Source organism: Chenopodium quinoa, unplaced genomic scaffold, assembly GCF_001683475.1.
Source record: "Chenopodium quinoa cultivar QQ74 unplaced genomic scaffold, ASM168347v1, whole genome shotgun sequence".
In the NCBI taxonomy this organism is placed as follows: Eukaryota; Viridiplantae; Streptophyta; class Magnoliopsida; order Caryophyllales; family Amaranthaceae; genus Chenopodium; species Chenopodium quinoa.
Window position 1 is genome coordinate 1,958,380 of NW_018742980.1, and position 72,089 is coordinate 2,030,468.

Sequence of the window (72,089 nt, forward strand, 5' to 3'; positions counted from 1 at the left end):
AAAACTTGAAAATTGTAAATTTACAAGCTACTAATGAAAATATCTAAGTTTTATGTGTATATATGTACTATGTTTGTTGATCAAATTGGGTGAAAAAATGCAAAATATAATATATTAGCCACTATAGTATTTGTGGCAAACAAGCTTATTGGCCACGATAAAATTTGTCGCAACAATGCTTATTAGCCACGGTAGAATTTGTGGCAAATAATTTGTTAGTCCGATGCACAAGGTAATCTCCTTTGCAAATGTAAAAGATGTGGTCAAACATATAATGCTGAAAGTTGGCAAGGAACTGGTAATCTGAAACGCCACATTAAGAAATGTAAAAAAAGGTCCTTTAAAGATGTAGGTTAGATGATTATAGATTCTAGCAGTTCTGGTTCAAGGATGAATAGGCTTCCTGCTATTGATTATAATGTTTTTTTGTGAGATGTTGTCTATTGCTGTTGTGAAACATGATTTGCCTTTTCAGTTTGCTGAATATAGTGTTATTAGGAAGTGTTTTAGTTACATAAATCCTGAAGTTAAACTTGTGTCTCGAAATACTTTGAAAGCTGATATTCTTAAAATGTTTAAGAGGGAAAAGGAGAAATTTAAAGAGGAGTTGAGTGTAGTTCGTGGTAGGATTTCTCTTAAATCTGATTGTTGGACTTCAATTACTACAGATGATTACGTCTTTGACTGCCCATTTTGTTGACAATCAATGGATTTTGCAAAAAAGAATTCTGAATTTTCGTTTTTTGCCTCCGCCTCACACCGGTGTCCATATGTCTGACCATGGTTATGATTTGCTTAAAGATTGGGGTATCCAAAAGAAAATCATGTGTATTACTCTTGATATTGCTTCATCTAATGATGTGTTTGTCGATGTAATTAAAAATGAACTTGATTTGATATGTGGGGGTGATTATTTCCATGTAAGGTGTTGTGCACATATTCTGAATTTGATTGTACAAGATGGTTTAAAAGAGATAAATGAGGTTGTTATTAAGGTGAAAGAAACTGTGAAGTATGGTAAAGGATCTCAGTCTAGGAGGCAGCGTTTTTTGACTTGTGTGGCACATGTAGAACTTGATTCAAGTAGGGGTTTGAGGCAAGATGTTCCTACTCGATGGAATTCAACCTATTTGATGTTAGAAAATGTTATGTACTACAAAAAGGCTTTTCTTCATTTCCAAAAAGTTGATGCAAATTATATTCCTTGTCCAACTAATGAGGAGTGGGGGAGAATAGAGAAGATATTCAGATTTTTGAAGGTCTTTTTTGATGTGACAAATGTTTTTTTCGGGTACAAATTATCCTACCGCTAATGTATACTTCCCAAATGTTTTGAAAATCCGTTTACTCTTGAAAGAGGAACTTGAAAGTTCTGATAACTTCATGCATAAGATGGCAGCAAGGATGCATGAAAAGTTTGCTAAATATTGGACTAATTTTAGCATAATTATGGTTGTGGCTGTGGTTTTAGACCCTCGATTTAAGTATGAGTTTGTAGAGTGGGCTTTTAAGAAGCTATATGGGGAAATAGAGGGTACTAATGAGTTGGTTAAGTTCAATGAACGGTTGGATTATCTGTATGGTGCTTATGTGACCGAGTTTTCTACAACATCACCATCATCTAGGCGTCGTTCTTCTCCTACACAGCCTAATGGAGGGCATGTTGATGTCGCCTCAGATTCTTTTATGATGGTAACACACTAAAACTTCACTTTTTGTTTAATAATATGCTTTTTAAATTCTGTTTTTGTATGCTTAATTGCTTATCTCTTTTTTTTTTTTTTGTACATCTTTTAAGACTTTGATAACTTCTCTTCTAGCAAGTCAAATGTTGCTACTAAATCTGACCTTGAAATGTATTTGGAAGAGCCTTTGATTCCTGGTGCAACAAACATAAACATCCTACATCATTGGAAAACAAATGCTGAGGTATCCAATAATTCTTTCAAAGATGGCAAGGGACATCCTTGCAATTCCTATTTCAACAGTAGCTTCAGAATCTGCCTTCAGTATTGGTGGTCGAGTTTTGGACTGTTATAGAAGCTCGTTGAAACCAGCCATTGCAGAAGCTATCATTTGCCTTAGAGATTGGACTTTTGGTGAAGGTATGAAAAATAGTTTATATATTAATAATTACATTTATTTGTTTTTTTTTGGACTATGTTATTTATGCTTTAAGGCTGCTATTAATTTTTTATATATTCTTTTGGTTGTAGCTAAATGGATCCGCAACTAGAAGATCTTTGTGGAAAAATTATGTCGATGAAAGTGAATGATGAAGCTGCCGATACACCAAGTCCTCCGGAGAGCGCACCTCAAAGTCCAGCAGCTGCCATGGGGAGTCAAACCTGATTTGTAGTGTTTATTTCTTCTAAATTAGTTGCTGTTGGAACTCTTATGAAGTATTTTGGACATGTTTGAGTTTTTCCTAGCTTAAACCTTTATTTCCCAACTATGTGGAACAATTGGAACTTTGGAAGTATTTTGGAACTCTTGGAACTTTTTATTACTGTATGATATTATAAACTATGCAGCAGCACTTGTGGCTTTGAATTTGCATTTTATATTTTTATGTTGTTGAATGTTACAGGTTTATTTTTAAAAATTACAGGTTTATTTAAAAAGAATACAAGTTAAACAAATTACAGGGATATTTAAAAAAAAAAGTCAAGACAGGTTGGGTTCGAGTCGACCCGTTTAAAACCGGGATTTGTTAAACATCGCCCACAAATTACTACATAAAGCCCACAAAATTCACTTGGTTTCCCAAAATTGCCCTTGACCTTAAAAAAAAAACACTCACACTCTCATCACTCACACTCTCATTGCTCATCTTCTTTCAACCTCTCTAAAAAAATTTTTCAAAATAACGGCAATGTCGAGGCGGCAAGGCAAGGAAGTGGCGGCGGCGGCGGAGGGAAGGATGTCCCAAGGAGGAAAGGTATATTTTGTTTAAAAAAAAACAAAAAAAAAAGGGGGAAAACCGTCGTGAACGCGGTGGGGCGCCCTGGCTGGACGCCCAGCTAGCGGTGGTGGCGCCAGATGCAGACGCCGCCACCAGTTGGCTGGCGCCTGGGCTGGACGCCACCGCCACGGTTGTGGCGTTTATTCTAGGCGTCGCAGCCGTGGCTGTGGCGTCCAACCCAGGCGCCAGCCAACTGGTGGCGGCGTCTGCATCTGGCGCCACCACCGCCGGCTGGGCGTCCAGCCAAGGCGCCCCCCCCATTTTTTTTTTTTTTTTTTTTTTAATTTTTTTAAAAAATTGTTTTTAATTTTTTTTTTTGTAATATAATTTTGAATTGTTTTTATATTTTGTTGTTTATTTTTATAAATTTTTTCAATTTCGTTGTATTTTTTCTACGTTTATATTTTGTTTACAATTATTTGTATGTTTTTAGTTTATTTGATTTGCGATGATGATTATTTATCGTATAAATTTTTGTATGTTTATATATTTTAAAATTTTGTGTAGGGTCGTCATGGTGGGGGGAAGAATATAGAGCTTCTTAGTAGAAGTTATTCAGTGGAGAGGTCGGGGCATAGACATGTCAGATCCCGTGGTATTTCGGCCTCAGTTCGTAGAGAACGGATCCACCGTCGGGATGAGGATGACGATGACGATGATGATGCTGAGGAGGGTGACCAGGAGGAGGAGCAGGAGGAGGGCGCAGATGAGGATGAGGATGTGGACGATGGCAGTGGACCGTATGATGATTACGGTCCATTCAGTCAGAGGGTTGAGGACATGTACGAGACGCATATGGTGGAGGTGCGTAAGGGTAGGGGTGGTAGGTTTGTTAGTAGATCTGGCACATCATCTGCGTCCACTGTATCTGGGGCAAGCAGGAAACGGTCGAGGGCGGGTAATGATTCTTGGGTTGTTAGGAGTGAGGTGCCCGGTGGGCCTGTTGACGGGAGTGTGATTCCTACCTTTCTAGGACACATAGCTGCCCGTATTTGGGAGGACCAGGAGAGGCCTTCAGTTACGGGGTTGTTGAAATGTCATACCCAGGAAAAGACTTGTAGTTTTTTGCGTACATGGGCTGAGGCCTGGCCGGCGGAGAGCGAGATGTTCGAGCGACTGGAGGGCACTGGGGTGAAGCACGTTCCTGCCACCATGCACGATAAGATTGACAGTACGCTGATCACGGCTTTCATTGAGCGATGGCAGCCGGATACAAACTCTTTTCACCTTCCGTTCGGTGAGATGACGATCATGTTACATGACGTCGAGGCCATTCTGGGGATTCGTGTTGAGGGTAAACGACTTTGTGCTGTGGCTGATGCGGATCAGGCAGATTCGCTGGCGGAGTTGTTGGCGGTGGACAGGGCTGCACTGTACACCGAGGCGCTAGGTGTTTGGGAACACGGAGGTGTGAAGATCGCATCCGTGTTGCAGCGGTGTTTGTACCCGAGTGCACGTAGGACGCCCGACGCACAGCTGAGTGCTTATGTTTTTCTACTCCTCGGATGTACCTTGTTTCCGGATAAGAGCGGCGGAAACAAGCTCAGGCCACGCGACATCGTAGAGGCGTGTGACCCCGACAGTGTAGGCCAGTTTTCCTGGGGATCGGCTACGTTGGCGTATTTGTATCGCCAACTAGGATTTGCGAGTCGGGCTGACGCGGCAGGTATCACTGGGTGTCTGACTCTATTGCAGACTTGGATATACGAGTACTTTCCTGCATTGCGACCACATCGTGACCCAGTTCCTATTGATGAGGGGATGCCGCGTGCTTGTGCGTGGAGTCCGCGCTCGGAGAAGAAGTCCGTTGACCGCCTCCGATCGATACGGTTATTGCTGGACAGGCTGTCACCCTTAGAGGTAACGTTTATTTATAGAGTCTACATTTTATTATTTGCACATATTATATTCATGTTATTAAATTTTATATGTTGTAATTGTACAGGTGAACTGGATGCCTTTCGGCCCGAACCCTAGTGTTAGGGTACCCAGGACCCTGTACACGGGACTCATTCAGTATCGTGACATCGTCGAGGCGTACATGCCCCAGCGTTGTCTTCGCCAGCTTGGATTTGTCCAAGTTGTCCCTCCTCCCCCGGCGTGCCCGATGAAGGCGGTCCGACCTGCATCGTCGAGGGAGTACGTCGTGGAATGGCCGGATATCATGACCGGGACGTGGGACCAGTTTCCGATGGTGGCCCGATTATGGACAGCGGAGTTGCAGCGGCCGCCCTCTGGGGTTACTCCCATGTGTGACCATTACTACATGGAATGGTTCAACCGGTATTCGCACCCGAGGTTGATCGCTGATCTCGACCACAGCGATGATGATTATGTGCCACCGCCTACTGCCACGGAAGCGGTATGTCTTTTATTATATTTATCGTTGTCTTTTAATTAAGTTTTATTTGTTGTTATTGTATTTCATCTTCTCTTTTTTGTTGTATGCAGTGGATGGGAAAGATAATGCAAGACGTTCAGAAACTCTCTCTTGAGAAGGACAGCATGAGTGCAACAGGGAGAGCTGTTGTTGATAGTCTGGAACAGACCCTTGCGCAGTGGGAGTCGTCGTCGAGGAGGGATTACTGATGGTTATTGTATTTTATTTATAGAGCATTATGTTGGACATTATGTTGTAAAATTGTAACATTTTAGATTGTTCTTTTAGCTTCCAACTTAAACATATTATCAGTGCTGTTTTTAAATTTTGATATAACCGTTCGTGGATCCGCGCAACTTACCCATGCAACATATAGAATGCAGTAAGCAATACAATATAAAATATTAATGTTCTCATTAAAAGAGCAACGTACAAATAAGATTACAAATAAAGAATGTGAACAAGAAAAACTAAAATGCAGCTAGGGTGTTCCATTCGTGGATCCGGTCATTATATAGCGCATCCCAACCCTCTACGCTCGCTGTGCAAATGTTGTACCACCGAGGTATAATCGGTGGCACCGGAAAATCGGTTGACATGTCTAGTCGGATGAAATGTCTGTATGACGACCCAAGAAACGCAATAGCTAGCTCTCTGACCGGTGTGGTGACAGTCTCACGCGACCGCCAAGGGAGAACCGTGGTACAAGGATAATAAGCTTGACTATGCACTCCCAGGCCGAAATGCATGACTGCGCATTTGTAAATGTTTGCAACGGCAAACAGATCTAGGGGCGCGTCAAAATAATGATTTTCGCCGCAAGGTCCACCTCCCCACCGGATACGCCGGAGAGCGCCATCCAAGCCATCCTGGTACACATGACGATAAACATTTCGGTTAGAGGCAATTTCGCTGTACATCAACTCACGCACCAAACCGTAGTTGTCTTCGCCCATTTGAAAAACATCAGCCACGACCCGGAATCCGCAGTTACCATCTCCGATTACATCATTCCACCCTTCCAAGTACGACATGATGATCGCAGGTATCCTTTCCTTGTACGGAAACTGATCAACATCGTTTCTTCCTATTCACCAAATAATTAATTATAGACAGTTAAGAAGACAGGAGTAACACTTTAAAACTATGTGCAATAAAAACAACCAAAACGTACCAGTTCACAGGGGCATATTCACAGACGATGAAGATTGACTACGACTAGATGACGATGTCCGACCACGAGAACGACCACGACCAAGACCACGGATATACTCAAACGCACTCCTGTTCCGCCGTTGTCGACCTCGAGGACGGTCAACTCCTTCGGGTTCCTCATAATCTAAGTTAGACGGGTGGAACATGTCATGAAGCACATGAGTAGCGTCACGAATAATAGAAGGATGGCTGGAGGACACTCGGTCGTACATCGAACGGAACTGCTCCAACTCTTCCTGTTCACGGTCGGCCGTTTGATTGTCTGCATGCTCACCAATAACAAGCGTCCTCCAGAATGAATGGACCTGATCAACATGTAACGACGCCCTTTCTTCTGTAATAACGCGATGAATGGTGCATGCGCAAGGTAATCCATGAGTTACTGAAATAGTACACCCACACCGAGTATACACTTCGTCAGCCAAGTCCCTCACCCTGTTCAGCTCAGTGAGAATCAACCCCAAGCAGTAGTGCGACACACGACCATGGAGAATCTTAAATATAAAATGGCTATACATCGTACCATGTCGTCGTCTGGAGTCCTCTAGAGAGTTCCTGATGTCGTTCTTCTGAGTTTAAATTGACTTGTTCAGTCTAGCGAACAGTGTATCCAAAGCAGCGGTCGATGAATCAATCCAGTCCTTGGTAGCTCTATGAGCGCTCTCAACTCTACATGTTGGAGTGTTCCCAAAATGAAGTACCTGGTTTGTCCAATATTTGACAAACTTTTCCCTGTGAGGGACCCATTGATGCATCACATAGTCCACCAGTGCCGGACACCACTGGTACGAATCCCTGAAGTTAGCCAATGCTCGCTCATACGCTTCCTCTGTGGTAGCCTGTAGGATCTTCCGCCACTTACCATTCACCAATCTCTCTGCCATTTCCAAATTCTTCTTGAAAAGGTTGTAGGCTTTCACTTTCACGCAGTTGTTGATGTGCCATGTGCACAATAAGTGGTTCGATTCGGGAAACAGCTCTGCTATGGGGGCAAAGAGACCTCCCTCACAGTCGCTGACGATGGCTGCTGGATGAACATTAGGCCCGATGTAGTTTCTCAGCTTCTCCAAAACCCAATAATAACTTGGAGCCGTCTCATCCCTGATGATTGCATGACCAATCAGAAAGTTCTGGTTCGTTGGAGCCATCCCAACCATCTCAACCAGAGGGAACTTGTACTTGTTTGTCTTGTACGTTGAGTCGATCAAAATCACAAATGGCCAAGACTTGATCATATCAGCACAATCAGGATGCACAAGGAAAAGATGAGTCACCTCCGCTGTATCTTCATCAGAATCAAACCAGAACAGGTAACCACGTGATTGTGCCTGGTGTAGCAGCTGCTGTATAGGGTTCCTTCCCTCTGACCGTTCAAACCTGAGTTGATGTCTGACGTTGTAGATGTGTCTTCGGTTTGGATGGTCTTCTGGAAATTTCTCTAACACAGATGCTAATATTTTAGCAGGCTTCACTTGAGCATCACTCATTTCTTTCACAACTAGTTTCGCAGCAGGACTTAAGTCGCTCAGTTGTCGATGACCCTCTTCATATACTATCATCTCATGGTTGTGATACCCCCATTTAGAGTAACCTATCACTTCCCAACCGTCACGACTCCGTAGTTGTCGAACCTTTACTCTGAACTCACACCCACAACCTTTCCGCTTTGTGTCAAACCGAGTGGCTGTACGAAAATCTCTTCTTCTCTTTTGCGATAACGGTCACATCTCAAAATGCGATCCATTCTACCATCCCGTTGAGATTTATGAGTTGCTACTACCAAGCAAAATCCAGCTGCAATTGCAACCTGTTTTGCCCAATCAATCGCCTGTTGAGCTTCTTCGAATGGACCATCATGTCCAAATATCTCACTGTAATCATTTCCGTCTCCACCATATTCCTGCATCAATTATATATTACAATAAATACATTTAACGGATAATACATTTAATTTCTATATTTCCACATAATTAACACAAAAAAAAAACATAATTATATATAATCAAACTTAATTTTTATAAAAACCCAATTCGAATTTTCAAACTAAATTTAAAAATATACCATTTCGAATTTTCAAATTTAATTTTAAAAAAACCTATTTTGAATTTTCAAATTTAATTTACAAAAAACCCATTTCGATTTTTTTTAAAAAATCATTTTCGATTTTTAATTTTCACAAAAAAATTAAATAAAAAACAACAACAAAATCAAAAAGGAAAAAATAAAAATTAATTATTAAAGGTGGCGTCTGCCAGGACTGCCACAGCCACTGAACTGGCGCCTGGCAGGGCCGCCTCACCCAGTGGAGTGGCGTCTGCCCAGGACGCCAGTCTGGTGGTCTGGGCGTCTGGGCTGGACGCCACTCTGGTGGTCTGGGCGTCTAGCCTGGACGCCACTCCGGTGGTTCTGGCGTCCGGCTTGGACGTCCAGGCTACGGTTTGGGCGTCCACCCTAGGCGCTGGAGCCACTACGACGGTAAACCGTGAATTTTAGCGGTGACTTACCTCGTTTTTTACACCGAGATTATCTCCGGCCTGCCATCCGGTCTCCCCCGGCGAGCCAGTACGGCTCCACATTTTTTACACCGAGATTATCTCAATTTTAGCAAAAGGGCATAATGGTCAAATCATAACATATTTGTGGGCTTTATATGGTAAATTGCGGGCGATGTTTAGCGTTTCACTTAAAACCAGGTCGGGTTCAGGTTGAATTTTTTGACCTATTTAAGTAAATAGGTCGGGTTCAGGTTGGGGGTTCTTGACTTGTTAATGTAAACAAGTCAACCTGAACCCAACCCTACCCGACCTGTTTGCCAAACCTAGGTTCATCCCATGCATGCATCAGTGCATAGGCTGGCTGCTTAATGCAACTTCAATTAGGAGTACGTATAACTGTATAAACTATTTAATGGCGGAATTATAAATTGGTATTTTTGCACCAAAAAAAAAAAAAAAAAAAAAAAAAAAAACTATACAATTTACCAATTTTGTAAACGTCTACGGAATAACCATATTTATTTAGGTATAAAAATAGCCAAGAGACAACAGATGGGCTATGTAGTCATGGAATTGGCGACTGCTAATAGATTGATTTATTTAGGTTTATTATTACTCATATTTTATTTTCAAATAGTAGTGTTACGTCAAACAATCACCCCTAATATACTAGTATTATTGTAGCTGTACTTATTTAATTGAAAACTTAAATCATTTTTATCAAAGATATCGTTCTTTGGTTTGTCTTATAGTTAAAAACACTTTCTAGATCAAAATTAAAGCACTTTCTTTAATATTATTCCAAGAATAGATAGAGCCATAGAGGTAGAAATAGTCAATGCTAAATTTGTTGCGGATGATGGTAAAACGAAGTAGGAAAAAAACAAAAAAAAAAGATACACATACAAACCGTTTGGTAAATGATTTATAGATGGAGTTGATAAGGTTTCATCTATACATAATTAACTTTGTAAGAAAAAGGTGGTATTTAAAGATAATGAACATTATTGCAAAAAAAAAAAAATACTTCAAAAATTGCGTACACAACTTTGCAATGAGTGTACAATACTTGAAATGAGTTATTATATACGGAGTATAATAAAAATCATGTATCATTGTGTTAATTGATCTATAATATAGGGCCAATTTGACAAGTCACAAGACTCACAACCCTTTAATTGTAAATAAGTACTTAAATGTATCTAGACATCTTTTATTAAACTAAATTTAAGACAGGGCCCTATACTTTATATGGAAATTCAGCCAATAAAACAAAGTACAAATAAAACACAAATTAAAATGGCCAATGTGGGAATAACACCTTAATATGGCACTAATAATCGGCATTAGAGTTGAATGATTCATGTAGGAATTTTATTCAGTTGACTAATATGCAGCAATAAACACCCCATACAAAAAATTGTGGACAGATTTGTCTAAGAGACTGTTTTATAATAAATGACCTTGAATATTAGACTAATTCACCTTAAACTGTCTATTTTGACCTTATTTGCCTATTTATAGATATTTATAGATGTGTTCGTCATTAGGCTTAATCATGGCCAACATTAAGAAACAATCATCAATAACAACAGAGGCAGGGGAAGTCATTGCTAGCAACTACGACCTTACATCCCAAATCTTGCTACGTTAACCATCGAGATCAGTCGATAATCTAAGACATACGTCGAAGCAATGGTGTTCGATCTCCTCTGATCCTTATTTCATTACTAGTCATATACGTGACAACCCTCCATTGCTTTCGGGCTTTTTCCTTCATTACTTCGAAAGACCACGAGCTTTGTCCCATGAGTATGTCGCGGTTGAATCCATCGGAAAAAAAACTGTTGGTAGCTCATTACAATTTGTTGCAGCACAAAATTCCTTAGACCTACATATCTTACAATCATGTAATGGTCTCTTACTTTGTTCTTCTGATAATAGATACTACATTTGTAATCCCACAACTTTACAAAGGAAGCAAATTCCCCTGCCTATAGGCTGGCTCACCTTTGGCACTTACGCTATTAATTTGGCTTACGACCCCAAAAAGTCACACCACTACAAGGTAAATTTAAAATTTGATGTACATTTGATTAATTTGTTTTTGTTTAGAAAAGAAATATAATTCAAATCTTATTTTATGTCTTGGAGTTTTTTTTATTTATGTGTATATTATACTTCGAATTTTCTTATGAGAATTTTTTTGACCAAAGTGTGATTAAAAAGTATTTTATTATGTTGCCTTATAAACTCATATACTATATAGTTGTTTGACTCGTCTCTCTTAAAGGTTGTTTGTGTTAGGAAATTTTACGGGTTACAACCAAAGTACCAAATAGAAGTCTATTCCTCTGAGACTGGCTATTGGAAAGCCTCAGGAGAGCCTTTCATCAAAGAACATGACATTGACTTCAAGCACGGGGTGTTTTGCAAGGGTGCCGTACACTGGCTCAAACAAACGTCTAGTTGCCTATATTTCGACATCAATCAAGGGTGCCTAAAGTCCACCCCTGAGCCACCACGTACAAAGCAGTTTGATACAACTGAATGCGAGTATTTTGGTCAATCTAATGGTCATTTGTACCTAGTTGTAAGGAGACATCTTCCAAACTTTATGCTCTATCAAATGGAGGATGATTATTCGGGTTGGTTCTTGAAATATTTTGTTGATTTGGATGTTTTGGCAACGAATTTTCCAAGCATGGCAAGGAATTTCTATAACACATCGGTTTTTTCTCGAATTTATGAGTGCAATGTGTTGTGTGTCGTAGAGAACGATAATGAAGTTGATGAAATTGGCCATGTAAATCTTGTTGTATCCACTCCAGGAGAAATTTTGTACTTCGATCCTTTAACTAAATCTTCAAAGAAAATAGCTCAGTTGATGATTAGTCCATTTGATGAGTCTGTTTGGTTTAGAGACTTTATATTGCACGAGTACTTCGAAACCATTTGCCCTGTTTAGTGTTTGATCACTTGTTCGGCCAATCGGCCCCTCTGGCTGTATGGTAGACACAAATGTAATTTTGTAACGTTAATGTCAATGTCTATAGTATTGTTTGTATACCTAACTAGCATTTATAAAATTCTTTATATAGTATATATTTTTGTGAAATTTTAAATTTGTTATCGTTACCTCCATTACCTAACTAGCATGCATGTTGTTAGCGTAAGTAGGGGTGTACACCGGTCCAAAACCGGACCGGACCTGGACCGGACCTGTTTGGACCGGGGACCTGAATTGGGTAATTATGAGGACCAGGGACCGGAGCTGAATTAACAGGTCTGGTTCCGGGCCAGACCTGAAAAATCAGGTCTGGTTCCGGGCCAGACCTGAAAAATCAGGTTCGGTCCGGGTTTGGACCTGAATGGACCTGTTTTGTGTCTTTTTCGTTTTTTTTTTTTAATACAAAACCTGTTGGACCTGCATATGGACCTGTTTTGTGATTTTTAGACCTGTTGCATAATTTAATAATTACATACAAACCAAAATTATCAATTACAAAACTACATAAAGTCCCGATTCTCAAACACCAAAAATACAAATGAGTCCACCGAAAATACAAATAAGTCCACGAAAACTCAGTTTCAATTTTTCAGAGTTTGGTTTTCTTCTTTTTTTTTTTTTTTTTTTTTTAATTACGATTTTCCCGGGTTTCAGGTCCGGACCTGAAAACCCCGGGTTTGGACCGGGTCCGGACCGGGACCGGGAACCTGGATTTTTAAGAACCGGGACCGGACCTGAATCAACAGGTCCGGGTCAGGTCCGGTCCGGTTCAGGTCGGTTCAGGTCCGGTTTCAGGTCCGGGCCAATTTTTGTACACCCCTAAGCGTAAGCGTAAGTCATGATGCTCTTTATTATATTCATGAAATTTATTGAAAAATTCATATATGTCCTTTTTGATGAGGCTTCGGGACATATTTGATTATTTTATGTGGTTGACTATGCAATTAATTAATTGCATGACATCATCTACCCCACCGTTCCTATACCGCCAAAGGTAAAGTATAGATCTATTCATAATAAAATTTCTATTTCAAAAACAATCTACTCTTTTCAATTAATTTTTAATAATGATAAACTAGTTTTTTGATCCAAGTGATGCCTCGGTGGTTGTATGACAAAGTTATGGTTGTTTGAAGAATGCAAAAATAAATTTAAGTAATAATGCTTGATTAAATTTTACTTTAGTAGGATGCCAAAAAAAAATAAAAAAAAATAAAAAATAAAAAAAATAATTGGTAATTCAATATGTAAATTTCTTTAAAACGTTAATTTTGCTCTACAAACTTTTCTTTTCGTATACTAATGTGGGAACAATATACTCCGTATAAAGCGATGCTCCATATCTGAGAAAAAAAAATGATGTATTTATTGTAGTTTCATTAACAAAATTATGTGTAAAAGTCGATGTATGTGGTTTCAACATTATGTCAAATTACAATGTTAGATACTACCGTAAGTCCATATGTAATACTCCGAACAATATTTGATCAATATTTGCTATTCATGAATAATCATCACTCTAATTATTTCTTCAAACATGTAACACTTTTTATTTTACGCTTGTCAATATACAATTTTAATAACTAATATCTTTAATTACTAATAGAGTAACACGTAAAAACTTTTAAAATTTATTATTTCAAAAATATAAATCGAAGCTAAGCCCGCATGACTATGTTATTTCTTATTTGTAAAAGTAAAAGTGTTGCCAAATTAAAAGAAATAGAGAAAATATTAGTTAAAGTGTTATTTCTATTGTAGTTTACTAATATTAGATTCACTAGAGGTACCACCTAAATTTATGCGCTAAAAGCCTGTTATTGTCTATACTTAGGCCTTATTCACTTTACCTTGAAAAAAAAACACTTTTATTTAGCAAATATAATTTCAGTTCAGCAAAAATAATTTCAGTATAGTAAAAATCAGTAACATTAAATAAGATATAAAGCAGAGAATCAGTAAAAATAATTTCATTTTAACAAAAATAATCTCAGTTCAGCAAAGATAAGGCGAATTTTAGCGTCTTAGAACATTAGAATGTACATGACATGTCGTAAATGGGTGTAGATTTGTTGCGATGATCCTTTTCATAAGCAAAATCCAGGATTTAATGGGCTATAGACATTTTGGGCTAAAGACTACATTCCTTTCAATACCGATTGATAAACTAATTGGGTTAAGGTTTAAAGATTATATTAAAAAATAATAATAATCTATTAACTAGTATTAAAACAGAGTATGCTGACATCGCCACTGCCTACATGTTGCTCTCTTAATAAAAAAATTCTCGCCTAGATGCAAAGATGACGTCAATTTTTTTCTCTTTTTTTTTTTTTAGCTATTATATTTAACGTTTTTAAAATTTAAATATTGGAAGTTTCCACATTACAACTAAAACCTATCAATTTATCTTAAGAAATTAAAATAATTTTAAATGACATACTAATAAATGACTTCCTGCATTGAAATATGTATTAGTTGACGTTGAATCGTACTACTACCTCTGTTAATTATTATTTGCAACAAAGGAATATTTTATGTTTCACAAATAATACCTCTTTGTTGCACATAATAATTAACGAAGTTAGTATATCATAATTTTGATAAATCTAAAATTTTAAAATTACTTATTTTTTTTTACAAGATTTTATTTAAACTATACATCGCTCAGATTCTAACCTAGTAATAATAATAATAAAATAAATATTTTTGAAGGAAGAATAATAAACTTTGAAATCTCTTTTATTTATCTTTAGCGACTATATCCACATTAGTAGGGAAACTTCAGTAATGACTAATGACTTAATGAGAAATGAGTAAATCCATAATTTATACTCGTAGAATAGAAAAAGTGAACATATCAATCCGGCCAATTCAATAACATAAAACTAAAACATATATTAGGAATGACACGTGTCATTTTCTGGTGCTGTTTTTTCCTTTTAAATCTCCCCTTTCCCTTTTAGCAAAATATCTTTTATTTTTTTGAAAATTTGTGTAATACAACTATAATAATATTTCAAATCTTATATATTATCTTTAAATAAAATGTATTTCTTCTTAGTTCGTGTTCTTAATTCTTCCATACACATTTACATAAATTATTATTCTAACTCTTTTTTAATTATAAAAAAAAAAAAAGTCACTGGTTCAACTACAAGATACTATCATTACCGCCTAGATATCTTTTAGCCGGAGTATTATTGAAATTTTGCCCTAAAAGTAAGACAAGTAATAAAATTGGTTCATATAATTGATATTAAAGAAATTACTTTAAAACATCACTTTTATTTTTTTTTCAAATACCTCTAATATTTTGTTTCTTAGACTAATGGAGTATTACATGACTATAAATGTCTAATTTTAGGATATGTGAAATACCAATCAATTTTTGTGTTATTACGTAATTAAATAAATTTATATCTTAGTAAATACAAAATAATTTATTGTCTTTTGCTGAAACATGTGATTGAGATGATAAACTTATTACATTCCACATTATAAATAAGATGCATAGTAAAAGACACATCAGACATAGTGACAAATGACATCTTCTTGTGTATTCTTCTTTTCGATAAATAATTATCATCTACAAATAAATTTTTAAGGCAATAAAAAAAACAATGATTATACTACAATTATTGGATAGCTTCAAACACATTTCTATATAATATAATCTATTAATTATTACTAAAACAAAATATGATGATGTCGTCAATCCCTTAAAGTGTCTTAAGTGCCAAGCTCTCATTAAAAAATTTCCCTCCAAATTCTCTTATGATGTCATCAATGTATATTATTTTTGTTAATTTTTTGCCCTTTCCTTTTACTTGCTAGATTTTAGGATTAAGTGGGTTTAAAACTAAAAATACAAAACTTAACTTTGGCATCAATATTGTTGTATACTCCGTACTACTTTTGAATCTTTCCAATATACATTAGATATTGATAGCTTATTATATACATTTCTTTAGCTTCCACTCTAAACATATAAGCACAATAAATAATGAAACATTAAATATATTTTGTCTAACCATCATTTTAGTATATTTTACATAACATCGTAGTAATTATTATAATGCAACATTAAATAATAACCATTTTAAAAATGGACTATGTACATGTTTTTTAATATTTATATAACAATTTTAAATAAATAAAAAGTAAGCCAAGTTATTTTAAAATGATATCAACAACAAAATATATAGTAGTAAAATGAAATATGGAAAAATTACTTATCACCACCGTACAACGCACGGGTACTGTTTCGGGGTTTTCTGATGTCCTGCGGGAGAGTTACAATTCCGAGACTGGAACCGGACGCCTGTACCTGCAAAATAACGGAGACTCCTGAGAGCTCCGCCTCCAACGGTCAAGTTAGTACCTGATTAAGGAGTAATTAATACGGAAATTAAAGTAATAAGATCTCTCTAGGTGAGAGTGCTTAGTGTTGGTAATCTGCGTCGTTAGCGAGATTAGCCGGTTGTTGGTGTTCCGTAATATTTCTGTTCTTATCTGCTTGATTTCTATTCTTCTTAATTAATGAGGATTAATTAAGTATTTATAGCCTTGAGAAGCGTGCCACTCTCTAGGTTTAAGGTAAACCTAGGGCTGACCGGGCCTCTAGACTGGATTGGGCCTTGATGGCCGGTTTTCCCATTTGGCATGGGTGGACACGTGGCGTGCCTCGATTGGTCCGTAGAGGACGTACCTGTGACTGACACGTGGCAGGCTCCTATTGGCCTTCGTGAAGGACACGTGGCGGAACCTGGTTGGTCCACTTGTCAGACGGTGATTGGTGGATAAAAATCCCCTAATCATTTGCCCCTCACAGGTGGCACGTGACTGGTCACGTGTCGCCTGTGACAGGTGTCGCACGGTGACAGGCGACGGCCTGCTACAGGTGTCACCTTGCAAACGGCCGAGAGATTTTCCCGCCCAAATTTTGAATTTGGAAGCGACCCTTCGCCTTCTCACTTTGCCTATAAAAGGAAGTGCTGACTTCGGTCATTTTCACATTTGAGAACTTTGCGAGAATATTCGGACCCCTGAACTTGCTCTGACATTTCGGACCTTTTCTGCCTACCGCCTGTTCTGACAAGCCGATTGCACCGGACTTCCAGAACTTCATCAACCGTCACCCGTTCAGGTAACTCAGTTCTCTTACTCTTAATTTTCTTTTTATTTTTTGAAATGGCACCACGGAAGCACACGACACGACCTAAGTTAGTGATCAGCCGGTCACCGGGGACGGCTGAATCTAGGACTAGGAGTGCCGCCTGCCCTTTTCTGGACCCATCTTTGCCCTTTATACAAAGTCCGACTGTATCTGTGTCTATGCAGAACGTGATGGCCAGAACGAAACAGACTGCTATGATATCAAACTCAGACGGCTCCTCCCAAAGGGTGCTCCTTAGTGAAACATCTGACCAGGCGCCAGATGTAGAATTGAAACGAGACGGCTGCCAGGCCGACAGTTCTGAGAGAGGGGCCAAGGTGGTCCCTTCCCATCTTACCGTTGACATGTCTAATTTTCCTCCTGCCCCTTCTAAGGGAGAGGAGGCGGGCCCCTCTGGGAGAGGGGAGGAGTCGTCCTCTTCGGACTCATCAGAGGACGAGTCCGAGTCCAGCTCTTCTGGCCACAGTTCTCCAGGCTCAGAAGAAAAACATAGCCGCCTACAAGAGGCGAGACTTTCTCACGCAGTTGAGAAGGGGGACAATTGGGCGGAGCCGTCCGCCTCTTACAGAGAGGAAAACGCCCCCTACTACTGCATGGTACCCCGGGGCCGGATCGCAACCATGCAAGACAACGTGGCGAGCTTTATTGCTAACCACAGAATGGGCCCGGAATTTTTACTGTTCGTGCCAGATCCAGAAGACACTATCGTCTGGCCGGCTGGTACCAGCTATGATGACGGCTGCTTTGGTTGCTATGTGGCGGCCATCAAAGCTGGACTGCGCTTCCCATTACATCCGGCTGTTCAGCGGATTTTAGATGGGTATGATCTGGGGTTATGGCAGTTAGCCCCCAACTCTTGGGTAAACGTACTCGGCTATGTGGCCGGGTGCGAAATGTACGGGGTGGAGCCAAGCTTTGAGGCTTTTGCCCACATGAACTATCTCAGCCGGACCCCTAAGTCGGGAGGTACCGGCTGGTATCAATTAACAAGCCATAGGGGTTACCTCATGACGAGAGGTAAGGCGAACAAATGGAAGGATTGGCGGAACACCTTCCTTATCATTGAGGGTTCAGACACGGAGCTGAACCAACGTTTTAACAAGTGGAATAGGGATCCGCCTCTTCTCGCAGGCGGCCGCAGCATGCCGCCTGTTCCCCCAAAGGCTAAAAGAGAGATCCTAGACAAAGGACTCTTCAAAGTAGAGACTAGGGTGAACTCTACTTCAGGGGTACGAGAGCAAGTACCCCTAAACTGCGTCCCGAGCTTCAAGTGGCTCTATGACGAGTACTTTCTGGCCGCCTGTGGCCTCAGCAGTCGGTGCTCTAGAGGTAGCCGGCCTGACAAATACTCTGTTTTTTCACGCCTTGTTTACTTAGGATTTTTACTAACTTTGCTATTTATTTATTTTTTTTGCAGCTGACGCCATGAGTAAAATAACAGCATCCAAGACTGCGGCGGCCATGTTGCGGGCCTCGCTCATGAAACAGTCTTATGCCGACTCCCCCAACAAGGGGGCACCCTTGGTAAGCTTCGAAAACTCTTCCTCTTTTAGTTGTCTTATGCATATACTAACTCTTTTTGTTTTCAGTCTGGCACTCCAAGGGCTTCTTCCTCGCAACAGCCGGACCCCAAGGCCCGGAGGACGACTGTTGCAAGCTCTCCTGGGTCTTCCAGGAAAACAGTGGCGGCTGAGAAGCAGCCGGCCACGTCTTCTAAAACCCCGGTGGGGCCGCCTAGAAGTATGGACAATCACTTGTAAAAACTTTCACACTTGCTTCCTTCTTGACTAGGTCTAACTTGTTTTTTCCTTTCGCTTAATGCAGCCGGCCCTCAGGGGCTTGACTTGGTTGAGGTAGCCAAGTCCATGGTTAAAGTAGTTCCTCCATCTGAAAGGGAGGCGGTCAGGGGTGCCGGCACCCTTGACCTTGATGGGATTTCAGGGGTCCTTGCTGAGGTATACTTAGCATATTTTTGAGTTTGAGTTCCAGGACGCCTGTTATCTTTTTTGTTTGGAAGCTGACGCCTGTTTTTCTTTGTACTTAGGCCCTGCTCCGAGTCAACAGCCTTCGCAAGCCGATTGATCGGAAAAACAAAGAGGTAAAGGCCGCAAAAGCTATGGCCGCCTCCAGCTGTGATAAGGCAATGTTTCAAATTGCCCAAAATGAAGTACTGACCATTGATCTTCTTTATTATCAGGCGCAGGCTACCGCCGCTGTTCGGGCTCAGTTAGAGGCGGCCCAAAAGAAGGTTGACGAGCTGGAGGCGACCGTCACAAACCTTAAGGCCGAGCTGAAACCTCTTCGCCAAAAAATGCACTCTTACGAAGCCATGGAGAAGTCTTTGGCCAACGTAAAAGAACGCCTGGTAAGCCAAGAGAAGAGTCTTACCCAAGAGCTCTCGGAAAAGGCCGAGCAAGAGAAGAAAGAGCTCGTCCGGGAGATGGTGGAAGACTCCGCTCAAATCCAGCGCATGACCTGGGAACGACTGTTCCCCAGTGCCGACTTTGCCTCATGGGAAAGAACGTACCGCCAGTGTTCGGAAACATATAATCAACAGATCCTGGCGGCTGCTGAAGAAGAGGCGTTGGAAGGTGCGTTGGAGGAGGAAGAGCCGGTTGTGGCGCTTGTGCCACTTGGGGGTAAGGAATCCAAAGAGGGTGCAGCTAAAGCCGAGTCCAGCAAGAAGAGTGCTGACCAGGCGGCAGCTGCTGATACTGAACTGCCCCCTTCTTAAGCTTTAAGTATTTTTTCCACGGCCTGCGTGCCGTTTGCTTTGTAATTACCCGGCCAGGGGGCCGGGGTTTTGAATATTCTGCTGGTCTTTAATGACCGGCTTATTTTTAATCAAATTTTTGTTTTGGTTCAAATTTGTCTAAGTATTCCATATCTAATATCCCTTTGTTCACTAGACCGACTGTTGTGTATGGCCGAACGTTAAGACAGGTACAAATAGTAAGTATGCCGCCTATGCCCCTGGACGACTGGTGGTCTGTTTCCAGGGTAGATGATCAGTCGGCCATTTATTCAATCGGTATTCGAACTATTTATTCAATTGGTCTGACCAAGTAAATAGTATTACCTAGTTTCCAAGGAATTAAGTAGGATAACAAGCGGCGGGTACCGGTTGTTTCCCTTTATTGCCAATGTTGGCTTTTAACTCGTAATTTGTTAACCTAGCAAGAGTATTGGTTGAGAGCCCTTGTTTATTAAAAACAGGTGGACGACTCATACCTTTTAGGCTCCATACTAAGTTTGAGTGAGTATTAACCTAGGAGTTACTTAGTCTTCGTCACAATCTAGATTGAGTAGTAGAGGTACCAGGCGGCGTAGGCCGGCTAGACCCCTTGATTCGCCAATGTTTGTTGGCTATTAACTCAATAGGTTACCTAGTAGGAATAGGGGTTTGAGTGCCCTTGTTTGTTTGAAACAGGCGGACGACTCAAACTTTTTAGGTTTTATACCAAATTTGAAGGAGTGACTATGAGTTAACGTTGGAGTTACTCAGTCGCCGTCACTTTTGTTTGAGAAGTAGAGGTGCCAGGCGGCGTAGGCCGGCTAGACCCCTTGATTCGCCAATGTTTGTTGGCTATTAACTCAATAGGTACCCCCTGCATTTATCCCAAGTAATACAGGCGGTCATCTGACTCAGATGTCAACTGCTACCACTGGTTTGGTTAGTGATAGAGTTATCCTTGTCTCAAAAACGGCTACGTGGTTGCCCTTGGGGACAGTCGTATAGGTGCCGTGTAATTAGTTTATAGAACAATGTTCCACCCAAAAGGGAGCTGCTCTCTGCGACGAATTTCATCCGGAGGGATGCCGTCGGACGCCTGCTATGATGTTGGGACAGGTCGTATTAGTTTTGTAGATTTGATCAGTTGGCTTGGCGCCTGGTCTGATCATTCGGCCGGTGGCCTTGGTAAGTTCTTGGTGAACGTAGGTGCTAAGTAAAAGAAGGGTAGCCGCCTGTTAGGCACAGGGTCGGCCAGGCCCTAATCTTTTTAGCTAAGTATTTTGAGTAAAATACTCAATGGAGTGTAGCCGACTGTAAAGGAACAGACGGCATGCCCCTCAGAAGATAGAGTGAAAAACTCAATGGAGAGTAGCCGACTGTAAAGGTACAGACGGCATGCCCCTCGTAATACAAAATTAAATAGTAAGTGCACACTTTATTAAGTAGCTCTTTACTTTACATCTCTCAGAAGAAATATTTTTTAAGGTTATCTACATTCCAAGTTCGAGGCAACGGTTGTCCGTCTGGTGTTTCCAGACGGTAGGTACCGTCCCTGACTTCCTCATAGATTCGGTAGGGTCCTTCCCAGTTGGGAGTTAGTTTGCCAGACTCATTAGCCCTACCAACTGCTTCCATTTTTCTAAGTACAAAGTCCCCTACTTTGAGTGGACGCCTGTGTACTTTTTTGTTGTATGATCTAGTCATTCTCAGGCGATAGATCTCATGGCGCAAAACAACATTGCCCCTCTTTTCAGGAAGTGAGTCTAATGCCAGGCGCATGGCTTCCCAGTTTGCCTCTTCGTCATATAGCATTACTCGAAGAGTCGGCTCGTAGTGTTCTATTGGAAGAACAGATTCCGCACCATAAGTTAGGAGGAATGGAGTTTCTCCAGTCGCCCCTTTTTCAGTCGTCCTAATGGCCCAGAGAACATGTGGTAGTTCATCCGCCCATAGGCCGCCTGCTCGTTCAATCTTTTTCTTGAGACCGTCTGAGATGATTTTATTAAAGGCTTCTACCTGGCCGTTTGCTTGTGGACGACCGACAGATGCAAAGTAATGTGCAATTCCTTGGTCTCCCAACCAGCTTTTGAGAACAGGCGTCTCAAATTGGGGACCATTATCAAAAACCATAGACATGGGAACCCCGAACCGAGTGATGACGTTTTTCCAAATGAATGAAATTACATCTTTCGTCTTGATTCCCTTTACAGCCTCCGCCTCTACCCATTTAGTGAAGTAGTCAACGGCAACAAGTATATACCTTCTGCCGCCTGTAGCAGGCGTATATGGACCCAGAATGTCCATGCCCCACTTAGCAAACGGTAGTGGGCTGTGAATGGTAGTGAGGTCAGTAGCCGGACGGTGAATTAATTTGCCAAACCTTTGGCACTTGTCACATTTTTTCACCATCTCCATTGCATCTGCTTCCAAAGTAGGCCAAAAGTAGCCCTGCCGCCTTGCCCTTTGAGCAAGCATCCTACCACCTATATGGGAAGCACAGAAACCAGAGTGAAGATCATCTAGTATCTCTCGTCCCTTTTCAGGAGTAACACACTTTAAGAAGGGTTGAAGGTACCCCCTCTTGTGAAGTTCTCCCTGTATCATTTCAAAACAGGAGGCTCGTTTTTTCAGTGTTGCCGCTTGTTGAGGATCATCCGGCAGTGTACCGTTTGTCAGATATGCCCTGATTGAATCCATCCAGGTTGAGCTTCTGTCTAGGATTCCAATAGGGGTTTCCTCGATGCTTCTCTTCTCCATTACTTCCCAAAAAACAGTTCGAGGAGTATCTGAGGAGGCGGATGATGCTAATTTTGACAGTGCATCTGCCTGGTTGTTTTCTGATCTCGGCACTTGGATCAGATGGAAATCCTCAAGGGAGCCGACTGCTTGTCGGACCGCCTGTAAATACTTGATCATGGCCGGATGGGTTGCTTCGTATTCGCCATTGTACTGACTCACTATCAATTGTGAATCAGAACAGGCGTCTATTTTTCTTGCCCCTGCCGCCTTGCACATGCGGATCCCGGCTAGTAAAGCTTCATATTCTGCCTCATTGTTTGAAGCCTGAAAACTGAAGCGTAGAGCATACTCGAACCTGTCGCCCTCTGGAGATTGACATACGACGCCTGCTCCACAACCATTTGAAGTAGAGCTTCCGTCCACATATACCTTCCAGACTTGGTCTGGAACTTGAGAGTCAGGAGGACGAGTCATCTCTACAATAAAGTCAGCAAAGGCTTGCCCCTTCACTGCTTTTCTAGGCTCGAAAGTAACTTCGAGGCTCTGTATTTCTATGGCCCATTTGATCATTCGTCCTGACGACTCCATGATGGTAAGGGGCCGCTTGATTGGTTGGTCGGTATACACGACGACTGCATGTGCCAAAAAGTAGGGCTTCAATTTTTTAACAGCCATGAAGAGTGCAAGACCAAATTTCTCCACTAGGGGATACCTCAACTCGGCATTTTTCAGTACGTGACTGACAAAGTAGACCGGGAGCTGACAGCCGTCCCTTTCAGCAAGGAGCACAGCGCTTAACGCATGATCAGAAACAGCCAGGTACATGTAGAGATCTTCTTTGGGCAAAGGGCTGACCAGCCTCGGCAAGGAATGCAAGTGAACCTTTAATTTCTGGAAGGCGGCCTCAGCATCCGGCCCCCATTCGAACCTTGCCTTTTTCTTAATTGCCTGGAAAAAGTATAGGCATTTGTCGCCTGATCGGCTTAGGAATCTCCCCAAGGCCGCCAGACAACCTGTTAACTTCTGAACCTCTCGAACGGTACGAGGCGACTGCATGTCAATGACCGCTTGTACCTTCTCAGGGTTCGCCTCTATTCCTCTCTGATTGATAAGGAATCCGAGAAATTTCCCAGACTCAACTCCAAATACACATTTCTTGGGATTGAGCATGACATGGTGCCGCCTGAGTGTGGCGAAAGTTTCTCGGAGGTCCGTCAGATGATCTTTCTGAAGTTTAGTCTTGACAATCATATCATCAATATATGCCTCGACGTTTCTCCCAATCTGATCAAAGAACACAGTGTTTATCATTCGTTGGAAGGTAGCCGGGGCATTCTTAAGACCAAACGGCATGACTGTGTAACAGTATAATCCCTGATCAGTGACGAAGGCCGTCTTCTCCTGATCTTTCTTCCATAAAGGAATTTGATGGAAACCAGAATAAACGTCCATAAAACTCATCAAGGCATGGCCGGCTGTTGAGTCGACCAGGTTATCAATTTTAGGCAGAGGGTAACTGTCTTTGGGGCACGCCTTGTTCAAGTCTGTGTAGTCTACACACATTCGCCAGGTGCCATTCGGCTTTTTAACAAGCACCACATTTGCAACCCAGTCTGGGAAGTAACATTGCCGAATGAACCCTGCATCAAGTAATTTTTTGACTTCGGCGGCTGCCGCCTGACTTCTTTCTTCGCCATGGTTCCGCTTCTTTTGCCGTACCGGCTTCTTTTTCGGATCCACAGCGAGTTTATGTACTGCCAGATCAGGACTAATGCCTGGCATTTCATGGACTTCAAATGCAAAGATGTCCTTGTATTCTTTCAACAGGTTGTGAAAGTCGTCACCAAGGTTTCTCAGAGCAGTCGTCCCAACTTTGACTGTTCGGTCAGGACGTGAGTCGTCTAATATCAGGTCCGCATGCTCACCAGCCGGCTGAGGGCGGAACTCATCCGGCCGCTCCTCTGCCAATGATTGCTATTTTCTTGCTTTTCTTGCGGACTCTGTCTGGGACGCCTTTCTCTTTTTGTCGCCTGTTTCTTGAACAGGCGCACTCTCCTTGACATTGTCAAGGTCTGTTTTTTCTCCACTTGACCCAGTGGCCATAACAGTGGGCTTGACATCCGAGAGATAGCACTCTCGGGCCATCCTCTGATCTCCCCTTAGGGAGCCGACTGTTCCATTATCCCTTTCAAACTTAAGCAGCATAAGAGACGGGATTATAACAGCCTTGGAATTATTCAGGGTTGGTCGACCCAGAATCATGTTGTAGGCCGAGAGTTCCTCTACTACTAGGAACCGGACTACCATGTGTCGTCCTTCCCCTTTTTCGCCCAGGCGAATGGGTAAATCTACTCGTCCCAGTGGGTGGACGACTCCTCCTCCAAACCCTATTAAAGGGTGGGAGGCCGGATGTATACAGTCCGTCTGATATTTCAGTTTTAACAGACATTTGCTGCTGATGAGATCTGAGGAGCTCCCGGTATCTATGAGAATTCGGCCAACTCTCTGGTTGGCCACTTTACATTCAATAACGAGAGGGTCGTCATGCGGCCCCCTTACCCCTCCTAGATCCTCTTCAGTGATGACAATCTCAGGAAATGTATATTTGGACGACCGTTCTTGGTGAACGGAATTTACATCTAACCGCCTTATATTATCTTTGTTGCCCCTAATAGTGGGGCCGCCTCCTGAGAAGCCTCCTGCAATGGTGTAGACGACTGCATCATCTGTATCAGAACTGTCAGCCTGTTGATTCTTTTTGGACGACTGCTTTTTTGAGGAAGTGTTCTCCGTAGGTTTCTTGACATAAGTGTCAAGATCACCTTGCTCAGCCAAGCGGTCTAGGTACCGCATGAGACTGATGCAGTCATTGGTGTGATGACCAACGTCATCATGATAAGCACAGATTTTATCTTGGTTCCGGTTGTTTGCAGAACCCTTCATGGGGAGCGGCTTCTCAATTGAGAACCGTCCCTTTATTTCTTTTAGGATAAACTGGTTATCCTTGTTAAACACATACTTTGGGGAGTATGGTTTGAATTCTTTTTTCTTTTTCTGGGCCGGCTGTTTAGAGGAATCAGCCGCCCAGACCTCTTTTCTTTTCTCATCTTTGTTGGACGACTGTTTCTGTCGTCCCTCTCTTTTGTCGAACCTTTTCCCGTCCGACTGTTTTATTGTACACAGATCAGTCGCCTGTATATAGGCTTCTGCTTCAATCAAGGCCTCTTGAAGAGTCGCCACCCTTTTTCGAACTAAATCAAATTTGAAGGTAGACCCGTCTTTGAGACCTCTAAAAAAGTCAGTATAAGCTACCTCATCCGGTAACCCTTGAATCTGTATTCTCATCAGATTGAACCGCCTGATGTAAGAACGAAGCCCCTCCTTCTCGCCCTGCTGAATTGTTCCCAAATCAAGGGTCGTTTTCTTCGCAGGGATGTTCATGGCGAAGTTGGAGGCAAATAAGTAAGCAAGCGTCCTGAAGCTGTTTACACAACCAGTCGGCAGGTTGCCGAACCATTGCTGTGCAATTCCCTTGAGAGTCGCTGGGAAACACTTGCACCAAGTGGGATCATCCAACCCTTGAAGGTACATCAGGTTGGTGAATGCCATCAGGTGGTCTTCTGGGTTAGTAGTGCCGTCATAGGCGCCTACTAGAACATGTTTTACTTTGGCCGGCTGAGCGGCTTCAGTAATTTCCTTGGAGAAAGCCGATGGCTGTTCACCAAGTCTAAGCAGCCGTAGCTGCCAGTCCATAGGTTGGACGTTTTTTGCTGCAGGTCCACCAAATGGAGGTGGCTGCATAAAATACTGTTGTTGCGGCACAAATGGTAAGTTTGGTACCGCCTGGGCACTATGAAAGCCGGACTGACGGGAGGTGCCGCCTGACTGACTCTCATGGTACGACTGAGTATGCCTCATCGAGGCATTTCGCAAACTGTCTTGAAAATTTGAAGTAGAAGCCGACTCTGATAATCGGTCACTCTTCTTCTGCTCTAGCAGGAGCCGAGCATATGTGAACGTTTGCTTTGACCCATCCGCCTGAATATGACGAACCGGTTTCCTATTTCCCGTAGGATAACGGAGTTTTGTGAAATCAAGAGCAGGTGGCTCTCGCTTCTTAGATTTAGGATGAGGAGTCGCCTCTCGCCCTTGAACTGGCTTCCTCTTCAGTGAAGTTGAAGGTTTCTTGGCCGACTGCTCTTTGACTGAAGCAGGCGGTTTTTTGTTGATCAACTCTTGAATCTCTCCCTTGAAGTCCCTCATGAAGGTCATGAGTTCGTTCCTTGTGATGGGAGCAGACCCATCAGTCGGCTGTTGCCGAGCAGGCGGTGCGCCTGCTGGCTCGCTTCCTGTTTGAAGATGCTCCCGTTCCCTCCTTTCGGTATGACGGGTACGTCGGGCCCTTAGGGTCCCGTCTGGAGCTGTATGAGTTTCAACTTCAAATTCACTTTCGGTATCATGGTCCGACTGAACTTGAGGATCGTCTAGGGGACGCCTCTCTTCAGGAGTCGGTACAGACTTGGATGCCATCTCTGAAGTACTCTCCCCACAGACGGCGCCAAATGTTTCGGGGTTTTCTGATGTCCTGCGGGAGAGTTACAATTCCGAGACTGGAACCGGACGCCTGTACCTGCAAAATAACGGAGACTCCTGAGAGCTCCGCCTCCAACGGTCAAGTTAGTACCTGATTAAGGAGTAATTAATACGGAAATTAAAGTAATAAGATCTCTCTAGGTGAGAGTGCTTAGTGTTGGTAATCTGCGTCGTTAGCGAGATTAGCCGGTTGTTGGTGTTCCGTAATATTTCTGTTCTTCTCTGCTTGATTTCTATTCTTCTTAATTAATGAGGATTAATTAAGTATTTATAGCCTTGAGAAGCGTGCCACTCTCTAGGTTTAAGGTAAACCTAGGGCTGACCGGGCCTCTAGACTGGATTGGGCCTTGATGGCCGTTTTCCCATTTGGCATGGGTGGACACGTGGCGTGCCTCGATTGGTCCGTAGAGGACGTACCTGTGACTGACACGTGGCAGGCTCCTATTGGCCTTCGTGAAGGACACGTGGCGGAACCTGGTTGGTCCACTTGTCAGACGGTGATTGGTGGATAAAAATCCCCTAATCAGGTACTATACTAGTCTATTAACTATTACTAAAACAAACCGTTGCTGACGTCATTACTGTTCACATGTCACTCTCATAGTAATTTTTTCCCGCCTAAATGCAAGGATGATGTCATTTTTTTAGAGCTACCATATTTAACAATTTTTAAATTTGAATATTAGAAACTTTTTCATTACAATTACAACCTATCAATTTATCCTAAAATAATGAAAAAATTATAAATAACACACTAATAAATGAAATCCTACATTGAAATATGTATTAGGCAACATTGAATAGGTATTATATCTTAATTTTGATGAAAATCTAAAATTTTAAAATTACAAATATTTTTGTACAAGATGCATAATTCTTTTTTATATTTATCCTTTTTTTAATAAAATGTACAAATTATAAAAATAGATTTTATATAAACCGTGCATCGCACGGGTTCTAACCTAGTATAATACTAAAACAGACACTAGGAATGACACGTGTCATTTCATGGTGCTGTTTTTCCCTCCAAATCTCCCCCTCCCCTTTTAGCAAACAATCTTTTATTTTGTAAAAATTTGTATAGTACAACTATAATAATATTTCAAATCTTACATACTATCTTTAAATAAAATGTATTTCTTCTTATTTCTTGTTCTTAATTTTTCCATACACATTTATCTAAAATAATATTCTAACTCTTTTTTAATCTTAGAAAAAGTCACTAGTTCAGGTACAAGATACTATCATTAACGCCTAGACATCTTTTAGCCGGAGTATTATTGAAATTTTTCCCTAAAAGTAATACAAGTAATAAAATTGGTTCATATAATTGATATTAAAGAAATTACTTTAAAACATCACTTTAATTTTTTTTTCAAACACCTCTAATATTTTGTTTCTTAGACTAATGGAGTATTACATGAATATATAATAACTGTTGTGTTTGACAACTATATCATATGTCTAATTCTAGGAAAATGTGAAGTATTAATCAATTTTTTTGTTATTACGTAATTAAATAAATTTATATCTTAGTAAATACAAAATAATTTATTGTCTTTTGCTGGAACATGTGATTGAGATGATAAACTTATTACATTCCACATTATAAATAAGATGCATAGTAAAAGACACATTAGACATAGTGACAAGTGACATCTTCTAGTGTATTCTTTTTTTCGATAAATAACTATCATTTACAAATAAATTTTTAAGGCAATAAACAAACAATGATCATACTACAATTATTGGATAGCTTCAAACACATTTCTATATATTACTCTGTAATAAAGAGTGACGATATCATGTACAACATCAATTCATAAACAGAAAATGTACTATTAATAATACTTCCTCTGTTCCACAAATATTGTAACAAGGATGAAAATACGCATCCCAAAACACATTTTATATGTTAAATATCTATAATTATATAAGAGTAAAAATTATAAAAAAAAAGTTGATTATGAATTTATGTTACGAGACAAATCTAACACTAGTAGAAAAAATGAAATAGGCACCCCCCTTAGCACCGGTTCTTGAAAATCGGTGCCAAAAGAAATGGGCTCCTGCTTTTCTTTCTTTCTTTAATTTCTTTCACCCCGTTTTTTCCATCTTCTCTGTTTTCCCTCTAGTTTTCGCCTTCTCTTCCACCATCCCGAAATTTCACCTTCTCCATTGAAGTGGTTTACGAGATTTCTCACTCCATTGAAGCAGCACCTCCTTCTCTCTCCATATCTCTGGCCTCCATTGAACTCGTACTCTATATTCTCCATTAAAGCCGATTCTGAGCTTTCTCACCTCCATTGAAGCAGCTTTGAGGTAATGTGGTCTTCTTAATCTACTGAATTCCTTCGCAATCTAGGGTTTGTCGTTGATTTGGTTTTCAATTTCGTAATTTTAGGGTTCTGGTTTTATTTCTATTTTTTGTCGAACAAAATAAGTAGGAGAAGGAGAGAGTAGGTACTACCCGCCGCCACTCACCCTTTGCCGGCCACCCTCCGTTCCCCTCAGCCGTCCTTCGTGCATCGGCCACCGACCACCAGGTAATGGTTTTTCCTTTTTTTTTTCCTTTTTAAAAAAACATTGCTAACCCTAACCCTTAATTGCTCAGCCGCCTAGATCCACCGCCTTAGACCACCCACCCGTCGGCCACCCAACGACTTTGACCACCCACTGACTAGCAGGTATGCCTTCCATCTATTTTTTTTTTGATTTAGTTTCAAGTAATTAACCATAAACCCTAAGTTTTTTAATTTTAATATTTTTTATTCGATCATTTGTAGGCATTGTAGATCTAGTTTGTTTGCTCCTCAAAAAAGAGTTCAAATCCAAAGGTTAGTGGCTATTTTTTCCAATGCTCTTATAGTTTTATATATGTGTTAGTTATTAGTAGAAAAAATGGTAAAAAATGATCTTATTTTTGGTGTGTTTTGGGGATGAAACTATAGTATTCCATAGAAGTTCATTATAAAATGATCTCGTTCAAAAAAAGTTTGTTATTTGGTTTTTTTGGGTGAGGGCTCCGTATCAATGCAACAAAAATAAGGTATAAATGGATTCTACTAGCATAATGTAACTTATTTATCGTTTTGTTTTAAATGGGGTTTATTTGATCGATTTGTGTTTGATTTTTTGGGTTTTTTCCAACTTATTTGGTCTAAATTGGATTTTTTTTTTGGCAAATTTTGTTGATGGGTTTTTGCTGAATTTTAAGTTTTAAATTCTGCAGATTTTTGTGATTATCATGCATCTTTATAAGATTTTGAAAATTGGGTATTTTTTAGGTTGGCTTTTTAACATGGTTTGAGTAAAGATGATGTATGTTTATGTAGATTCATAAATTTGTATAAAAGGTACCAATGACATGCACGGAAGAAGATTTAATGTCTTTTTTTGGATTTATGTGATTGTAGGTTGTTTAAGAAAGTAGATATGGTTGCCCTCATATGATATACTCAATTACATTCTGGGTTCTTCCGGACTTTTGATTTTTCTGGGATTGTTGTTGAATTCTTCTTGATTCGATCATTTTATCCAATTTTGCACCAAATTTGATAAATTTTGAAGAGGGCTTTGATTATTTAATTCTGGGTATATATTTAGCTAGATTGCAATTGATTGGATCTGGATTAGGGCTGGGTTTCATTGGAATTAATCGTTTTGGATCCGATTTTGGGAAAAACAGCGCCATCCCATGGCGCTGTTTCGTCGATTCTTCTATTGGAAGCCACCTGATCGGCTTCTTGAAATTTCTGAGCGAGTTTTAGGTTAGTTTTATGAATTTAATGTTGGTTAATTATTTGTGCAATTGGTTATAAATTTCTGGGTTTGTTTGAATTATGGGTTTTGTTTAATGGGTTGGTTTTGATTTTCTGTTATAATGTGTGTAAGTGTTGGATTTTGTTGATCATTGAGCTTGAAATGCTTCAATTTATGCTGAGTTTGATGCAATCTGTGAGGTTGTTAGGGTTAGATTTTGGTTTCCATTTCTGGGTTTTTTATGTCATTGTCATTTTTAGGTTGTTGGCATTTGACATTGTGATGTAGCTTGCATAATTGACCTGGTTTTTTCGCTTGCATTCGACTTCTTGAGATGATTTTCGTTGTTTTAGCTATGGAGAGCTGATTGTTAGGGTATATCTGCAGATATTAGAGGTTTTCTGTAACCTGAACTTTTAATGTAGTTATCATTTCAAAAGGCATTCAATTAGTGTAGGATTTTCGCTTCTCTGCTTAGAAGAGAATGAGGATTAGGAAACTTGGTTTCTCTTTAGTTAAGCATGTTCAATTGTTCTTTTACATTCAATTGGATCGTTGTTCCTTTTCAGTGTTTGATTGCTGCTTCTCTACGGATGTGTTGAATGAAGATGAGTACACAGAATACCATTACTGGTATTGTAACACAGCTACAGGAATACTTCCCAGATGCCTCATTTATGGTGTTTAACTTTAGAGGAGGGGATCGAAGGAGTCATATTGCTGATATATTGTCTGAGTATGATATGACTGTTATGGGTAATCAATTTGCATTTTTTGATTTTCTTAATTAAATTGGGTTTATTGGGTTTAATTTGACGATTTTTAATTTTTTTGGTTTTCTTTAGAGGGTATTGAGGATGCGATTTGAGGCTATTGGGTGAAAACCGAGAGCAAATTGCCAAAGCTATGCTGAAGAGGAGAGAGAGAGAGGAAGAGTAGAAAAAGAAGATGGTGAAATCTTCAATGGCGGAAACTCCTAAAGCCTACTTTTCTACGATTGTGTTAAGGTCTCTGTTCATTTTTCAGTCTAATTTAAATTAAAGGATTTTAATTAAGTGGAGCTTTTGAGATATAAATTCGTAAATTGTGTCGGTTGTTCTATAAGCTTCTGGATTTTTGTTGTTGCTTAGAGATACAATATTTTTTAATCGCTTCTGATAATTTTGTTCTTTGTTATGATGTTATGATGGCTTTTAAGATATAGATTCGTAAATGGTGTTATGATGGCTTATTTAGTTATTTCAATTCTAAATAATGCTTATGTCAAAAAAAAATTTCTAAATAATGCTGTAAGTCTTGCTTCTGATTATTTGGATATGTAGGATCATCTACCAGGCATGGACTGAATCCAGATTTTGTGGATCTAGAAGGTCAACTCACTCATGAGGCTCCACGGGAAGATGAGAAAGATCTTGAGAGTGGTCTTGGTATGTAAACTATTCTTGACTTCTTGCTTTATTTATTTATATAATTATTTCATTTATTAATTTTGAGTAAATTGAGTGGCAATCATCTGGAATTTTTTTGGGTTATAAGGCTTTAAAATTCTTTTGGTTTTTCTGTTTTTTTTTTTTTTGTTTTTTTTTTGTTTTATAAAATAGTTAGGATTTAGGTGTTTTATTTAGGATTTCTGATGATTTTTATAGATTTCCTAATTGATTTAGGGTTTTTGATGAGTTTTGATTTTAGTTTGCAGCTTATCAGGAGCAATTCAGCCTAATTCATGCGATGAAGCTCGGAAAAGGCATGCGAGCAAATGTCGAGGTAATGAGCAAAATCAACTACCATAATTGGGCACCAATGGTATAGGCATCAAAAAGTGACGTTAAGTGCGGTTTGGTTGAACTGGTACTTCAATTTCCACCTCCGGTTTAGCAGCAAGCACAATAGCAACTCGCATCAATTGCATAACTTGCTTCTCATTTCCACCTCGTAAACGTGAGTAGTTATTTTCTTAAACTAAAAATTTCCCACTATTAGTTCTTTCAGATCTATTATTGTCGTACATCATTTTAGAGAAATTATGTTGGACCCTGTTGTTTTATATACTGGCTAGGCTCGATTTCGGAAAAAGAAAATCAGAATCAGCCAAAATGATATTAAGACATTTGGTATGAAAAGGAGGAAGGGAGTGAGGTTCTGGGAGATATGTTATTCATAAAGGAAGATGTTGGTCTCGTCTGTTAGAATGCTAAGTAGAAAAGAACATAGGGGTTAAAAACACGTGTAAGTGCCTGTAATTGGCTGTTCAGTTGTTATTTGAACATTGGGTTACAGAGGAGATAAAGTAGTTCTTATAAGTTATTTCTTCTAATGAGTTGTGATCTGCTTTTAAGTACTCCCTCGGATCTGCTATTAAGTAAAACGTGGACTGCTGCAGACTTATACTCTGAGTTCTAATTTTTCTTGAGCCCCATATTGATCTGCATTTGAAATTTGAATATGATCCTATTTTTCACCATATTTAGCAAGTGTTTTTTGACCAACATTATCTCGATTTTACTCTTATAATGTGAAAAATGCTGGCACAAATTGTAATCAAACATAGTATGGTGCAGTACTATTTCACTAATGCTGCTTCATAACTCTCGTGAAACTGTTGAGCTATTGGAAGTCAGTTTAGAAGTATTAGATTATTATGACTTTGAAAATGGTCATATTTTGGAACTAAGTATGATGCCTATCAAGTTTACACTTTGGTTGTTGGCTATGATGCGGTGGTGCTACCCTCTTTCAATAGATCGGTTGGCATTAAAGCAGTAATATGCTTCACATTATGCAGGTGCCACCCCTCTCTTTAATAACCCTTAAAAAATAAAAATAAAACCTAAAGGGGTTGGGGACAAAAAAAGATATTATGGTTTTGTCAGTTCTTCTGTGTTCAGAGTTTTTTACTCTTATTTAATCATGTCTAAGGACATTTGTTCTTATTCAAAACTACAATATGTTAGAGCAACTCTTTTACCACCTCTCTTATTAATTTTGGTGAAGAGTGTAGATCTCCATTGTGACAGTGGGTGTAATTGTATGTAGGTTCTGCTTGGATGGCTCTATCTCGCCTTTTTATTGACTACTGCATTTGGGGATGGGACAATCTACCTTGAACTGTTCTCATAAACTATGCAAATCTCATTTCCTTTCCAGAAGGTTATTTCCATACTGTCATTTGTAATGCACAAGAGTTTCGAAACACAACTGTTAATACTGATCTCCATTTATTGATCAGACTATTGGAATTCATCTTTGATTATTGTTCATGTATTTACTCACTTTGTTAATTTTTTTTTTTGTACGTTTTGCCTTTAGCAAAACTGTTGAGTGCTTAAGCACAGCAAAGGAAGAGCAACAAATTCTGAAGATGAATTGGCTATAGTTTACTTGGTTGGACAATCTTTTTTTATAGAATTGCTCTGCCGAAAAATTTAGGGATTATCATGGGTTTTGTAATCAGTTAAGGAATTATGGACTTGTCTGAGAAAGCTCTAAATCATCTTCTTGTTAGTACTATATTATAGTGCTTAATTGTTATCCTAATTCTGGAATCTTACATGTTTCTGATTTTAGAAATTATGTGAACAACTTGACCCTGTGGCTCAAAGCTTTGGTTGTTGTGTCGTGTTTATATACAAGTATGATATTGGGGAATTACTGGTGATTAAAAAAATTATGAGTACACTTCTATTTTAAGCTGTCTTACTTTCTTTCATCTGAGCTTTCATGGTTAATGAATAATAATGTATCTCAATACACAATGCACATTGGGTGGTGTTGCAGGTTTGGAGATTCATGGCTGAGGGAGAGGAAGACTTGCCCAGGGATGCGAAAATTGTGAAGTCATTGATTAAATCCTTGGGTGTTGAGGAGCATGAGCCCCGTGTTGTGCACCAGTTTCTGGAGTTGTGGTACAGGTATGCTGTCGATGTCTTAACGGATGCACAAGTTTACTCTGAACATGCTGGCAAAGCCTCAATTGACTGCGTTGATGTTAAGCTTGCTATCCAATCAAAAGTGAATTTCAGCTTCTCACAACCCCCACCTTGGGAGGTATTTTTAGCTTTCTCTTTACCCCCATCCAAGTGTTTACGTGTGCATATGATAGCAATCTCTATTGCTATGATCTCATTGTCTAAAGTTGGGAAAGGAATGCCACTTTTCTTAAAAAGGTTGACATGTGGCCATTTGGGATCCTTATTTCTTAGTAAGAATTGGATATGCGGGAGAGAATTACTAGTAAGAATTGGTTCAAGATATCATTTGATTTGTTATGAGTGTAGGACTATGAATGTTTTTTTACAGGTTGCTGTTAAGAAAATGAAGAGGAAGTTCTATTTTTGGCACAGCAGAGCAGCAGAATAGAAACAGCAGCACAGCAAATAGCAGAGCAGCAGGTTAGCCTGAACACGCAACAACACATCAGCCAGCAGAGCAGCCACCAGCACAAGACAGCCTGCCTGAACAGAAGCAAAACCAATCACCCAGCCAGCTTAAACAGAGCAGAAACACAGCCACAGAAGCAGAACAGCCACAACCATCAGAGCAGAAAAACAGCCACAGCCAGCCAGCAGAGCAGCCACCAGCACAAGACCAGGACAGCTAGTTAAATGAAATGCAAGAAAGGTCGATTAGAGATAAGTCTGGATTATTTAATTTTTTTTGGATGAAAATTGTAATATTACAGCCTTTTTTAATGAAAATATGTAACTTTATATATATGTTAATGTTTCTATATCAATTTAAGTGAAAAAAATGTAAAAATTATTTTTTTTATTTTTTTGGGGTATTTTTGGCACCGGTTTGGAACAGAATCAGTGCCAAAAGTTTTTTTAAATTTTTTTTTTTGAGACTTTTGGCACCGGTTCAAAGCAAGAATCGGTGCCTAAAGTGGGGTTTTTTGCACCGGTTCTTGCTTTGAACCTGTGCCAATAGTATTGAAAATAAAAAATAAAAAAAATCGTGCCATGGTAGTTGGCACCGGTTAATCGGTGCCAAAGCATGTAGTTAGCACCGGTTAACCGGTGCCAAATCATGTAGTTAGCACCGGTTAACCGGTGCTAGATGCTTTAGTTGGCATCGGTTTTGAACTGGTGCCAAAGGGGGGGTTTGAACCGGTGCCTTTTTATCTTTTTCCTCTAGTGTAACAAACTCCACATGACTATATTTTATTTTACGTATAAATCATAATTTGTGGTCGTGCAAAAGTCCAATTGTTGCTATATTACTAGAACGGAGGAAGTATAGGTTAGTGTTGCCTAATTGTTGATTATAATCGCCTTTAATGATCCGAGTAGTATTTATTTCCATTGAAATTATATTATTGAAGATAAAGGTGATATATTATTTGTAATTTATATATTTAATTTCATCACTAGTAGAAAAAGTTCAAAACCGACTTTTCGCACCGATTTTGAACCGGTTTAGATTTGAGGGGTGCGAATAAGTGAGATTATTCGCACCGGTTCAAAACCGGTGGTAATAATCCTTAAGAGCATCGGTTAACCGGTGCACATAAGGGTTATTAGCAGCGGATAACCGATGCTAGTAAGTGAAAAATAGATATTTTTTTTATTTTTATTTATTATTTTTTTACTATTTCCAATCATTGGCACCGGTTAATCGGTGCCCAAAACACCTGAAAAAAATAATTTTTTTTTTTTTTTTTTTTTGTCTTTTTTCATTAATAACTAGGTAATATTTACACTTTTCATCCAAAAATAAGACAAACAAAATTTACAACAGCTTAAGTACAATAAGAGTAGCAGCATTCAACAGCAGCACTATCCAGCAAAGCAGCAGCGAAAACTTCATACAGAACACGTTGAAGTGTTGAACCATCCAACACTAAAAAATTATGGTAAATATGTTAGAAAAAAATACGTAGTATAGAGTATACGCTAGAATGCCCAACCATAAAGAAGTCAACAGGAGCATTTGTTTGTGCAAAGACAGCAGAGTTAAATTATATGGGATAAAAAAAAAGGGGGAGTAAAAAAGAGAGCATGGTAAGTAATAACAGTTTCAGTTTGATACCTTATTTGACATCTCATGAATTATACACCCAGAAATACATGTTCTAGCCTTCACATAACTATCCGCAATCAGAAAAAAATAAATAAATTTAACGAACTATCTGGAAACAGAGCAGACAAAATAAGTTAACCATTTAAAAAAAAAAAACATGAACATGTACATGTATCCCATTGAAATTTGAAATTATCAATGGATTGACGAATAAATGAACAACACTATGAACATGAACATGTTTTTTAAAAGGGTGGAAGTGTGGAACTAGTCTTGGCAAGCCCTCCTATATCCTACCAAGTTAGAGAGCTCATAAATCAAGATATTAATTCCTAAACTCACCACTTAAGCCAGCACATAGTGTTTTCCTCAAAAAAAAAAAAAAAAAAAAAAAAAAAAAACCAAAAAAAGAAAAAGAAAAAATTCATCACATAGTGAATTTACTAGAGGTCATTAATTTACTTTGAGCCTAAATCAACTAAATTGTATAATAAGATTTCAATCATAACCTCAAATACCTCTAAAGTACAAGTATATAAGGAAATCATCCCAATTTCTAACAACCGAAACCCCAAGAATACACATTTCTGATTTAAATTCATAGGAAAGAAAAAAATTTCTGCAAATTTCACCGAATTGTAGAATCCACATGCAAAAGCAAATATCCAGCCAAATCAGTTAACCAACACCATGTTTATCAATATGATCATTGCTATTGCATCATATCAATAAAGAAACTCATACTACCAATTCAAGTTCTAGTAGCCTAAGAGGTGATACCAAATTTCCAATACAAGTTTGGTGCAACTGGAATCTACTCAAAACATTAGTCATTTTAGCATAACTTGTACCTTCATAAAATAAAAAGTGAGGAGAATTATCTGAAATGTAACATGCAGGAAGTAATGTAGAGAATAGAACTACCTAGCCTCAAATGTTGCAGCCAAAAAATATGGCAAGGGACCATATTGTCGTACCTTGTCAATGCATTTATTCAGGTAACACATAGAACATTGGAGATGTAACCAATATAAATTCAAACATTGGAAAAAGAAATGTAACAACTACTGCTAAAGACTACAGTAAAAGGCATACAAATGGAAAATCCTTGACTATATACCCATTTTAAAATTGTCATCAAGAAGGGTTTTGGATTGCTCCTTAAATAATTAGTTTATGGATTTAGGGTATGGAAAAATAAAATTTGGGACAATTTAGGAAGTGATTAATCACCCATTGCCCCTTCTAATTCACACTCTAATCATATAAATAGCATAAACAAAAATCAAATTCACAATCAAACCAACTCTACAAAATTCAAGAAACTAAATAAGAAGACTAAAATAGGAACTAAAGCAAAGGAAACAAAGAGCAACTCTAAAAATTCATCCTAATACATAGAACCACAACTAACACACCAAGAACAAAGAGCAATCAATTATCATAACAATCAATCCACCAACTCTATAGCTCAAATTAACTTCACCATGTATGAAATTAGTTCAACACAAACAAAGAGCCAAAATTGGCTTAGCTACCTTGATATATAGTTGGGCTATCTTTGATATCAAACTCTTATGAATATGGTATGTTCTATGGTTTCAAATTTAATGTGTTGTTGTTACAAAATTAGTTTTCTTTTTTTGAACTATCATAGTCCAAGAAATATTATTAGACAATTTACAGGAAAGGCTACACCCATTTCAAAGATAGCATTAGCATCAAACAGGGCGCTTTCATCCCTTGTGGTAGTGCCACTACCACTTCACTAAAGTTATAATTTATCCATGATGACACATATTTTAAATTTACGGCTATTTCATGTATAGTATAATAGATTTTAATATACATGCTATATTAAAAGAGAGTTACTCACCAGGATCCATGTAGTGGGGTGTTTGAGCTTAGTTACATATTTACAATCAAGGAAACCATCTCCATCAAACAAAACTTCCAAATTATGTGGATTATACTAGATATAAATAAAAGAATGAAACTAGAGAAAACTATAGATAATTCAGCTTATATGCTTTACAGAGATCTCCTCCAAAGCTCTCCCTAAGCCCCCGGCCCCCGCCTCAGCTAGAGCAACCTAAGAAATGTTGAAAGGACTATTATCTTCCTTCAGAAGTTAATGTTTTAGTAGCATCGTTTTGACATGACTAACTATTTATCAGAGAACATATAACATTCATACACTCTGCAACCATACACACAAGCTGATCAACCATCAAATATTGGGTGTGACTCCATATATACTAGTAGCTAGCGGATATAAAAATATTGGGAGCTAATAAATTAAGCAAATAAATATAAATCAATCAATTAACAACATGTTCACCATAATCATCAAGCTCATCACAAAATAACCACACTAATCTGAGCAACAAAATAATCAACACAACCAAAACAGTAAAAAATTGCATCTTCATAACTAGAACCACAATCAAACTATACCTTAATTTCAAATCAAAACAACCAAATCTCAACCAAATAAAAAATTTAAACTCTTCAAATCAAACAAGGGGGGAGGATCTAGACTCCGGTTCATCACGAGACAAAGGGGATTTGGAGACGACTGACGATAAGGCAGAGGGACACAGTGAAAAAGAGGAGAAATCCAAGCATCGACCACTGTAGGGAATTTTTCAAACTCAACTTTGAGCCCTACTATGGTTCATGATTTTAGGCATGGCGGCATTCCAAGGAAAAGAAGCTAGAGATAAAAGAGTCACCAACAAGTTTTAAGAACTTGTAAACCATTCACAGGTGTGAAGGTTACACCCCATTCACGATCACGAAGATCGCTAACTCCATTGTGGTCCGGAACCATTACTGGATTTTTTGGGGATGATGGTACAAATTCAACCTAAAATAGATTGAACCCGCCCTTAATAGGCCTCTACTCAATCCTTATGATATTCATGTGCGCTTTTCAATCAACATACATACATCAAGTTAACCTTAAACCTATTTAATCGACATCGATTGATTATTAATGCACAAATCAAGTCTATTATTGATGATCACTTGAATTAAAATCATATTAAGCCTAAATCAAATTATTAATTATCTTATTAGACGTGATTTCAAGTACAAATTCCCTTTAAACCTGCAAAAAGGGGCGTGATCAAGCAATAGCAATAAATTATGAATAATCAAGCAACGTTTAATTGACACAACAATCATCATCATAATAACTTCATCAAAACATCATTAATAGTAAGATCCTAGGTATGATACTAAACAGATTAATAATAAATCCTAGCATGTCACTAATAACAAAGCGTTATCCTAAACAATATACTAGAAATAATAATAAGCATCCTAAACATGATACTAGAAATCATAAAGACATCCTAACATGATACTAGGAATTAAAATAACATTGAAAACATGATTTCTACTCCAAAATCAAAGAATAACAAAAAGGATGATTGAATTACTCACTTTGATGCCTCAACCTTCTTGCTATTAAAACAATACACACGTCAGTAAACTTCAAGAAAAATTATATCAATAAAGTAAATAAATCAAAATATGAATTGAAATATAGATTTGGGACCAAACCCTCAGAACTATTAACCTTTCACGTCGAAGTCGAAGGCAACGTCGAGTATGGTTTGGAGTATTCAAATCTCGTGAATGAGGTATTGTGGATGATTTAGATGTATCAAAGATGTGTTTAGGCAAAGAACATGGATGATTGATAAGGTTTGATGATGATTGGAGCTAGGTGGTAATAGCTTACGATTGATGGTTCTAGCTTATTTGAAAACGTGGAAGATGACCTCTATTTATAAGGAAAAAAGAGAGTCAAAGCAATCAGAAAAGATCAGAATTTAAATCGGAATAAAACAGGTTTCATCGGCAGCACGATAGAAGTATCGCGACGTGCCAGGGTCCATCGCGGCGTGATGGTGTTGTCGCGGTGCGATGGTCCTGTAGTTTTGTGGATTTTTTTTTATCATAACTTTTGATCCAGAAATTCGAATAAGATAAATAATATATCGGTGGAAAGCTCTAGAAGTCTGCTTTCCAACCCAATTGGAATCAAATTTATATCTTTTGTAGAATTTTAGATATGATCGGGATACTGGGACAGTGTCAGTTTAGGATTGTTAAAAGAGAAGTTTTATTCAATCTCTAACTCTTTGATCTTTATCTTTTCAGAAAGAATAGATTAGAACATTCTAGAGACTTATAGAAGTTCCTAGAGAATCCTAATTGGATTAAGATTGGGAATAAGGTATTTGGACCCTCACATGACCATTGGGTTGTAGGGAAGGTGGACCTAGGCTCGGTTTAGTATTTTTTTTTTCCTGGTTTAGTGAGCCCTTGTTCGATTATGCAGGTAAGCAATGGTGAGACATAATAATGTTGTGCCTAATGGCCATTTCAAGAAGCACTGGAAAAACTATGTCAAGACTTGGTTCAATCAGGCTCGTAAAACTAGAAGAAGAGGGGGTAAGGTTACCTGCACTTACGTGTATACCATATTGTGGGTGTGATCAATCTGATCATGTGCCTAATGGCCATTGATTAGTTTATTCCTAATGCCCATTGACTAGTTTATGCCTTGTAGCTTTTGCTTGATACTATTCTAATTGACTTGTTAGAAGGCTGACACTATTGGAAATGGTATATTTAGTTGCTTGATACTCCAAAGCTAATTAACAACATTTTTTCCAGTAATAATGAATAAAATGTGTTCAAACCCCTTAATTATGCCTAGCTTTCGTTTAGGCTGAGTTAGGCCAGCAAGTTTTTTTTTGTAGTATATTATATCGATTAAAAGTTTGTCCAAGCTATTGAATATGGTATTGGTCTACATGATGATCATATACCCCCTCTAATGTGATGATTTTCCCATCTACCTGAAACAGGCAGTAGGTATTCCAAAAAAACTTGCCCCAACAATTGGCATAGCTTTTGATCACAGGCGCAAGAACCGCTCCTTTGAATCTCTTCAATCTAATACCCAGAGGTTGAAGACCTACAAAGCCAAGTTGATTGTATTCCCAAGAAGGGCACTAGGTAATTAGCATCTCTCCGTTAAGCCCTGTTCTCTTCAGCTTTAAAAAATAATATTCAGTAAAAATAAGTTCTATTCAGCAGAAAATACTTTTAGTTCAGCAAAAATAATTTCACTAAAAATAAGTTTAGTTGAGTAAAAATTAGTAACTTTAAAGAAGAAATATAATAGAAAAACAGTAAAAATAATTTCAGTTCAGTTTAGCAAGAATAAGTTCATTTTCAATAAAATTAATTTCAGTTCAGCAAAAATAAGTTGAAGAGAACAGGGCCTAGCTTAATCTAAGCTTTATCTTCAGTGCTTCAAATAAGTGATTGATATATGATCTTATGTCTGCAGGCTGATGATTCTGCTCCCGAAGAGTTGGCAACAACAACTCAAGTCCAAGGTGACATCTTGCCAATTGTACGTGATACTCCAGCTGTGGAGCTTCTTAAGGTTACCGATGAGATGAAGTCCTTCAATGCTTATGCCAAGCTTCGATTGGAGAGGACCAATAAGTGTCACATGGGAGTCCGGTTGAAGAGGGCTTCTAAATCTGAGAAAGAAGATAAGAAGTAGAACGTAGTATTTTGATATAGTGGGCGTTACTCAATATGCTGAGCTGGCATAGGAAGGAGGAGATGGTTATGAGTTTGTTATGCAAGAAAATCTATTTTTGTTTTATTTAAGCTTTGCTGTCAAGTTGTTAAAATAAAGCATCTTTTGAGTGGCTGTGATTAGTCGTAATCTTGTATTTAAGGAGCTTATGGTTAAAGGGGATGAATATAACAGCAATTTCCCTCTATTCTCTATTTCTCCCTTTATTCTCTTCTCTATCTCTTCCTTTCTTCTTATCTTAATTCTTCTGCATTACTTTATCTCAGTCATTATACTACAATATTACAACTTAAGGATTAATTTCCTTAACAGTGGTATCAGAGCAACTGTGCCAGATTCTGAGTTGGCTCAGCCTGGAACCTTCTTTAACATCCCGGGTTACTCAAATGGAGGCTCAACTTACTGCCGTGGAATACAGGCTAGAGGCCCAGAACTCATCTACAACTCAGAAATTTGAAGAGATTCTTCAGATGATGCAGCAAATGAAGGACAACATGATCGATCCAAAACATGGTAGAACCGATGATAGAGGTAATATGCCAAAACTTAGCTACAATCCTAAGTTAGATTTTCCTAAGTTTGATGGAAATAACCCACAACTATGGATTAAAAAATGCTGTAAATATTTCACTCTTTGCAAAATTCCTGAAGAACAAAAAGTGGATTTAGCTTCTTTGAATATGACTGGTAAGGCTGAAGGATGGATCACTAGTTATCTGTCCATTAGGAGCTCAGTAGATTGGCAAGATTTTGTTATTGATGTGAATGGACGTTTTAAAGATGAGAAGAGTATGAATGTTGTGGAGGAATTTAATAAGTTAGAGCAACAAGGTAATATTGAGACTTATGTAGATGGTTTTGAAAATCTAAAATCTATCATGATGCAGTCTGGTTATGTGTTGCCTGAAAAGTATACCTTAGAAAGCTTCATTGGAGGGCTAAAACCGGGGTTAAGGCCATTTGTAAGAGCCTTCAAACCTCAGACTATTACTGAAGCTATTGATTATGCAAGGCTTTAGGATGAGTCCATTACCATAAACACTGGCCAGTACCCTAAACCTGCTAACACCAAAAAACACATATCCACTAACCCTACATTCACACTAAATTCTGCCAAACCACCCTTGCTGCCCTTGCCAAACACTAAGCCCACCCTTTCCACCCAGTCTAAACCTATACAAAAACCCAAAAATATCCCAGCAGATGTCAGAGCACAAAAGATAGCCAAGGGCCTCTGTTATTACTATGATGCCCCTTACAATATATGCCACAAATGCCAATTCACTGAACCCCAACTCTTTACTGTTGAGATCCCATGTTTAGAAGATAATGAAGTGGTGGTAAATGAGAGTAGTGAGGAGTTAGCCGGCACTGGGCCTCATATTTCCCTCCATGCTTTGTCTGGCAGTCAGAGCTTTACCACCATGAGGGTCCAAGCTTCTGTGCAAGGAAAACCTCTTCAAACCCTAATTGACTCAGGCAGCACACACAATTTTTTGGATAGACAGTTGGCGGTGGAGATAGGTTGTACCCTAGAGAAAATCCCAAGTCAGGTTGTGACTGTAGCTGATGGGAATCACTTGATCTGTGACTCTATCTGCAAAGGCTTTTCTTGGTCATTGGCTGGTCATCAATTTGTCACTGATGTCCTTATAATCCCTCTTGGTAGCTGTGACATGGTGTTGGGGGTCTAGTGGCTCAGTACCTTGGGCTCTATAGCTTGGGATTTTAAGTAGCTAACGATGAAGTTTTGGGTGGATAAGCAGCACATTGAGTTGAAGGGGATGCCTAGCAAAAGACTGAAAATCAGTTCACAGGGGCCTTCTGATAAACTTTGGCAAGAAGTTGCACAAATCTTTTTGATACAGGTTTCTGAGGGTGTTCGGAATTTTCCTACTGATTTAGTGCAACTAAGCACTATGGATCATAACGTGGCAGACCTCAATAAGGTCCTAACTGCTTACAACGATGTATTTACTGAACCTTTTGCATTGCCTCCTAGCAGAGGGGTCTATGACCATAGAATTTATACTGAGCCAGGTAGTAGAGCAGTCAACATAAGACCTTATAGATATCCTTTAAAACAAAAGGATATCATTGAGCAGTTGGTGAAAGAAATGCTGGAGAAAGCTAAGGAATAATTCAAGACAGTTTTAGTCCATATGCATCTTCTGTGGTGCTAGTAGGGAAGAAGGATGGTACATGGAGACTTTGTGTGGATTACAGGGAGCTCAATAAACGCACTGTCAAAAATAAGTTTCCCATCCCAGTTCTTGAGGAGCTCATTGATGAGCTGGCTGGTGCTACTATGTTCAGCAAGATAGATCTGAGAGCTGGTTATCATCAGCTTTGAATTCACCCAAATGATGTTTTTAAAACAGCCTTCAGAACTCATTCAAGGCATTATGAGTTTCTTGTTCTGCCATTTGGCCTAACAAATGCACCTTCTTCTTTTCAAAGCTGGATGAATGCTATCTTTAAGCCATTTCTTAGGAAATTTATACTAGTCTTCTTTGATGACATACTAGTATATAGCTCTTGCTTGACTGACCATTGGCAACACTTGTCTACTGTCTTTGAGTTGATGAGGCGGAACTCTCTTTATGCTAAGTCTAGCAAGTGCTCATTTGCTACAGCAAGAGTAGAGTATTTGGGGAATTATATTTCTGGTAAGGGGGTGGAAACTAACCCAGAGAAGGTAGATACAGTATGCTCTTGGCCTACACCCACTACCCCTAAAGATATAAGGAGCTTCCTCGGCCTCACTGGCTATTATAGGAGGTTTATACGGCACTATGCTTCTCTAAGTAAACCACTCACAGATCTGTTAAAAAAGGGTTCCTTCTCTTAGACTGAAGCTGTTCAACAGGCATTTGTCCTGCTAAAAGACGCTCTGTGCCAGGCACCGGTTCTGGCCTTGCCTGACTTCGGTAAGCAGTTTACAGTGGAAACTGATGCATCACAACTGGGTATAGGGGCAGTGCTGTCACAGGAAACGCATCTAATTGCTTTCATTAGTAAGGCATTAGGCCCCAAATGGCAAAAGCTTTCCATATATGAAAAAGAGTTATAGGCTATTGTATTTGTTGTCCAGAAGTGGGAGCAATACTTAGTGGGGAATCATTTTGTGGTGAAAACCGATCAAAAAAGTTTAAAATGGCTTATGCAGCATAAAATATCAACCCCTTTCCAGCAATTTTGGTTATCCAAACTCATGGGGTTTGATTATGAGATACAATATAGAGAGGGGAAGGAAAATTTGGCAGCTGATGCTCTTTCAAGGGTGCAAGGAGCATATATCCTTTTGCTTGAAATTTCAGTCATTGAGTCTAATTTAGCTAACTCCATAACAAAAAGCTATAAATTAGATGACAATTACAATGATATATTTCTCCAGCTGAGCCAAGGCAGTCCCTCTTCTACTGGCTTCACTCTAGACAATGGTCTACTTAAAAGAGGTGGCAAGATTGTGGTAGGCCCTGATGAATCCTTGAGGAAGAAACTAATTGATTGGCAGCACTCCTCCTTGGAGGCAGGCCACTCAGATAGGGATCAGACCTTGAAAAGACTCAAGGGCATATTTTACTGGAAGGGGCTAGCAAGAGATGTTACTCACTTTGTCAGATACTGTACTACTTGTCAATCTTCAAAGTATGATACTGCTGGCCGGCCCGGCACACTCCAGCCATTATGGTCTGACATCTCCATGGATTTTATCACAGGCTTGCCAACATTTATGGGGCAAAATGTAATATTTGTTGTGGTAGATAGACTAAGCAAATAATGCCCATTTTATGGCTTTAAAGCACCCCTATACAGCTGTTGAAGTGGCTCAATGCTACTTAGATTTTGTTTTCAAATTACATGGCTAGCCTGAAAGCATAGTTAGTGACAGGGACCCTACATTTCTCAGCCAATTTTGGAAGGGATTGTTTTCTCTACATGGGACTGAGTTCCTTCTGTCTACTGCCTACCATCCAGAGACTGATGGGCAAACTGAGGTGGTAAATCGTTGCCTAGAGACTTACCTTAGGTGTGTGACAAGTGAGAAACCCAAAAATTGGTGTAAATACCTATCTTTAGCTGAATGGTGGTATAACACGCACTTTCATACCTCAATTGGTTTGACTCCCTATGAGGTAGTGTATAATCAGCCCCCACCGCTGCATCTGCCTTACTTGCCTGGAGAATCTAGTAATGCTGTGATGGATAGAAGCTTGCAACGAAAGGAAGAAATGTTGGCTGTCTTGAAGTCTAACTTGCACAAAGCTCAAGAAAGAATGAAAGTTCAGGCTGACAAAAGAAGATTAGAAAGGTCTTTTGCCATCAATGATTGGGTTTGGCTTAAGTTACAGCACTATAGGCAGCAGTCAGTCCAGCACAGGCCTAATAACAAGTTGGCTGCAAAATATTTCGGTCCATTCAAGGTCATTGCCAAGGTTGGAAAAGTAGCCTATAAACTTCAGTTGCCTACACGTGCTAAAATTCACAATGTCTTTCATGTTTCTCAGCTCAAGGCCTTTAGAGGTTCTTTGCCCCTGGTGGCAATTCTGCCAGATATCAAAGACTCTATTCCGTCACTGCTTAAGCCATTTGCCATCCTGGACACCAAGTTCATGGTCAGCCACAGCTTCACATATTAATCCATTGGGAGGGACAACCTGCTCATGAGGCTACCTGGTTACCTGCTCATGAATGTGAAGCTCAATTCCCTGGTTTTTTGCCCATAGACTTGAGGACAAGTCTTCTGGAGGAGGGGAGTACTGATATAGTGGGCGTTACTCAATATGCTGAGCTGGCATAGGAAGGAGGAGACGGTTATGAGTTCGTTATGCAAGAGAATCTATTTTTGTTTTATTTAAGCTTTGCTGTCAAGTTGTTAAAATAAAGCATCTTTTGAGTGGCTGTGATTAGTCATAATCTTGTATATAAGGAGCTTATGGTTAAAGGGGATGAATATAACAACAATTTCCCTCTATTCTCTCTATCTCCCTTCATTCACTTCTCTATCTCTTCCTTTCTTCTTATCTTAGTTCTTCTGAATTACTCTATCTCAGTCATTATACTACAATATTACAACTTAAAGGATTAATTTCTTTAACATATTCAAGCTGTTCCGTTGATATAATTTTTCTTCGTGTTCAATTATATTTGCTACAACTGTGTGTTTTCTGCCTAGACTGTTTTGATCTTGCTTACAGAGCTACTATATTCAAATTATTTGGTGATTTAACTAATTATAGGATCGGATGTGTTTCATGTGATGTTGAGCAAACAGTATAATTGAATAGATTTTTGATTTTTTTTTTTATCTTTTTGGTTAATTTTATTCTTGTGTTACTAACTTTCATTATTCAGGTTATCTTCTGCTATGAATTGAAGCTAATGTGAGCTTGATATGTCAAATGAGAAGCATTGTGTTTGTACAATTTTATTTAAACTCTCACAAGACTACCGGATTTTTTCTGTTTTTACCGAGTCTTTTTTTGGATGAAGTAACATAGTAAGGATTTGGTTTCAGTTCATGCTCTTAATGCACTTTATAATTTTATATCTTTACCCTTATATTGCTCTTCAATATAAGGTGATAAGTTTTGAGACCATCGTGATCCCACACATTTCACACAAGTTGCGATTAAGCTAATAATTCCGTACTTGGTTGTGATTAAGTTAATAATTCAGTCATTTAAAGGTTTATCCGACCATAAACCCAATTATTTAAGAGTACTGAAATGCAGTAGTGTATTGCTGTTATCAGAAGATTGGTATCAAACTGTTGAATTCGAAATAAATTGAAATCGAAAAAGAAATCCAAGAATTAGAGAACATGAAAGTCTAACTGGCTAATACAAGAGGGGGGGTGAATTGTATTTGAGGCGAAGTATAAAAACTTTTGCGGAATTTAACTAAATGAAACAATGACAAGAGAAGATATAGGCTTTTCCAAATTTCCACTATGTAATCAAACTCTTTACAAGTGAAAATTCAAACCCGTTAACAAGTTCCACAAATTAGGAACTTGTTCCCAACTCTCTCAGAAGACTTCAGCAAAGCTTCCTTAACCTCACCTTACAAAAACTCACAATCCCAAACCCCAAAGTACTTGAATACAATCTGTAATTACAAATACCTAATACACTCAAGAATATATGAAGGTTAAGAACTCTCTTTTTATTATAAGATTACTACTGGAATTTTAATGCTCAAGAGTTGTATTTTGCAATGAATATGGACGTGACTTATATAGAGAAATTTAGTCCTCAACTTCCCCCTCAACCATAAGCCAGTCAACACCCACTAACTAATAGTGGAGAATGTGACAACGGTTAAAGAGGTGGAAGTTTCTTAAACTTCTCCTTAAACTCACGTAGCAACCACTTTGCTAAAAAATAGTTCTTTTTGAAACGTTTTCTGAGATATTCATGCAACAAGAAGAGTTTATATTTGACTTCTTCAAATCAGTTAGTTTCAAAAAGATTTTCCTAAAAAAGGATTTTATTTTGAAAAGATAATTTATAAATTAATTATTTATTCAAAACAACTAAGATAGATTAATCAAGATTAATTATCTTTATTCGAAAATAGAAAACTAGATAAAACATTTATAAATTATCTTTTTCCTTAAATAAAAATTATCTTTTAAAACTAATTTTTATTCTAGTAGCCTTTAACATAAATCATTGAGTTCATTTCCAAACTTATATTGTTGAGTGCTCACAATCAAAACTAGAAAGTGAGAGTTTGCATGAGGCTTTTTAGAGAATGCTACTCCGCATCCAAGTTCCTACTCCGGAACGAACTTTGCTTGAACTCTTTATTCACCAAAGACTCAAAACACTCATTAGTCGAGTTTGTCAATTTGTCGATCAAAACCAAAAGGGTCAACAGAACATAAGTGCGACAGTATGATTAATCGTATAAAATCTTTATTGTTGTTGCTCACATTTGTAATATTATATGATACAGAAGCATTAGTATACAAATCCAATCACCATACATGGCAACTATATATTAAGAAGTTTGTTTACATGTTAGTATAACACAACAGCAGTAGCTTTAACATTCTGTGTAGTTAAATTCATCCTTTGGTATTTTTTGTGTTTGGTTTTATCGAAACAAGTCTTCCTCCTGACAGCAGGTGTGATCAGCGCAGCAAGCTGTATAAGGCCAAGCGCAATCGCTAGAGTCCGTGCAGGGGCCATAGCCACAACCATATACTTGACAGGGCGGAAATTCACATCCTTGTGGTGGTAGATTTGCTGGAACTTCTACATCATAGTAATTGGGTGTTGGTGCTAATAATAAATCATTATCTGCTTCGTCACCTGTAGATGGAGGTAGAGATGGGGATTGTGATGGTGAGAAAGGAGGGAACGGTAATGGATCAGATGATGAAAATGGTGGTATATAAAAGAAATCATCGATACAACATGTTTGGTTTGCACAACAAATTGTGCAGGGCCAATCACAATCATTGGAGTCACTGCAAGAGTGGCCACAACCATGGATTTGGTATGATGGTACTTTGAAACCATCACTTGGTGCTGAGGGTGGTGCTAGTGCTGGTACTGGTGCTTCTAGGCTTGGTAACGGAGTCAACATCACAGGGGCAGGACAGGTGAAGGTAGTGTTGGTATAAAGGATTCATCGTTACAACATGTTTGGTTAGCGCAGCAAATTGTGCAAGGCCAATCACTGTCGTTGGAGTCACTGCACAAGTAGCCACAACCATGGATTTGGTATGGTGGTACTTCGAAACCATCACTAGGTGCTGATGCTGGTGCTTCTACGCTTGGTAACGGAGTCAATATCAATGGAGCGGGAGCAGGTGATGGTAATGCTGGTATAAAGGACTCATCGTTACAACATGTTTGGTTTGCACAACAGGTGGTGCAAGGCCAACGCAGTCGTTGGAGTCAGTACAAAGGTAGCCACAACTGTGGATTTGGTATGGTGGTATATCTACGCCATCAATAGGTGCTAATGCTGGTGTAGGAATTGGTTCTTCCAAGATTGGTGATGGAGGTAGTGTTGGGAAAGGGTCTGAAACAATGAAGGGCTCATCGTAACAGAAGGTTTGATTTCTACAACAGACTGTGCAGGGCCAATCGCAGTCATTGGAGTCACTACATAGGTAGCCACATCCATGGATTTGGTACGGTGGTATACCGTCCGTAGGTTCTAATGCCGGTGCTGGTGGTGGCGTCTTAGGGGAAGGCTTTACAGGAAGGTGACAGTTACGACGGTGATCAATGTGCTTATGCCTTACTTCTGCTGTAAATGGAGAAAGAGCTGCAGTATGAAGTACATTAGTACCAGAGTATAAAATCAAAATACGCAAAGGTGTCAATTCAGGTAACTGTGTTCGGTTAGGTTGGGTCGAGTCTAAATCGAATTTGAGCCATTTTAAGTGATTGTGCCCAAACAAGTTAAATTTTAAACAAGGTTACTTTTGGGTCGGCTAAGTCTTGACACCTCATTAAATACATAAGTAGGACGATATATACACAAATTACAAGAGATGGAAGTAGAAAAGTACTTAAAATGACGCAAAAGCCACAAGGATGACAACCGGAATAGATAACTTATATATAGGAAAACTTATGAGGAAGGTCCTTTTAAATGATCGATCTTGTGTAAAAGGTCCTTTTATGAAAAAGGTGGCACTAAAGGTCCTTATATGGAGATTGGGTTGTGGGAAGGGTCATTTGACCAAACTCTGGCATTAACCAAAATTTTCTGGCCAAAAAAAGTCACGTGCACAGCATGTGACTACTTTAATGGCCCTTTTAAAGAACCGCCTCAGAAGAGTAATACTAGGATTACTTAGCTAGTCCACATTCAATCAATTGACTTTCGAAATCAAGTGAGAATTAAGTAAAGCTAATGAATATACCTCCACATGATTATTGGATTAAGGGCGAAGTGTAGACCACTGAAAAAGAAATTAAAGGAATGGCATAGAAACCTGAAATCTTGCAATTATTCTAATTAATTTGAAACATGGAAAGTTTGGTGTTTGAGTGAATTTTGCGAAACAATCGCATAAAAATATCTCATTGATGTTACTGAACGTTAATAACTAAACTTACCAACAGATTAAAGGCATATAGCATGCCGCAATGCAAGAACACTACAAAGAAAAGTAAAGTTCCTTTGATATTAAACTACTGTGTGGTCCGAGCTTTGCTCCAGGTGATACTTAGAATAATTTCCTTTTTATATTAGACGATTTAAAAGACATGTTAATTTTTATAATTGTGAGTAAATTATTATGCAATGACAACAATAAATTATTTTGGATACTTGTATGTAGTTATTTATAAATGTGGATAAATAAAGCATGATTTAAATCTAATAAAGATATTAATACATGTTGTTTTCATTTAATGAGGTTTGGTGTTCAAACCTTTTAGTATGGATTTTTAGTGAATGCCTTTTAATATATAGTATAGATTATAATTGTCATCAATATTTTACAATGAACCGGGAATTAAGTATTGAAAAGTTAGTGGAAAAAACATTGTGTACAAAAAAATGCAGGAGGGAGGAAAAGAGTCCCAAAGGGCGAAGAATATAGATATGAATTTTCGACACCGGATCCCGAAATCTTTATAAAATTGGTACAACAATGTGGATTATATTTTAGACAATTTTTTTTTTTTTACCTTTTTGGACCAATAAAGGTAATAGGTCAGGGTGCTTCACAAGGAATCCATGAAACCCTAGTAGTCTATTAGGGTGGTTTGAATTGTCCAATTCATCTTTGAACTACTAATTTAGCCATTTACTACTTACGCCCCTCTTAATTAATTCAAGCCCACCTCTTTCAAAAAAAAAAAATAAATAAATAAATTCAAGGCCACCATGAGTGTTTATATGATGGAATATAATGGTCATATATGATTCCAAACAATATTATATAATTCTAAGCTCAAGAGTTTTCGACATCCAGTTCCAAAATTTTCAAAATTAGTCCCATTTTATGTATTATTATAGCCTTCAAATTTGGCTTTTGAAGAATTTTGCTGGATGTGCTTCTCAAGATTTTTCTAAAGGGGGATATCTAATGGGATGCGAAGAGACCATCTTATTTATGTCTTGGTCCATCCTACGTTAATATGTCTTAAGGTGCCTTTAGGCCTCCATTATATGTCATTATGTCTTAAGGTGCCCTTTAGGCCTCCATTGTCTTGCATTGCCTTGGCTTGTGTTGATTTGCCTTGATTTTAGGAGTTTTTATGTTTTGGGTTTTTTGAACCAACTAATAATGTGCAAATTATGATGTCACCCAACAATGTTGAAATTATCTTAACGTTCTCTTTATAAACAGTAGCAGAGTTCGTATTATCCTTGCATAAGGCCGAAAAGATAAATTTCTTTTACTTTAAAACTAAGACATGAACCAACTAATAATCATGTTAGATCCCCTTATGTATATGAGAGCGTGAGAATCAATCTGTGACCGTCAGTTATTATTGTATGGAGGCTGAGATTTAATTTTTATTAATGGAAAATCTGTAATTATAGCAGCTTGGTAACCGATAAGTCAATGCATTAATTACCGAATTTAAACTAAACTAGACTTTATAAAAATAATCTAATTTACTTTAAGTAACAGAAAATTCATTGCATCAGCTGGTATCAAAGCTTTGGTGGCGATATATTGAAGAAAATCGTGTTTTCTTTATTGAAAGAAAAACGCTGGAATTCGAACAATTTTTCAGTCATGTTCAAAGAACGATATCTCAGTCCTCAGGAGTCCGAATGAGACGATTCTTTTTTTGAATCTGCTTATTTTTTTTCTTTCTGTAGAATAAGCATAAAATTTTTTAGAATTTTTGGAGTTTGTTTAATATTTTTCTGGGCAGAATTTTCGAAGCAAGACAAATTTCAAACTTATTGTTACAAAACGTTGTACTTATTGTTCCAAACAATTGTATTTATTGTTCCAAACTTATGTGATATTGTTCCAGACCTTTGTTCTATTGTTCTAAACTTTTCATTCAAAGTTATTATTGTATTGATCTACAGGTTTTGTTCTATTGTTCCAAACTTTTAAACGTATTGTTCCAAACTTATAAACGTATTGTTCCAAACTTTTACGTATTGTTCTAGAATTTTGGAACAAATAGGAATATATATCTAGAACAATAAGTTCAAAAGATTGGAACAATAGGATTATATATCTGGAACAATAAGTATACAAGTTCGAAACAATAGAAATATGTCTGGAACAATAAGTATACAAGTTAGGTACAATACGAATATATATCTGAAACAATAAGTATACAAATTAGGAACAATAGGAACATATATATAGAACAATAAGTATAAAAGTATGGAACAATAAGTATAACAAGTATGGAACAATATGAATATATATTTGGAACAATATGAATATATATATGGAACAATAAGTACAAAAGTTTAGAGCAATAAGAATATACATCTAGAAGAATAAGTACAAAAGATTGGAACAATAAGTATACAAGTTAGATACAATAGGAATATATATCTGGAACAATAATTATACAAGTTTGGAACAATAGGAATATATATCTGATCTAGAACAATAAGTATATAATTTGCTCTGTTTTTTCACTACTAAAATTTTGCCCAAAAAATATCAAACGAATTTCAAAAATTCTGAAATTTGGTATACTTATTCTAAAAAAAAAAAAAAAAAAAAAAAAAAAAGATTTTAAAAAAGAATCGCCTCAATCGGACTTCTAAGTGCTGAAATATCGTTCTTTGAACATGACTGATGTAGTGACTTTTCGGTTACTTAAATTAAATTAGATTATTTTTATAAAGTCTAGTTTGGTAATTAATGCATTGACTTTTCTGTTGTTAAGCTTTTATATTTACAGATTTGCAATTAATAACAATTAAATCTCAGCCATCCATATACTATTAACTAACGGTAAGAAATTGGTTCTCATATAAAAATGGTTCTCACATAAGGGCTGGTTCTCACTAGAACCCGCCCATATATATATATATATATATATATATATATATATAGAAATGGGATCATGTGAGAACCCATGGTTTAGGTGAGAACCATTTTAGAATGAGAACTCATCTAACACCATTCATTTTTATTAGATGAATGGTTCAGATTTATTGTTTCATTAGTGGAAATTCACGTGGGCCACCTTCATTAATTATAATGATTGTTTGTATTTTTTTTTAAATTTTTGTGCATTGGGACACAAAATCTGACAAAAGCTGTCATTATTACATGTTTTTTATTATTTATTGCATTGAAACACGTTACGTTAAAATGTAGTTGAAGTGTACGTCGTTAATGATGTTTCGTAAAATATATCAAGTGTTTCAATTTATAATATTAATGTTTCATATATATTATTGCTTGTTTCATACAGTTGGGCTCTATATGAACTAGGTGTACTGTGATTTCTTATACCTTATCTGATGTTTCAAAAAATATACCTTATGTTTCATTTTATAGTGCTTATGTTCCATAAAATATATGTGTTGTTTCATATACTAATGATATTGTTTTATACATAAAAATCATTGATGTTTCATATAATATTTCATTCGAATATTATTTATATTGTTCCAGAAATAAGAACTATTGTCCCATAAATATTATACATTGTTCCATACCATATGTGTGAAATGTACCAATGACTGAAATGCATGTTCCCAAGAAAAATTAAAAAGCATGTACCAATGACTGAAATGCGTGTTCCCAAGAAATGCATAGGAAAGTGATAATTAATCTCAGCCATCCATTAAGTGTAGTTGGTGTACGTTAATGATGTTTCGTAAAATATATCAAGTGTTTCAATTTATAATATTAATGTTTCATATATATTATTGTTTGTTTCATATAGTTGGGCTCTATATAAACTAGGTTTACTGTGATTTCTTATACCTTATTGATGTTTCAAAAAAACATACCTTATGTTTCATTTTATACTATTTATGTTCCATAAAATATATGTATTGTTTCATATACTAATGATATTGTTTTATACATAAAAATCATTGATGTTTCATATAATATTTCATTCGAATATTATTTATATTGTTCCAGAAATAAGAACTATTGTCCTATAAATATTATACATTGTTCCATACCATATGTGTGAAATATACCAATGACTGAAATGCATGTTCCCAAGAAAATTAAAAAGCATGTACCAATGACTGAAATGCGTGTTCCCAAGAAAATGCATGGGAAAGTGATAATTAATCTCAGCCACCCATTATGTGTAGTTGGTGTACGTTAATGATGTTTCGTAAAATATATCAAGTGTTTCAATTTATAATATTATTGTTTCATATATATTATTGCTTGTTTCATATAGTTGGCCTCTATATGAACTAGGTTTACTGTGATTTCTTATACCTTATTGATGTTTCAAAAAACATACCTTATGTTTCATTTTATACTATTTATGTTCCGTAAAATATATGTATTGTTTCATATACTAATGATATTGTTTTATACGTAAAAATCATTGATGTTTCATATAATATTTCATTCGAATATTATTTATATTGTTCCAGAAATAAGAACTATTGTCCCATAAATATTATACATTGTTCCATACCATATGTGTGAAATATACCAATGACTGAAATGCGTGTTCCCAAGAAAATTAAAAAGCATGTACCAATGACTGAAATGCGTGTTCCCAAGAAAATGCATGGGAAAGTGATAATTAATCTCAACCATCCATTATGTGCAGTTGGTGTACGTTAATGATGTTTTGTAAAATATATCAAGTGTTTCAATTTATAATATTAATGTTTCATATATATTATTGCTTGTTTCATATAGTTGGGCTCTATATGAACTAGGTTTACTGTGATTTCTTATACCTTATTGATGTTTCAAAAAACATACCTTATGTTTCATTTTATACTACTAATGTTCCATAAAATATATGTATTGTTTCATATACTAATGATATTGTTTAATACATAAAAATCATTGATGTTTCATATAATATTTCATTCGAATATTATTTATTTTGTTCCAGAAATATGAACTATTGTCCCATAAATATTATTTATTTTGTTCCAGAATTGAATGATATTCCACATACAGATTTGCTCTTTTTTTGCACTGCTTCGAAAATTCTACTAAAAAAATCAAACGAACTCCAAAAATTCTGAAATTTTGTTTGCTTATTCTACACAAAAAAATAAGCAGATTCAAAAAAAGAATCGCTTCAAAAGGGTTTTTTATGAGAGAGAAATCTTCATTTGAAATCTGTCTTTCCAGATTTGCTCCTTTTTTGCACTACTTCGAAAATTCTACCCAAAAAAATATCAAACGAACTCCAAAAATTATGAAATTTTGTATGCTTATTCTACACAAAAAAATAATCAAATTAAAAAAAAACGCTTCAAAAGCTTTCTTTATGAGAGAGAAATCTTCATTTGAAATCTGCCTTCATTTCTTTCTCTTCAATGGCTAAATTAAAATGAAACCAGATTTTCCATTTTCTCTCTCTTCAATGGCTGAATCTCTTGGTTTTATAGTACATAAATCGTTGTTTCAATGCAGAAAATAAGGAAAAAAAAATTAAAAAGCATGTACCAATAACTGAAATGCGTGTTCCCAAGAAAATGCATGGGAAAGTGATAATTAATCTCAGCCATCCATAATCTTATAATTGATGGTGCATGATTGGTTCTTATTTTAAGGGGGTTCTTATATAAGCCTTGGTTCTCACATGATCCCTCCCCTATATATATATATATATATATATATATATATATATATATATATATATATATATATATATATATATATATATATATATATAATTTATTTGTAGTCAATTTGATATAGATTGCTCCTCAGTTTGATCAGGGTAAAATTAGGGATGTCAATGGGACGGAGCGGGGTGAATATTGTTCTTCCCATCCCCATCCCAACCTAACATTCTCATACCCATCTCTATCCCCATCTTCACAGCGGGTCCAATATCCATTCCCATCCTTGTCCTGCTCGATGCAATTCTAAAACCATTCCCGCCCCATCCCCAATTGGGTACGAGCTAAAATCCACCCTCACCCCCATCACTAGGTAATATTATTGGCGGTTTGCTATTGTTGGTGATGCACATTGATTTTGATGCATCAATACGCGACAAAGATGCATACTCACCTTGGGCTTAGTCCGTATGGATTTGTTCTTAGACACCTTTTTAAAAGGTCTCATACTAGTAGTAGAATGCTCTAAGATATAAGGAAGTCTTTCCTTTCTTATTCTTTCCAAATGGCTTTTCAAGTGGGACTTGAATTGCGTACCCCAACAACTTTTTTCTTATTTTATATTCTTGTGGGATAAATCACATGTAACATTTTAATTCCAACAATTTCATCATACATCTTTGGTTTATTCAATTTTGATTTGCGGTGAAATAAACGCGCCTAAACATAAGACTTAATCTTATTTTGTATTGCTAATAAATATGTTACAGAGTATATAAGACCTAATTTCTGTTTCTTATTATCTGCAACAATAGGAATACATATTTTTTTTTTTATTATCTTTCACAAATAACCCCATTTATTGAAAATAAAAAGAAATGGAGGCGGTATTACTCGTACGGAAGCTCTGGCCAGTCATAGCAACAAGTGTTATTCCAGCAACAGGCTGTACAAGGCCAATCACAGTCGTTGGAGTCAGCACAAGGGTAATGACAGCCATGGGTTTGGTACGGTGGTCCGTATCCTGGTGGCAGAAATACCGACGGCGTTCCTAAATTGTATGGATCAAATGGTGGTGGTGTTGTCATTATTTCCTCATCTTCAGGTGGTGGTGGAGATGGTGCATCTGACAGTGGCGGATCAGGATTAGTTGGTGATTGTGGCGGTGTAGACGACGATGGTGGTGTACCGCCATCAGGTGCTGGTGTCGGTGTTGGTGCTAATGGAGACGGTGGCGGCGGCAGAGGGGAGTAGCTCACACGATGGTGGCCTTTGTTAATTTGATGCCTGTGCTTTTGTCTAGCTTCTGCTGTATAACGGAGAAAGAACTGCAGCAAAAAAATTATAGTATATCCAAATATATACGAGTAATTTATTTATAACAATATAAACTTACATGATGTGAAAGCTACAAGGAGGAATACCAGTAACGATGCCTTGACCCAAACACCTTGATCCATAATTAGTTTGATTCTATTGGGTATTATGTAATACGTTGGCTATTAACTATTTATACCTCGATAAAGAGCCTACTCGATTGAGTATTCGTTGACATTGTAATCTATGGAATTCTCCCATCTCTTCTTGTTTGACTATTTTAAAGTCAACTTTTGATAACTTTGACAATACAATTTCCGATAATTAAAGGTCCTAATCCACGTCACTTTAGATCGTTTTGTATTCGTTATAATACATTAATGTAAATTTTCAAATGCAAAATTTTGCTAATCTATTCTATTGTTAATTAAGGAATGTTGTGTATTACTGTTTGTCCAAAGAAGGTAATTCTCATATAATTTTGTTGACTTTTTGAAATTGTTAGTGGTCACCCATTGTTCTAAACAACATTATATGACTTCATAATACATCTTTCTAAATCTCGAGAGTTTTCGATATTAGATCTCAAAACTTTTATAATTGGTCTGATTTTGTGTATGAAACAATTTTGACTTCTTAAGAACATTGTTGGATTAACTAGCTAGCACAAAACATTTGTTGTCAAAGTTTGGAAACACAAGTTATTTAATGACAATGAACTTTTAATAAGTTTAAGTGAAAAATACATACATTTATGTATATGGGTTCCATAAACTTTTGAACATTCTTTCTCCTTAAACACGATATGAGGATTATGAAACTCAAATCCACAACATACGGAACAAGTACGTAGTATAAATAATATGATCATACACTTGGAGACCCATCTATTTAATCAACATTTTTAGGTACTCCGAGCATTTGAACCTCCTCCGTTATTCACTGCAGTACCCATGTCTCATGAAATGACTGAACCATATAGAAGATGCTTTACGATAACGTCTATGTCTATCAAGATAGTCCACATATATAGTTTAGGCCGAAGCGAGTTCGATAGCCTCCTTCACCCACTTCCAGATTATCTACCAAAGACCATACAAAGTATCCCTTCACATTTGTAGACTCCAACTTCCCGTCATTATTTCTTATATCCCTGCATGTCAATTCAATTATTAGAGTAGAGGTGTTAAAAACTGACCCAATCAACAAGACTCAAAAAAAAAAAAAAAAAAAAAATTCTATTCAGATTTCAACTTGTATAGATATATACAATAATATAGTAGGACTCAAATTTGAAATAGACTTGACATGACCTTATCGAATCAGAATCAATTACCCAATTGACATCTCTAATAATATCACACGTGTATATTAATTACCCCCCGTCCCACAATAATTTACACAGTTGACTTTCTTTATTATTCATATGTTAATTTTAATCATAATTTTTTGATAATGTATTAAAAAACAAATTTTATCATGAAATGTTGTTAAATATATATATATATATATATATATATATATATATATATATATATATATATATATATTATAAGAAATTTCGTAATATAAACATATTTTTTTTATTAATATTTAATTATATATATTTAAGGTCAAACTTATGCATTGACATGTATATCAAATTTGATTATGTCAATTATTTTGGGACGGATGAAGTAGTAGTGTGTATGTTTTCATATTTAATATCTAATACTACTAGTCATTAGTTATTAATTGGTATTTAACTAAATAAAAACTTCTTAGTTGCAAATGAAATAAATACATGCATGTTATGCATGTTTTCTTAATCATAGATGTTAATTAACCCTTATAACAAAAAACTTAATTATATATAGGGAAAGAGAAAGAAGGAGAATGATAGAGCGAGTGTAGCATATTACGCTAATGCTTCATGAAGATTAAAGAGATGATCACTAATATCATTGATCCGAAACTCATCAAGCAGTGCTTCGTTGATTTCTTTGACATTTTTCTTAGCTGCTAAACCTCGAGTAGCAATTTTGCCTTTTTTTTTTTTTAACCATTTATAGCAAAATCGGTATAAAATCGCTACTTTAAGTAACAGTTTTGCTATAAATAGTTAAAACAAATACGCTTATTTACAACATTACTACTAGGTAAATAATTTTTGTTTATTTTCATCACCTTGTATTTTCTCGATTTGTAGCTGTAACTGATTTAATTTAATTGATTTTGATAAAATTGTATGAAGAACAATGAATTATTGCATTGCACAGTACAAAATTTTTATCGATATCAATCAGCTCATTGATCAAGTTGTTGTAGAATTCAATGTTGTGCTGATTCACTTTTTGTTTTTTATGAATTGACACTTTTGCCCTTCTATATAAAAAAAACTCTCATTGACTTCAATGGCGGCGATGTGGAGGGGCGTTTGGCCTGGACGCCACCTCCATCACGGTGGCGGCGTCTGGCCTAGACTCCACCTCCATCAAAATTTTTATTTTTGTTTGTAATTTTTTTTTTCAGTTTTTCGTTTTTTTTTTTTTTTTGTTTTCTTGATTTTTTTTGTTAGATTTTTGTTTTTTTTTGGTTTATTTTATAATTTTTTTTTTCAGTTTTCAGTTTTTTTTTTTTTGATATTTTTTTCTGTTAGTTTTTATTATTATGAATATGATCAATATTATTAGAAAATAGTTGAATTCAACGACATAACTTCTTTTTGGGATGGATGCTTGCGAAATGTCAATTTCCCTTTTAGAGGCCTTTTTGGACTTTTTTGTTGGCCAAATCCCCTTCAAATATCTAACACCTTGTAGATCTCGCAAAAAACATGCCGTTTGAAAAAAAAAATCGTACCGATTGGACACCCGTTGGCCGAGTTAGGAGCCCCCGAAGTTCGGGCACAATATCTCCTCTATCCGGGAATTGGGCAACCAATTCGGGTGCATTCCTGGGAAGTACCCTTCATAATAAGGTGTTTCAAAAAAAAATCGCCCCAATCGGACACCTAGAGTTGTATATATGACCTCCCGAGTTTCTCGTACTCTCAAAATTCCTCTAAATCATCTTGAACCCAACTGAATTGGACACGAGAAGCACATATTCTCGTAGATCTCAATTTTCCGTGTGAAAACGAATACTCACAACACCCGAGGGCATTTATATTTTTTATTTTATAATCATTTATAACTTTCGGTTCTCCATCAAGTTACACACCGCAATATGCTTTTGGCAAACCAACATTTGTATTTATATAGATATAACTACGGGCAAAAATATAACTACCGCAATACATTTTGTTTATTTGATATCCTTCTAGAAACAATCATTTACAACATTTGTATTTATATAGTATTAATATTAGATAAATTAAATAATAATAATAATAATAAAAATATAATTTTTATTTTTTAAATGAAATTAGGTATCGACCTGGTGCAGGGAAGAGTATGAACGTTTTGAGAAGCTATTAAATAATTAATATTAATTATGATTAAAATATAATCTAAATCATGTATGAAATTTATTTAATTTAATTAATCTAAATTATGGATGAAATTTAATTTCTAATTTTTTTTAAATTAGTATCAAATTTCCAAAAAAAAATAAAAAAAAAAACAAAAAAAAAATTAGAGTGGTGGCGTCCAGACACCACCGCCATGGTGGCGGCGGTCCGACATGACGCCAACCACCATTTTTGAAATTTTAACGAGTTTTACCAGATTTTCTGGCGGGGTTGACGGCTCTCCGGAGTCTCTCCGCGATCCAGTCGGACTGAGCATTCTTCGTGAAGTAGAATTACATTTTGGGTGAAAATAATAAAAAGGGTCACTACAAGAAAACAACTTATTTCCGACGGAAAAAATTTGTCGGAATCATCGGAATTTTTGTCGGAAAATGGTCTTCCAACGGAATTCCGTCGGAATCAGTCTGTCGCAAAACACTTTGTAGGAAATTCGACCTTTTCCGACGGATTTTTTTTTTCTGTCGGCGCTGTTTTTGACTTTAATCAAGAGTCCGTCGCAATTTTTCGACGGAAAAGATTCCGTCAGAATATACCTCTTCCGACGGAAAATTCCATCGAAATCTACTACCTTTTCGACAGAAATTTCCATCGGAAAATTAATAATAAAAAAAAAGCCCCACCCACCACCCCCACCACCAGCCCACATCACTAGCCCACCCCCTGCCCCTACCCACCCATACCCCTACCAGCCCACCCCCCTACCCTCAACCTCAGACCACCACCGCCATTATCCCCACATCAGACCACCGAAACCCCCACAACCCAGATCCCCACCCACGAAACCCCCCTAACCTTCAACTACCCACAACCCACCACCACTACAACCCACCACCGAATACCCAGATCTACCCACCCACCTAAACCACATTCGGACAACCACCACCCCCACCTAGAATAAAAAAAAAAGAAAAAACAGATCTAATACGCAAATTGAATAATATAAAATTGAATATGCAAAATCAAAAGCAAAAAAAAAAAACAAAACAACAGATCTAATATGGAAATAGAAAAATTGAATATATAAATTAAAAAAACAGATCTAATACGCAAATTGAATAATACAAAATCAAATTCCGAAAAAAAAACAAAACACGAAAAAAAAACGAATTATACAAATCTAAAATCAAAATCAGAAAAAAAAAAAACGAAAAAAGTCAAAAAATTGTTCTTCAAATGCCGGTTGCTCGGTTGTGGGTCTCGATTTCTCAACAAATCCAGTGAAGCTCTGCCCGCATGTTGGTGGATAACACTTGTTGGTGGTTGTGTTGATGTCGGTGGAGATAGTTTCACCGGTGATGTACAATAATTATTCGAATTTTGACGAAAATCCGAACGCCCATAGCAACTTGTTGCGAAAATTGAGGAAAAAAAAACAAGATTAATTTGAGATTGAAAATGAAGAGGAAAGAGAAGAAGGAGAAAGGAAAGAGAAAGGAAAGAAAAGAAGGAGAAAGGAAAGAGAGGAAGGACAAAGGTGATGGAGAAAGGAAAGAGAAACACAAAAAGAAGGAGAAGAGAAGAGAGGGGAGGGAAGGAGAAGAGAGGCGGAGAGAAGATGAGAGGAGAGGAGAGAGAAATGAGATATATATGGGGAGGGGGAATCGGGACTTTAGGGTTTTGTTTTGTTTTTTTTTTTTTTAAAGTCATAAATCCGTCGGAAGGGCTTTAAATTCCGTCAGAAAATTCCTACGGAATTAAAATCCCTCGAAATTGATACTTTCTGACGGATTTTTTTTCCCTCGGAATTTACAACTTCCAACGGAAATTTTCGTCGGAAGAAATTTTCCGAGGGAATATTCCGTCGGAAGCAGTAAATTCTGAGGGGAAATAAGTCCGTCAGAATATTTTCGAGGGATTTTCCGTCGTAACGTACCTTTTCCGACGAAATTTTCTGACAGACCCTAATTCCGTCAGAAAAAAAATGTGGGGGTTATGTGGAGATTTGCGAGCGTCGTTTAACAAATCCCAAGATAAAATGTTTTCAATAACTAGATATTTTCTAGGCTCAATTAATTTTTACCAAAAAAAAAATACGAATTTGTTTTTTATCACCATAACTTTTCAAAGTTAACATTAAATCTAACGGAATTAAAAAATTATCTTTGATTTTTGTGCGAAAACATGCTCTTTAGAGGTTTTGGTGGTCATTTTAGCTTTAAAGGATGCAATTTGAAGTTAAAATTGACCAAAAATATTATTGAATGTCTCGTTTATGTGAAACACGCAAATCGATGTATTTTAGTAAGCAAAACGAGGCATTTCCGATAATTTTTTTATCAATTCTGACCTCACATCGCTCCCTTCAAAACCAAAATGACCCATAAACTTGTAAAGAGCAGGTTTTCGGCACGAAAATAAAAGATTTAATGATTATCCTGACGGCACATGAAAAAAAAAAACAATTTTTAATTTTTTTTTGGTAAAATAAAACTTTAAGAAATTATGATAGTAAAAACCAATTTCGTGTTTTTTTATTTTTTTTGGTAAAAGTCAAAATTATCAATATTTTTTATCGATCATAAATTAATTTTGACTTAAGATATATGGATATCATGATGACTTACAAGAAATGGAAAATCTATAAGCAGTCATGCGGCTCATGCCCATGTCCTTCAACAGCTTCACGTCATCCTGTTAATAAAACATACGGAATACTAGTATATTAAACACTCCGATATTAAAAAGTTAAAACAAAATACAGTCCTTAAACTATTGCATTTGTGCATTTTTGGTCCAAAAACTTCTAAATGTGCACTTTTGATCCCTTAATTTTTAATGTGCACTTTTGATTCCTCAACCACCATTGTTCGTGTTTTCAGGCCAAGTAGTTTAGGGACTAAGCATAGTCCGCAATAGTTTAGGAACTAGGAATGTTTAGTCAGCAATCGTTTTGGAACTTTAGTTGCTTAGTTAACAATAATTTAGGGTTTTTAACAATTTAATGTACATGTGTCACTACGTGATTGATCAAAAATAAGTTTAAACTATAATATTTTTAATGAAAAGATTATTATGATTATTAGTTATTAATTAACACTTAATTATTTTAAAAATAATTAAAAAAAACCACCATCTCCTCCCCCACCAGCCTTAGCCACCCTTTCCCGCCCCCACCCCCGCATAACAAGTCTTAACCGGGACTCTTAATCAGCTTCAGTTCGTTAGCATGATTTGAACCGAACCGAACCGAAATAGCCTAAGCAGGTGAGCAGTTATAGTACAGATTGGAAATAATCAAATTCATATTAATCATTCTTAATTAACATATTTTGTGAATGCATGATTATTATTAATTATAAAGCTAATCATAATTATTTTACCCTTTCAGCTTTTTCACTAAAATTCCTCGCACGATTAATGGCTATCAAAAACTAACGATAAAAGCTATGGTTAAATAAACCTTTGTTTGTTTGTCTATGTATAACAAAATAATATCATATGCTTTGAGGCATTCATATCTTTAGTATGGTTGATTTCTATAAGTTCAAAATGTTGTAAGTAATTTGGGTAGAAATGTGATTTAGTAATTGCTTATACATACAAACACCATTGGATGATATTACGAAATTTGAAGTGTAGGAAATAATTAAACCAATAAGCAGTGACAGACCAAATTGGTGAGCATTTGTTGTTTTATATTTTATAAAACTGAGTCTTTGGTGACATATACATATTGGACCAAGATGGGGTGCATTTGTTTTTAGTTTTTGCAAGAGTGGGTTCTTTGGTGACATTAATATCTTTAGCATGATTGGTTTCTATCCAACATGTTATTGTTTTTTTTTATTCTATTTAAAGTAGATGGCCCACAAATGTCATATTATTTTGGGATAGTTAATTAAAAAGTTATTTTATTTTTACAATATCGAGCAAAAGTCGTATTATTTTTGACAATTTTTTAATTGCAAATCCTCAAATTCTATCAAACCTACTATTATTATTATTATTATTATTATTATTATTATTATTATTATTTTTAAATAAATACATTAATAACTACCTATTAAAATAAAATTCCAATATATATATACTACCCCTTCCACCAAATATTCCGATCATTTTAAATAATCAAAATATGTAAACACTTCTGAAGGATCAATAGGCTAACAGAATAAACAATAAATATACTCTAGAAGGGGGGGTTGAATAGAGTATGACAAATTTTCGTGAGTATAAATCTCAAGGTCTTGAGATCAATTTCAAGGCGGAATAAACTGATTCACTTTTCAGCGTCAAGACTTTGAGATTCAATTCGAAAACTTAAAATTAAACTTTGTAAATAAAGCAGATTATAAATTGCGAATTAAAACAGAAATAAAAACGTGTAAAGTAAAGCAAATAAAGATGAGACAAAGCACAACGATATTTTTACGAAGTTCGGCAAATATGCCTACGTCTCCGCCTAGGGTTGTCCAACCCGTAGGATTTTAAATCTTTTTATTTCTTCCTTTAGAGTCCTAAAGCACCTAGAAGATCTCCCATCTTCTCCCCGCGGTTCAATTTTGTAAATTTAGTCATCCCATTTATTATTCTAGCTAGATAGAAAAGTAAAAGTGAGGTTGACTCGCTGGGCCTCTGGTAGACTTTGATTACTACAAATCTACAATAGTATGAGTTCATGCCTTCATTCTGTGGTGAACACTTGCAAACTAAAGAATCAACCTGTTCTACCAAGTTTTCGCGTGTAAGTCTCCTTTTACATATGTTGTATTCATAATTCATATTATTATACATTGCTTTTCTTGAATTGCTTGGATTTCCATGTCCATCAAATTTCCTTATATTTTACAATTGTAACGCACATTTGTTAGTTGTTTATTGTATATTATACACCGATTGTTGCTGTTTATTGTATTATACACCGATTGTTGTTGTTTATTGTATATTATACACTACTCCTAAGTTGATGACACTATCTTATTGTTTCAATCTGATGCTAGTTGTTCCTGTTACTCTGTCTAATGAAATTTCTAATTGTCTTGACCTTTATTTGTAATAACTTGAGAGAATCATCCTCTGTACTAATAACCAGTAACTCATATAGTAAGGGAAATATTTCTGACTCCGCTTTGATTAGGTAGTAGTACATATATTATTAAGAAAAATGCTTTGCATAAAGCTGAAAGCTTTGATAATTAGGAATACCTTGTAAGTTAGAATTGACTATCTTTAAATGTTGACTCATTTCTTTGAAATCAACAGAAAAACAAAGCATGGCAGAATCCATTGTTGCATCATCTGTCAAGTGGATTGGCTCTATATTGATTCAGGAAGCCAATATATTATTCGATGTGGCAGATCAAGTACGGGGCCTTCAGCAAGAGCTTGAAGAAATGCAGCAATACCTCCAAGATGCTGATAAAAAGCATGAAAAGGAAGAACTCATTTGTGTTCTTATACGACAAATTACAAAGCTTGCATATGATGCTGAGGATGTGATTGACATGTATGTCCTTAATGCACAAGCCAAGTCTGAAGAGAGCTGGATCTTTAGATTTGCTTGCTTCATGCGTAGTGCCCCAAAGATGTATGAAGTTGGGAAGCATATATATGAGACACGAGAAAAAGTGAAGAACACCATTGAAAAGTTGAATAATTATGGACTAAGAAAGATCCATGAAGTAGAAGGTTTTAGACGACTCCATCATAGGAGGCCAGAGCGTCGAAGCTACTACTATGATAACTTTGAGTTTGTTGTTGGCTTGGAGAAGGACATGCAAAAACTGTTGTTAGAAGTACTTATAGGTGAGAGGAACAGCCACATAAAAGTTCTATCCATTGTAGGAATGGGTGGCTGCGGGAAAACTACCTTGGCCAGGAAGCTTTACAATCATCCATGTACCCAAAAGTGCTTCATGAACTGTATGGCATGGGTATCCATTTCTCAAGAATGGGACACCCGTCATGTTCTATCCGAAATTCTGAGGAAAGTGGGTGGTCCGGTCCGAAGGACGAAGGAGACGTCTGAGCTTCATGCCAAATTGAATGTGGAGGAGCTGATGGATAAGCTCTACAACATTTTGAAAGAGAATCTATACTTGGTCGTCCTGGATGATGTATGGAGGAAAGAGGCTCTAGAGCAATTACTTCCTGCCCTTCCATGGGGAAGTATAAATAGCGGCAGCAAGATTATCATCACAACTCGCAATCAGAAAATCATTCAGTCTCATCAAAACATTCAGCAAAATTTATACGTCCGCAAGCCACGTCCTTTAAGTGAGGAGGAAGGTTGGGACTTGCTAAATAAGCTTGCCCTTAGTCGGCACAAAAGTTGCAGCACAGAAAGTTTTGAGAGACTTGGCAAAGAAATGCTGAAGAAATGTGGTGGACTTCCCTTGGCTATAGTAGCACTAGCTGGAATTTTGAACACAAGAGAAAGCATAGGAGAGTGGCAGCAGGTGAGTGACACTGTACGTTCACGAGTGATGGAGGGTACCTATACAGACACATGCACAAGCGTACAGGATTTGCTAGCTTTGAGTTATGAAGACCTACCATATGATTTGAAGCCTTGCTTTCTTTATCTTGGTGTATTTCCAGAAGACTGCCAAATTGCAGCTGGGATGCTTACTCGGATGTGGATAGCTGAAGGTCTTGTTGGCACACCTAATCAAGAGATGTCCCAAGAAGATGTAGCACTACAATGTTTAGAGGAGTTGAGCCACCGGTTCATGATTCAGGTAGTGCCAACCAACTTTAAGGGTGCCATAAAGGCATTTCACTTGCATGATCTATTGCGTGATCTTTGTATCAAAAAATCCAAGGAAGAGAGTTTTCTTCAAGTTTATACCGCTGGTAGCAGTGATCAGGATGCCATTCATGCGTCTTTGCTGAAAATCCAACCACGTAGAGCTGCTCTTCATTCCAGGTAACTTGGGAGATCAATAGACGCATCTTACTTGCATGTCAAACTTCATATAATTTATAACATATTTAGAAATGGATGAATTATTGTCTTAATGGCTCCCTTTATCTTCTTGATTCTTGTGCAAATTAATGACACTCTATTTTCCTTAATTCTCCAGCATCACTTTCCCCACACAAGATTCAAATTTGAGGTCACTTGTTTTGTTGACAAAATCTAGTAGCTTGCACAATACTTACGCTTCCAAGGCATTAGATCTGAGAATTGTCCATCAGAATTTTAAGTTGTTGAGGTTGTTGAATCTGTGGGGTATTAAGACTGCCTCTGGTACCTTACCTTCACAAATTGGAAGCTTTATTCACTTAAGACCACTCTCAATGGTGAGCAAAAAAAATGCTCACCCACTCTCTCTCTCAACAAATCAATTTTGCTCATGGGCAAATTTTTTTCATATTTCCTCTCCCAATGGTGAGCAAAAAAAATGCTCACCCACCACTATCTCTCTCTTACTTTTTCAATACCCCACCATAACTTTCTCTCTCCTACACAACACTTCTTTATTTATTTATTTCATTTATATTTTAACATTACTCCAAATAAATAAAAACTAGTTTAATTATGTGTAACTTATTTTTTTTATTTTTTTCTTTTTTATCGTTAAAATTTATCGTAAAATTATTTATGTTATTATAAATAATTGTAAAAAAAAGCTCATAATTTTTTATTTATTTTAAAAGCGGTACAATATTAGAGAACAATTAATTTGCAACGTCATGCGCAATTAAACTTAGGAAATAAAAAAAACACAACAACTACATCGTCTAATTTCTCCCTAATTACGGGGCCCGTATCGTTGCCAAATATGTTCGACTAAATCACGTTTCAGAGATAGATGAATTTCTCTGTCACGGAGGGAAGCTTTTCGCTGTAGAAATGCGTTGAAGTCAAAGTTGGTAGGTCGGCCTACGTTGAATTCAAACGGTGGCGTTGTAGATGTTGATGCTGGTGTTGATTCTTGTTGATCTTCTTCGTAGAAGGCTCTTAGAACTTCGGCTCGAGTGTAGTTGTGGCGCTCATCTTCAACAATCATGTTGTGCATAATGATACATGCTTTCATTATGTCTCGCAGTATGTCCTCATCGTACGCCAGTGACGGTTTTTGTATTATTGCAAATCGAGCTTGCAAAACACCGAATGCTCTTTCAACGTCTTTTCGAGAAGCAGCCTGGTGGTCAGCGAACAATTTATCTTTTTGAAGTTGAGGGGTTGTGATACCCTGAACAAAAGTTGCCCACTTCGGATAAATACCGTCGGCTAAGTAATATGCCATGTTGTATTCATGGCCGTTAACGGTAAAATTTACCGGAGGAGCTCGACCATGCAGAACCTCATCGAACACTGGGGAACGGTATAAGACATTTAGGTCATTACAAGATCCAGGAATCCCAAAGAAGGAATGCCATATCCATAAATCCTGATCTGCAACGGCTTCCAGTATTAGCGTTGCTTTCTTGTTCCTACCGGCGTACTGCGCTTTCCATGCCGTTGGACAGTTCTTCCATTCCCAATGCATGCAATCAATGCTGCCTATCATGCCTGGAAATCCACGCAGTTCATTTTGATGCATAATTCTGGCCAATTCAGCAGTTGTAGGGTTTCGCATGTACTCGGTTCCGAACTGATTAATGACCCTGGTACAAAAACGTTGAAGAGCAACTCGAGCAGTTGACTCACTGATCCGAACGTATTCATCCACGGCGTCCGCAGCCATGCCGTAGCCTAACATTCTTATCGCTGCTGTACACTTTTGCAGAGGTGATAAACCTAACCTTCCAGCTGCATCCCTACGCTGCTGGAAGTACACATCACCTTCAACGACCTTGTTCATTATACGTACAAACAAAGGTCGTTGCATACGAAATCTTCTTCTAAATTGGGTGGTGTTGTACACGGGATTATCGGAAAAGTAATCATTAAACAACCTGGCATGTCCAATTTCCCTATCTCTTCTATTCGTACCCCCTCTAGGTTTTTTTGAAGAGTGTTGGGATTGTGTTTGGGGCATGAGGACAGATGGGGGTTGGTATGTGAAGAGTTCATCAACAAGTTGGTCATATTCTTCAGTATTTGAAGAAGATGAGCTTGAACTTGAGCTTGATGATGATCTAGAATACATCTCGTATTACTATTGTTATTTGATGAAGGGGTGTGGTTGTGGATATGTGCCATGTCTACTATATATAGCAAAAATATCAAATGAATATGTGGTTACAAATCTGATTGACCACACCAAGTACAGGAATTAAACTTTCAACCACGGAATAGGTATACTATGCTAGTTGACAGTGACAAGTCTTGAGTGCAATAATGTCGGTATCAATGACACAAAGTTAAAGCATTCTGATAAAGTGAAATCAGAAAAATGTGACTACACAATGACAAAGATTTATTGTAATTATGTCGGTATCAATGACACAAAGGTAAAGCATTCTGATAAAGTGAAATCAGAAAAATGTGACTACACAATGACGAAGATTTATTGTAATTATGTCGGTATGGAAACTTAAATCAACTTGTTAAACAACTTGTCATTCAATATTGGAAAATCAGAATACAAGTGTACATCTTACATTGAGATTAACCACACAACTAATACAACTTAAAAATAAAAGACTAAATTGCGCTTAATAAATAAAAGACTAAAACCAAACATGCTTAAAGGCCTTGTAATTTACCCAGTAAAAAATTCTTGTACGACTCTTCTTCGGGAGTGAGTGGCGTAGGCGAATTCTTCAGAGCTTGCACCATATCAAACCAGGTTTTCATCTTATGAATGTCAAGTTCCTCCCTTTTCCTCTGTTCCTTGTCTTTTTCAATTTTGATCCTCTCTTCCTTCAGAATGGCCTCCCTCTCGCGAATTGTAGCGAATTCCTTCATTCGTTCGCTAAGCTCAGACGAACTACTT

The 72,089-nt window shown here is 37.3% G+C and overlaps 1 protein-coding gene, 1 long non-coding RNA gene and 1 pseudogene across 9 annotated transcripts in view; all 3 read left to right on the plus strand.

Moving 5' to 3' along the window:
• The first annotated feature begins 29,329 nt into the window (after window positions 1–29,329).
• Window positions 29,330–35,784, plus strand: LOC110729375. Of its 8 annotated transcripts, none has more exons than XR_002512904.1 (11): window positions 29,330–29,632; window positions 29,715–29,856; window positions 29,925–29,997; window positions 30,097–30,147; window positions 30,917–31,080; window positions 31,642–31,828; window positions 31,918–32,079; window positions 32,395–32,499; window positions 32,762–33,010; window positions 34,106–34,219; window positions 34,847–35,784. It is a non-coding gene; the product is annotated as an uncharacterized LOC110729375 (long non-coding RNA). The 8 variants fall into 8 exon arrangements; XR_002512905.1 differs by having other exon boundaries at window positions 30,921–31,080; XR_002512910.1 differs by lacking the exon at window positions 30,917–31,080 and having other exon boundaries at window positions 29,333–29,632; window positions 34,847–35,116; window positions 35,347–35,784.
• A 5,667-nt stretch (window positions 35,785–41,451) lies between these two features.
• Window positions 41,452–43,122, plus strand: LOC110729426 (annotated as a pseudogene).
• Window positions 43,123–67,472: 24,350 nt separating this feature from the next.
• LOC110729376 (disease resistance RPP8-like protein 3) overlaps window positions 67,473–72,089 on the plus strand; it is a 9,390-nt gene continuing 4,773 nt past the window's right edge. Inside the window, exons 1-2 of the mRNA XM_021909109.1 lie at window positions 67,473–69,127; window positions 69,285–69,504. Coding sequence (XP_021764801.1) covers window positions 67,473–69,127; window positions 69,285–69,504 — 1,875 coding nt within the window. The remainder of the gene's footprint in view (window positions 69,128–69,284; window positions 69,505–72,089) is intronic.